The sequence below is a fragment of the Triticum aestivum genome, chromosome 4B, assembly GCF_018294505.1.
Source record: "Triticum aestivum cultivar Chinese Spring chromosome 4B, IWGSC CS RefSeq v2.1, whole genome shotgun sequence".
NCBI lineage: Eukaryota > Viridiplantae > Streptophyta > Magnoliopsida > Poales > Poaceae > Triticum > Triticum aestivum.
The window spans coordinates 593,302,347-593,366,662 of NC_057804.1; the positions used below are offsets into that span (position 1 = coordinate 593,302,347).

At 47.8% G+C, this 64,316-nt stretch overlaps 2 protein-coding genes across 2 annotated transcripts; both read right to left on the reverse strand.

Moving 5' to 3' along the window:
- Window positions 1-34,545: 34,545 nt before the first annotated feature.
- Window positions 34,546-36,237, reverse strand: LOC123093447 (actin cytoskeleton-regulatory complex protein pan1-like). The gene has a single exon (XM_044515419.1). It carries the CDS (start codon window positions 36,134-36,136, stop codon window positions 34,814-34,816), a length of 1,323 nt encoding a protein of 440 aa, XP_044371354.1. The 5' UTR covers window positions 36,137-36,237; the 3' UTR covers window positions 34,546-34,813.
- Window positions 36,238-36,429: 192 nt separating this feature from the next.
- LOC123093448 (alcohol dehydrogenase-like 2) lies at window positions 36,430-41,119 on the reverse strand. Its single transcript, XM_044515420.1, has 10 exons — window positions 40,926-41,119; window positions 40,643-40,779; window positions 40,415-40,461; window positions 37,827-38,152; window positions 37,662-37,744; window positions 37,493-37,568; window positions 37,322-37,386; window positions 37,126-37,221; window positions 36,888-37,049; window positions 36,430-36,786 (listed from the first exon to the last, which is right to left on the reverse strand). The coding sequence occupies exons 1-10, from the start codon at window positions 41,047-41,049 to the stop codon at window positions 36,670-36,672; spliced, it is 1,233 nt and encodes a 410-aa protein (XP_044371355.1). The 5' UTR covers window positions 41,050-41,119; the 3' UTR covers window positions 36,430-36,669.
- Between the last annotated feature and the right edge of the window lie 23,197 nt (window positions 41,120-64,316).

Genomic DNA, 64,316 nt, shown 5'->3' on the forward strand with positions numbered 1-64,316 from the left:
CCTGTACGCCGAAGCCGACGGCTCCGGAGAAAGGGAGGGCAAGCGATGCCACCCGCGCCGCAGGCGAGGTCGACGAGCCGTGGCGGCGTGCGCCGTCGCTCCTGGAGTCCACACCACGGACTCCTCTCACGAGCTCGTGCTGCACGCAGTGATGCCTCCAAGCACTTGGATCTACTTCCCTTCATTCTTCGCCACCGAGATGCCGCCGAGGGGGCCTCTCGAGCTTTGGCTGCAGCATGCTGACTGTGGCGCTCCGGCGACCGGAGTAGAGGTTGAATTCGTTGCCCCGGGCAAGGTCTTCATGACCCAAGGATGGGGCGAGGTCACCCGGGTCTGCCGAATGGGGGGCGACCTCGTGATTCATTTTGAATACAATGGCACCTCCTTGTTGCTCTTCAAGGTCTTCGACACTGAGGGCCGCCGCCTGGAGTGCTGCCCCAGAGGAGGTAGTCAGGACATCGACGTGGCAGGGGCTAGGCCTGTTGTTCGCTTCCCCAACGGCTCCTCCGGCAGCAGCAGCAATGCTTGGGAGTCCAGTGACTCTTCCAGGCTCTTCGTGACTCCGGAGACGAGCGACGACAGTTATCGGCCCCCGAGCTCGCGGCGCGCCCGGAGCAAGGCGGCAACATCAGGCCGTCGCCGCGGCTATTCTTGATGGGGTTGGCGCTGGCCTCCCGTGGCCCACTGTTAATGATGGCGTCGGCCATGGAGGCACGGGTAGTTAGGGCTCCTTAGGATTCTCGTCTTTCGTTTCCTGCGAGGAATCGTAAAAAACACCTCGTGGGGGCATCTAAAGGGTCCACGATGTATTTTGGTGATGTGATTCTTATTATGAAATTGTGCGAATGCTTTTCTTGTCCCGGCTTGGTTCCCCCTTTCTAACCTCGCAAAGGTCTAGCGCTCTACGCTAACAAGTCCCGGTCCCCAGGCAGGCTGCAGCCGTCGCTGGTATGCCAGGTCGCGATGTCGTGGTCAAGGCCAGGAGGTGAGCGGCCCGAGGTCTAGTAAGATCCCCTGAGGCGCGATGCTCGGGAGGTCCCCTTTAGCATGCAAGCAACCAACAAGAGGTGAGAAAGGAAGGCAACGTTGCCGTCACAGAGCCGCATCAAGTGAGGGTTCCGTGCTGCGTGAAACTTATCTTGGTACTATGGAGTCGCTCCCTTGTGTTGCGCCAGACTTGTATGTTGGCAGCTATGCTGCAGCTAGGTTAGGCACTTGTGAGCTTTCCCCTTTTCTTCCCCACACTCTCCTTCGTGCCCTACGTCCTCAGGTCCCGGCCCTCGAGCAAGCTCAGCCGCCGCTGGTATTCCAGGTCGCGATGCCGTGGTCAAGGCCAGGGAGTGAGGGCTAGAGAGCCGATAAGAGCTCCTGAGTCACGATGCTCGGGAGCCCCCCTTTTAACGCGGAAGCGGATCGCGTGGGAAAGAGAGAGAGAGAGAGAGAGAGAGAGAGAGAGAGAGAGCTCATGGTGCCACCCGCCGTAGACCTTAAGAGGTTCCTGTAAATCAGCACGAGGAAAGCATGGGTTGCTATTACAATTGTCGGCCGGCTATTGGTTGCTCCGAGCGAGAGGTGAGGGCACTAAGGGCCTGGTGAGGTGACGCGCATGGGGCTGCCACGGGCCAGAGCTCGACCACTCAGGTTTGTCGATGTTGCAAGGACGGACCCATGCGCAAGCGCCGTGCCAGCATGAGAAGCTCCAGTGGTAGATGTCAATCGAACAGGCGATAATCACAGGAAGGTTAAGCATGAAAGGCAAATCAGCTTACGCAGAATGGATACATGCCACTGGGTCAGGCCCGAGCGGCTTGGGGATGATGCAGCCCGAGGGGTGCCCCTAGCAAGGTAAACTAAAGACATAAGAGAAAGTGGTACATGCCACAGGGACGGACCCATGCGGCCTAGGAATGATGCAGCCCTGAGGGCGCTCCCAGCTAAAATGAACTTGGAAGAGGTCACCTGGTACCATTGTAGAGGGGGTGTCGGAGTAGTTGAGGATATGGCTGAAGATGCGCGGTGAAGATGCCGACCCTCACGAGCCGCCGGAGCCCTGAGCCTCAGGAGGCTCTGCGGGTCCAGGTAGCTCCTCGAGAACCGTCTCCATCTCTACCAGGACCGCGTGGTTCCTGGCCTCCTGAGCCGCCAGAATGCTTTGCAGGTGATGCTGGAAGGTGGCAGCCGCGTTCGGCAGGCTGAAAGGCATGCGAACGTAGCTGTGTGGCGGATACTCGCAGTGTCCTATGCGCGAAGGCCAGAGGCGCTCCTGAGATGCGGCTTGGTTGAGCCCTGGGACGTTGATGCAGACGTGCAGCCCACCATCCTTGCCTGGATGGGGGGGCACGCCAGGCAAGCGGCGGTCGCCGCGCATGGCTCTTGCTTCCTGAAGCTCCTAAGTAGTCTTGGTGATGAACTCCTGAATGTTGGGCCCTCCATGCCCTAAGACCTCCTGAGGGAAACGTGACGTGAAGCACGCCTCCAAGTGGTGCCCGAGCGCCTCCCTCGTGATGTTGGCAAAGTCCGAGGCCCTCCAGAAGAGAGCCCCCGAGCCCTGCCCGAGGAGGGCGCCGGGCGCGCCTTCCTATGCAATGGAAGAAGGCGCCCCTTGCACGGGCACTGATCCTGATGCAGCACCTCCTGAGATGCCAACCTCCCGAGGCCTTGAGCTGAGCGGTTTCTTCTTCTTGGGGACTACCTCAGGAGGATCCTCGCCCCTGCTGTCTGGGTCCTTGATTGATGCAGCTTGGAAGGCGCGCTCGAGGGAGCACACCGCATCTCTCTCTTTGCAGGGGACCGTGATGATTCCACCACTTCCTGGCATCTTGAGGACATTGTAGCCATGGTGGGTCACCGCCATGAACTTGGCCAGGGCTAGATGCCCGAGGATGGCATTGTATGGCAGGTGAATGTGGGCGACGTCGAGGTCGATGAGCTCAGTGTGGTAGTTGTCGCGCTGGCCGAAGGTGATAGGGAGGCGGACCTGCCCTATTGGAGTGGTGGAACCGTTGGTGGCTCCTGAGAAAGGCTTGGTCGGTTGGAGATGATCGTATGGCACTTGAAGGTTGTCGAACATCTCGACGGACAAGACATTAAGCCATGCGCCACCATCGATGAGGATCCTGGTGACTTGCACGTTGCTGATGACTGGGGAACAAAGCATCGGGAGGACGCTAGCAGTAGCTACGCACTTGAGTTGATCTACCGAGCTGAAGGTCATGGTGCACTTGGACCACCTAAGGAGCGCGTGGCCTCGAGCTTGGAAGGACTGCATTCACCTCGCGAGCGAACTGCTTGAAGATGCACTGAGAGGCTGGGGCTTGAGCTCCACCTAAGATGCAGGCGATAGCACACGGTTCCTGGAAGCCCCAGCCCTCTCGTCATGGTGATGGTCGTCATTCCTTCTTGGTGGTTGCGGCAGAGGACGAAGGCCTGCGTTGCCCTGCGGGCGGTCCTCGCGAGGCAGATCCCTCGAGGTACCCTCGCGAGGCTGGTCCTGCCAGCAATCCTCACAAGGTCGGTCACGCCACTCCTGGCAAGGGCCACGGTCGTCCCATCGTCCTCCGCCACGTCCTCCTCCTCGGCCGTAGCCCTAGTCGTTGTGCTCGGGGCGTTGACCGAAGCGTCCTTCTTGAACAGCCCTGAGCTCTTGGCATTCGCTGGTGTTGTGGGTGTGGAGGTTGTGGTAGGCGCAGAACGGTCGGCTGCCCTTGGACGACTCTGGCTGATCCCTGCCGTGCTTCGTGTCTGGTTCTGCTGCAAGCACGGCTGCTCCCTTGCACTTCACGTCCTTGGCCTTGGCCCTCTTTTCTTCTGGGTCGGCAGCTGGAAGCTCGAAGGGGGAGAGGCGTCCTTCCTCAGCTCTTGCGCACTTGGTCGCCAGGTTGAACAGCTCCAGGGATGTGCACAACTCCTCGTGGATGGTGATCTCCTCCTTCATCTTGATGTCACGGACGACATCAGAGAACGCTGAGATGATGGCCTCATCCGTCACCTTGGGGATCTTGAGGCGAGCGCTGTTGAAGCGCTGGATGTATTTCTGCAGGGTCTCTCTAGGCCGTTGCTTGATGCGGCGTAGGTCACCCGCGGCCGGAGGGCAGGTCCTGAGTGCCCTGGAAGTTGGCGATGAAGCGGCTGCGCATCTCGTCCCAGGATGAGATTGAGCCAGGAGGCAGGTTCCGGAGCCAAGTGCAGGCACCGTCCTTGAGCACCATGGGAAACCAGTTCGCCATGACCTTCTCGTCTCTGTTCGCCAACTTGATGCCCAGCTCGTAGAGCTGCAAGAACTCCGCAGGGTCGGCGGTGCCGTCATAGCGAGGAGGCAGGTCCGGCTTGAACTTGCCAGGCTAGGCGACGCTACGCAGCTCAGTGGTGAAGACACGGCAACCTGTTGTGGTTACTGGAGCCCTTTGCTGACGCGGGTCTTGCTCTTGCTAGTGCCCGCGCACTGCCGCCAGGGGCAGTATGGGGTCTTGGCGCACCGGTGCAGGGATGCGGTCTTGTCGTGCTGGTGCAGGAAGCACGGGACCACCTTCTTGAGGTCGAGGGATTTCTTGGCAGCTTCTTTCTTGTCGCGCGGGCGCTGGATGCAGTGGGTCGCGTCCAAGAACCGCACGCCTTGGAGCCAGGGTGCCGTCTTGGGGGAGAGGTGGCGGAGGCGCTCCCTAAGCTGCGTCGCCCATGCCCGACGGAGGGTGAGGCAGCGAGAGGGACGGCGCGGGAGAGCCCCCTGTGACGCTGACGAGCTCGGTGATGCGAGCGATCCGTTCTTCGTAGAGGTCATCGACGGGGCGGTAGTGTAGGAGCTCACGTGCTAGGAGCAACACGGCCTACGCGTCCGTGTGGGCACGACGAGCGTGAGACAACGAACCAGCTAGGGTCAGCGACAGAGTGGCGGTGCGGCCTTCCCGCCGCACCAAGGGGTGCAGCGAAGATGCTTGCTGCTCATTCCCCGCCGGGCCGGTGGAGGCATTGGCGGCAGGCAATGGAGAACGACGAGGAGGCCCGCCTACAGGAGCCGTCTGGGCAATGCAAGCGGCGAGAGCAGCCCGGCACTCGGCGCGGGCTCGGCGAGCATCAACCATGGCTGCAACGAAGTGATGGGACGCAGATCGGCGGAAGGAAGATTCTGGCGCACCCCTACCTGGTGCGCCAAATGTCGGATATCCGGTTCCGGCAAACCATTAAGGTTCGAACTCTGGGGTGCGCATGAAGATTTCCTCCTACCGATTCACGCCCTAAGCCTCGCCGCAATCCCTAAGCTAGATCGATGAACTCACAGCACAAGAGACACAAGGTTTATACTGGTTCGGGCCACCATTGTGGTATAATACCCTAATCCAGTGTGGTGTGGTGGATTGCCTCTTGGACTGATGATGTACAGTACAGGGGAAGAACAGCCTCGCAAGGAGAGGTGCTCTTGTGGTGGCGTGATGTTCTGCTTGGGAAGGATTCGATCCCCTCCTATTGTGGTTGCTAGCCCTATTTATAGAGGCCCTGGTCCTCTTCCCAAATATTGAGCGGGAAGGGATCCAACAACTGTCACTTTGAAAAGGGACAGCTAGTACAAGCTATCCTGACTATAGGTGGTCTTCGCCTGCCAAAGGTGCTGATGATAACGCCGCCTTGGGCTCCACGGTGACCTCCGTCCTGCCGCTCTGCTGGTCGTGGTCTCATTGCACCGATATGGAAACCTTTTCCTGATGCCTCGATACTCCGCACCTGCGCTTGCCTCCTTTGCACCAAAGAGGAAACGAGGACACTGCGCGGGCTGGCGCCCGCCTGGCCTGGATCGTCATGGCTTGCGTCATGGGCACCTCGTGAGGTACCCCTTGCCTTGATCTCTCCGCCTCCTCGCGAGCCCGCCTGGTGAGGCCACTCCTGAGGAGGCCTTGTGTCGTCCGCTTGGCCCCTCACGAGGGTCTTGAGTGCTTTGGTTGATGAAGAAGGGCCGCACTGGGCCATTGTTTGAGCCACGCTGCAGGCTGCAGGCAGGCAAGTGTGGGGACCCCCGTTCCCAGAACACCGACAATATGCTCTAGAAAGATCTTAACTCTACCCATCCCAACTAGTTCCAATGACTACCTGATCGTACAATACGTAGACGACACTCTCATTGTACTGCCTGCTATGGATGCCCAGATCTTGGCTTTCAAGGAGATGCTTGAAAAATTTGCAAAGTCTACTGGTTTGAAGGTTAACTTCAGTAAATCCTTGCTGATTCCTATGAACATGTCTGATGAGGAGGGCTTAAGGATTGCTGGCTTGCTTGGATGTGAAGTTAGCGCCATGCCGTTCACCTATCTTGGGCTCCCGATGGGTGCTTCACGTCCAACCATCTATGATCTTTTGCTCCTTGTAGACCGCATCGAGAGACGCTTATCGGCAACCTCTTGTCTGTTAAACCAAGGTAGTAGACTCTAGCTATTACAATCTGTGTTGGCTTCCATGCTGATTTATTTCTTGTGCTCCTTGTCTTTGCCCCAAGGCATTCTTAAGCAGATTGAGCGGATCATGCGGCAGTGTCTTTGGCATGGTAATTTTGACACCCCACGGCAGTCATTGGCCGCTTGGGACCTAGTTTGCAGGCCTAAGAAATTTGGTGGCCTTGGAGTTACACACATGGGTTTTCAAAATGAAGCTTTGCTTATGAGACACTTATTCAAGTTCTTCAACAAACTGGACATACCCTGGGTTAACCTAATTTGGAGCACATACTATGGATCCTCGGCCCCTCAAGCGACTCAGAGTTGTGGTTCTTTTTGGTGGCGTGATGTGCTCAGCCTATATGATAAATTCTGTAAATTGGCTATACCTCAGGTGCATGCAGGTGACACGATGGTTTTCTGGTTGGATCATTGGAAAATTGATAACAGCTCCATCCCATTGAAAGAAAGATTCCCGCGTCTCCATTCATCTGTCATTGATGACTTCATCACGGTTAGGGATTTTTTCAACATTACAACTGAGTCTGATTATTTGCACCTGCCCTTGTCTATGGCAGCATTTAATGAGTTGCAGCAGCTCCAATCTCTTTTGGCTCCCATAAATTTGGACCCCTAAGGGAAGGACATCTCGAAATGGCCTTCTAAGTCTGGAGATTTCAATCAAGGCTTTTTTAGGAGCTTAACTTCCATCACTTGTAGTTGACCCCATTCTTAAGTGGATTTGGAGATGCTCATGCACCCTCAAGCTCAAAGTCTTTGGCTGGCTCATTCTAATGGATCGATTGAATACCAGGGATATGATGCAACGCAGGCATTGGAATGTGCAAGATGACACTTGTGTTTTGTGTCACATGGCCAGCCACGAGGATCATGTGCACCTTTTCTTCACTTGTAACTTCAGCCAGCGTGTTTGGAATTATCTTGGTATTTCTTGGATCTCCCATCCGAATCAAACCACATACATGATGGCTCATTCTGCCCGGAAGGACTTTGGGTTCCCTTTCTTCTCTGAAGTGGTTTTCACAACCACTTGGAATATTTGGACTCAGAGGAATGGCAAGGTCTTTAGGAATGAGAATCCTAGCTTCAGAGCTTCGAGAAGAAACTTTGTACATGATATCTCTTTGTTAGCTCATAGGATAAAATGTAAATATAGGGACAACCTCCTATCTTGGATAGCCTCCCTTCCTTAGGACTTGGTATGTATTTTCCTCCCCTCCCCCCCACACACCCTTCTATGTACATTGTAATTTGTTTGTTTTGGAGTTTTAATAAAGGACTGTGAGGCTGTTGCCTTGCAGTATATAGTCAAAAAAATTACTGGGATTAATAGCACCTGGTTTATCTGTTGTACCAATATGAAGAAAGGTTACTCCCAAAATTGGGACATGGCGATGCTGGCAAAGGTTGGCTCGCCGAGGCAAGGCCCCCGGTCCAGCTAATGCGACGAAGTTGGTCGGCTGGTGACGCTGAATTCTCCGGAGTAGGTTGATGATGAGATGGCAAAGTCCTTGGTCTAGCCGAGGTGACAGAGCGGATCGGCAAGGAGGCGTTGCAGTTGCCATGTCAGCCGAGGTGTTGGAGCAGTTCGGCATGATGGACATCAGCTTGAAGAAGCAACAGGGCGGCCATGCCAACCCAGGTCGTGACTTGTGACGCGGTCAATGTCAGCTTGATGAAGTGACCGTGCGACAATGCCGGTGTGCCTGCTCCGTGTAATCCGTCGGGTGGCGATGTTGGTGATGATTTATCCTTCGCGATTTTGAACTCTTGTTCGGCTCGCCGAGATAATTATCCAGAGAAGTTGAGCTCGGCTCAACAAAGCGACGACATGTCTAGTGCAGGTCGGTACCATGGAGCAATGTTGCCGGACTGGTTTGACACCAGCGTGATGGTGAAGAATACCTCAGAGAAGGCTTAAAATTTTATGAGCACGTGTTTAAGAACAATGCACAATACCCTATAGAGAAATTCATTCAAAAGGTTGTCCAATATCCCGTCATGAAGAAACATGAACTCAGGTCGGATTCGTATTCGCGCAGAAAATAGATCTAAAAATTGGTCCACTCATCGGAAGGTTCCCGGAGTTTGAGTGGTCGGATCAAGCTGAAATTTTGAGGGGTGGTGGATATAGGAATCCCGTAGTAGATGGACGGTTGGATCTTCAAAAAGACCTCCAAGATGGGCTCTAGAAACCACGCCCTAAACTCGTCCTAATTCCCGTCCAGATTTAACAGGGCTCCAGTATACTCTAGATCGCCAGAGATTCCTCCATCGGAACGCAATGAAATTTTTCATGGTTGTTGTGGAATCAATTCCGCACAATTCCACTAAAGCAATCGTCAAAGCTATGCTCGAGGAAGCAGTGACGGTGGATACAAACTCGTTGTCTAGAAAAACAGCACGGTCGCTCAAGGGCAACGCTGACGTTGAGCCCCGAGCTCCATGAATGATTCATCCATGATCTTGATAGGGATCAGAGTTGATGTTGATGAATGCTCTCGTTCAAACATGATGACCTGACATGTAGCACAATCCTCAGTCGAGCCAAGGTGACCGGTAGAGCCGACGATGAAGATGTCGATGTCGCAGTTGATCTGCAAGCTGGCCATTGATCCTTTGTCGATCTCACAGCGGGAATCTCAATGAAAGCACCATTGTCGATGTCAAAACCGGCAGATCTCAGGTAGGGGGTCCCAAGCTATGTGTCTTGGGATCGATGGGTAATAGGAGACGAGGGACACGGTGTTTACCCAGGTTCGGGCCCTCTCTAAGAGGTAAAACCCTACTCCTGCTTGATTATATTCAATGTGTATGATTACAGAGTTGATCTACCTCGAGAACATATGTTGTGGTCTAAAACTTGATGGTATGATGAATAATGTCATAATCATCTATCGACTAGCCTGGCCCTAGCTTATATAATGTACCAGAGGCCTAGGATAACAAGAGTCCTAGTCAAATACGTTGGTGGAGAGGAGTCCTTGTCTTGATCACCAAGTCTTGTGGAATCTTCCTCGTGTATGCATCGGTTGTCCACACTGGCCCATGAGTGAACGTCCATGGGGGTCCTCAGCCCAATCCCACTGATTGGGAGACGACGTGGTGAGTACCCCTTAGTCCAGGACACCGTCAACGGCATTAAGTCAATCACCCTAAGGCAATACTAGCCCTAGATCTAATCCTACACCTACTCAGAGTGACAACCCGAATGCCTCTCACATCCCTACTCCTTCCGGTGAGGCCACAGGAGGTGAAGAGGAGAGGAGATAGAGAAGCAATGGTGACTCTCAAGAGGGAGGAGGGAGAAAGGGAGGGAAAATGAGAGCATCCTTTCCATGCAGGCCCATTGTTGCTTGAAGTTTTTGAATGAAATATGCCCTAGAGGAAATAATAAAGTTATTATTTATTTCCTTATTTCATGATAAATGTTTATTGTTCATGCTAGAATTGTATTAACCGGAAACTTAGTACATGTGTGAATACATAGACAAAACATAGTGTCCCTAGTATGCCTCTACTTTACTAGCTCGTTAATCAAAGATGGTTATGTTTCCTAACCATAGACATGTGTTGTCCTTTGATAAACGGGGTCACAATATTATGAGAATGATGTGATGGACATGACCCATCTGTTAGCTTAGCATTACGATCATTACTGTTTCATTGCTACTGCTTTCTTCATGACTTATACATGTTCCTCACACTATGAGATTATGCAACTCCCGAATACAGGAGGAACACCTTGTGTGCTATCAAACGTCACAACATAAATGGGTGATTATAAAGGTGATCTATAAGTGTCTTCGAAGGTGTTTGTTGGGTTGGCATAGATCGAGATTAGGATTTGTCACTCCGTGTTTTGGAGAGGTATCTCTGGGCCCTCTCGGTAATGTACATCACAATAAGCCTTGAAAGCAATGTGACTAATGAGTTAGTTGCGGGATGATGCATTATGAAATGAGTAAAGATACTTGCCAGTAATGAGATTGAACTAGGTATGATGATACCGACGATCGAATCTTGGGCAAGTAACATATCGATGACAAAGGGAACAACGTGTGTTGTTATGCGGTTTGACCGATAAAGATCTTCAGAGAATATGCAGGAACCAATATGAGCATCCAGGTTCCGCTATTGGTTATTGACCAGAGACGTGTCTCGGTCATGTCTGCATAGTTCTCGAACCCGTAGGGTCTGCACGCTTAACGTTTGATGATGATTGGCATTATGAGTTTATGTGATTTGATGTACCAAAGTTTGTTCGCAGTCCCGGATGAGATCACGGACCTCACGATGATTCTCAAAATGATAGAAACATAAAGATTGATATATTGGACGGCTATGTTCGGACACCAAAAGTGTTCCATAGAAGTCTCGGATAATACCGGAGTGCTGGGGGTTACCGGAACCCCCCGGGAAGTAATGGGCCTTAGTGGGCCTATAGGGGAGAGAGAGGGCTGCACCAGGAGGTGCCCCCCCAAGGGGAGTCCGAATAGGACAAGGGGAGGGGGCGCGGCCCCTCTTTCCCTCTCCCTCTCCCTCTCCTTCCTTCTCCTCCTAGTTGAACTAGGAAAGGGGGAAACCTACTCCTACTTGGAGTAGGACTCCCCACCTTGGGCGCGCCCCTTGTGGCCGGCCTCCCCCCTCCTCTCCTCCTTTATATACGGGGGAGGGGGCACCCCATAGACACACAAGTTGATCTTTAGCCATGTGTGGTGCCCCCCCCCCCTCCACAGTTTTCCACCTCGGTCATATCATCGTAGTGCTTAGGTCAAGCCCTACACCGGTAACTTCGCCATCACCATCACCACTCTGTCATGCTAAAGGAACTCTCCCTCGGTGTCGGTGTCAAAACCGGCAGATCTCAGGTAGGGGGTCCCGAACTTGCGTCTAGGCGGATGGTAACAGGAGACAAGGAACACGATGTTTTACCCAGGTTCGGGCCCTCTTGATGGAGGTAAAACCCTACGTCCTACTTGATTGATATTGATGATGTGGGTATTACAAGAGTAGATCTACCACGAGATCAAGGAGGCTAAACCCTAGAAGCTAGCCTATGGTATGATTGTTGTTCGTCCTATGGACTAAAGCCATCCGGTTTATATAGACACCGGAGAGGGCTAGGGTTACACAGAGTCGGTTACAATGGTAGGAGATCTACATATCTGTATTGCCAAGCTTGCCTTCCACGCCAAGGAAAGTCCCATCCGGACACGGGACGAAGTCTTCAATCTTGTATCTTCATAGTCTTGGAGTCCGGTCGATGATAATAGTTCGGCTATCCAGACACCCCCTAGTCCAGGACTCCCTCAGTAGCCCCTGAACCAGGCTTCAATGACGACGAGTCCAGCGCGCATATTGTCTTCGGCGTTGCAAGGCGGGTTCCTTCTCCGAATAATTTATAGAAGATTGTGAACACCAGGATAGTGTCCGGCTCTGCAAAATAAATTCCACATACCACCGTAGAGAGAATAATATTTACACAAGTTCAATCTGCTGGCGTATTTTGTGGCGTGATGTCACACCACAACCAAGCCTTTACTTGAATTGTTTTTATTGTACCACCTCAGCGCGTTTAGCGAAGCAGTTTCCTTGGCATGTCTTATCGAAGCAGAGATCGTGTTCCCCTTATCCCGGGATTCCCATTAATACGGACGTGGGTAACCCAACCGCGCCCGTTGCCACGCCCCCTCCATCGAAGGCGGGTTCCAAATGGTCTCGGGGACGGCTCTTGGTATTCTCCCTCTTTATAATGAGACCAAGGCCCGTTCTTTTTCTTCAACCCTCAATCGAATCCGCCCCTCGCCCCGAGTTCCAACACCCAAGGCTCCAGATTCGGGTACTTTCGCCCTTCGACAATGTCCGGCTCTGACCTACGAGGCCGGTGGATGCCCTCCTCTGTCACGGAAGAGGACATGCTCAAGCTGAGAGACGCCAGGTACTTAACCTACAAGATCTCGCATAGGTTGCCTGCCCAAGGGCAAGTTATTCCTACTCCCGAGCCTAGCGAGAGTGTTGTGTTCGTGTCTCACCTCCGTCGGGGTTTAGGCTTCCCAATGGATCCCTTCGTGAGGGGGCTCATGTTTTATTATGGGCTGGAATTTCACGACTTGGCTCCGAAGTCCATCCTCCACATCTCATCATTCATTGTCGTCTGCGAAGCCTTCCTCCGCACTACCCCTCACTTCGGCTTGTGGCTCAAAACCTTCATCATGGAGCCGAAGATGATCGCGGGGCGTCAAGCAGAGTGCGGCGGGGCGGTTATAAACAAGAGGGACGATGCTCCATGGCCCGAGGGCTTTTTTCAGGAGGAGCTCGGTTTGTGGCAACAGGAGTGGTTCTATATCACCGCTCCCAAGGGTAGCAGGCAGAGGCCGCCGCCCGTCTTTCGCTCGGGCCCTCCACAACGGCTGACGTCATGGGTCAACAAAGGGCTTGACTGGGGTCCGTCCAAAGACGTACCCCTATTGCAGGGCCGGATTCGAGACCTCTAGGAAGGGGAGATCAATCTGGTCGTAGTGACACAGGTTATGGTAATTCGGCGCCTTCTGCCCTGCAAACGTCGCCCCCTCTGCCTGTGGGAATTTAATCCGGAGGGACCACGAGCTCTCCAACACTTCATGGGTTTGACACCCGTGGAGATGTACGAATTGTTCTTCGGATCACAAGAGATGCGTCCGGACTTGACCGAGGACGCTGGCCTAAGCTGCAATCGCCCGGATACTCAAGTAAGTAGCCCTATGTCTGGACACATTGTCCATTTATTTATCATGGGTTTTCCTTTTAACCAGCTATCCCTTGAATAGGAGTGGATAGCGCAAGCAAAATTGATACGGTGTCCGGCCCCCCTCCCTGAGACCACGCCGGATCCCGTGTTAATTAAATGTTGGAGGTCGCACCTTCGAAGGAGGGCAAAGGGGAGCACAGGGAAACTACCATCTCTGCCAAGGAGGCTTGCAGTAAGGGGGGAATCGAGGGTCCCTCCCTCCAGGGGGAGAAGAGGACCGCTTCTGAAGACCCGAAGGCCAAGGCCTCAAAGCGGGGGAGGAAATCACCAGAAGGTGCCGTGCCGGGAAAAGCCCCGGCCGCACAGTCTCCCCAAAGGAATCAGCCCTCCAGCGAGCCGTAAGTAAAAAGGGGGGTTTTGTAATAGGGGACATCCCTACTTTATTTCTAAGGTTAACCGAAGTTTTCACCTTGTAGTTCGGATCTCAGCCCTTCTCAGCAGAGCTCATCTTCGGGGGACCTTCGTTCGGAGATGATGGAGAGCGAAACGCCTCCATCTGCCGCCCCGTCAGGCGGGGCGGACGACCCTGAGGTGTTGTCACGGAGGGTCTCCCCGAGTCCGGCGGGGCCGAGGAGTTCGGCACCCACTGGAGTACGGCCGGTGGAGCTGCAGGATTTGCTCGAGAGGGCGTCTATCTCAGAAGATCACCGCACATTAATGAGTATGGTGATTGAAAGGATCTCATCCGCCGAGAACGGGTTGTATGAGGCCGTCGGAAGTTTACTGATGGGGTTTGAGGTATGCAAAAAATGACGTACCTTTTGATAGTTTTGCACATGGAGTGCGCCCTGTATAGATAGTAGCCCCTGAGACTTGGTATGTTGCCGAAAGTGATAGCGTGCCGAGGATCATTATCTCAGTTATAGAATGTTGCCTTTCCTATGCAGGTGGTGGAACGATCAGTGGCCAGCCGAACTGATGGAGCTGCCGAGCTGAAGCGGCAACTCAACGTTGCGGATGCGGACATCGCGCTGGTCAATAAACGACTTGATGAATCACAAGGTAAATGGTTGCTCCACGGTCACCGAGTAAGGGAGCTGATGCCCGTTTCTTACAATTTGTATGCTTGATGCAGATGGTGCCGCTGCTGTGGAAGACCTTCGAGAAGAGCTTGCTCAAGCCAAGGAGCAAGCCAGGAAAAGTGATGTGGCTGCCTCGAAGGCAGCAGAAGAGCTAAAAGCCGAAAAGGCTGCTCACTGCCGAAGCAGGGAGGAGATGGCCGGAATGGCCGTGAGATTAAAAGATGCTACCGACCGCTATGAGGTTCTTGAAAGAGAACGCCGAGTGGAGCAAGAGGACCTGAAGAAAGCCGTCGCCGAAGCCAAGGATGCCCGTAGCGCGATGCGGGCTATGAAGGAGGAACTGCGTCAGGCCGGAGACATTGCGGCTGGAAAGCCCTTTCTGCTGCGTAGGAAGTTCACGGATCCGAAGTATGCTCAGTTGGGCCAATTGTGTGATGCGGAGGATCCTTATCTGGATTTGGCGGAGAGTGCGGTGGACGCATTCGTGCACTTCCGAAGCCAGAAGGATCACAAAATGGAAGAGCTTTTCTGGTCTCAATTCCATAGTCCGGAGCGTCCACTTCCGTTGACTGACCGGTTGGCGGAGTGGGCTGAGCTGAATAGGTTGTCCGGACTTGCCATGACAGATGTGGTGGCTCATCTGTGGCCAGAAAGGCCCAAGCCGGAGAGTTATTTTGGCTTGTTGCAGCAATTCCTTGGGGCAGTGCCGCATATCGAGGCGATGCAGCGGTCGGCATGCATAGAGGGTGCACGGATGGCTCTTGCCCGTGTTAAGACATACTGGGCGGAGATGGATGCCACCGCTGTTGCATCCCGGGGTTCGGACAAAAGTCGATTACCCGCCGAGCACTATTTTGAGGAAGTCCTACAGGGCGCTCGTTTAATAGAGTCGCAGTGCTTGAAAGATGTTATGTTCAAATGACGTGTATGATTTGTGAGATCATGTTTATAATGCAACAGCTTTTTATACTTGTGCGTTCAAGTATTGAACTATCTCCTGTGCGGCCGTATATGTATGTATAATCTGAAAGATGGCAGTCTTTGGCTTCAGCCCCCACGCACATGCTGCGGGGGTGTTTGCAAAAGAAAAGCGCTTTTTCACACTTAATCCAACGTCTTGGTCCTTTGAAGGAGGTGATAGCGTAGCAAACTAGGCAACCGGACTATAATGCTTTATCACTTTCACTTAGCCATAGGAGCTTGAAGGTGGGGCTACGATATAGCCCCTAGAGGCACCGCGCTTCTCCGAACTCGGGGCGCGTATGTGCCTGACCGGGAAGCGGTCCTTCATCAAAGCGGAGGACTTCTAAACAATTCAGTAGTCGATCGAGCGGTTGACCAGTCTCTCGCTATATCATGACAGTCAGTTTTCGGCTTTCTCTACTGAGGTTCTCGCCCGGCCGAACCGGGGCACAATCGCAGTAGTTATCCTAGTGCCGCATTAGCCGATGGAGCGGAACGTAAGGCAGCAAAACACGGGAGCTGGGCAAACCCAACATTTGACCAAAGACATGACTCGGAGCTGATGCATATAAGGCCTAACTCAAGACGCAGAACACTCCCTGAGGTATTCGGTCTTTATGATACCGGGCAGAACAATGCCCTAAGCCCCTAGTGTCCAGGTACAGGCGAGAACTTCTGACGCGGCCGATGCCAAAACGCCAGCCTCCTCCTCGGTTATGGTAGGAAACCGGGGGATGTGTATCAACAAGAGACAGTGAGAAAGGTTTACGCAGGGTCTTAATCTGAAAAGAATCCTTGTAACGGGTCCCTGCTGCACGTCTGCGTCTGTGTCTCCGTTGTGCTGTATCCTGGACGGGTGTAGCACGTGCTTCATCTGTAAAGGAGAAGAACTTAGTTTGGGAAAAAATATCGTGCAAAAGATGTTTTAAAATAAAGTATGATAAAGTTGAGCTTTATTGGCTCTCATTGTTTATACATGCAGCCCCTTGTAAAGAGGTATGCGGCAGGGAAGCCCCTTGTTTATTTATGCCGGACTCGCCTAACCGTGTCCAAGGTCTGAATGACCTGTTTTTAGGGGCTTTGACCAGCAAGGTCGGATTAGTGTGCGGCTGTCAAAGGAGTCTCACGTTTTCCGTGGTCGAGGAACACTCAGATTTACCCTTTACTGAGATTATGCCGCGTGTACCAGGCATTTTAAGCGTAAGAGACGCGAAATGCGGTATTGCGTTAAAGCGGGCGAATGCTTCGCGTCCTAGTAGTGCTTGATGGCTACTTTTGAATGGGGCGATATGGAAAATGAGCTTTTCACGATGGAGGTTGTCGGATGAACCGAACACGACCTCTAGTAGTACAGAGCCTGTACAATTGGCGTAAAGGCCAGGCGTCACTCCTTTGAAGGAAGTGCTGCTATGGTGAATTTTGGTAGGGTCTATCCCCATTCTACGGACGGTGTCCTGGTATATCAGGTTTATATTGCTGCCGCCATCCATTAGGACTTGTGTGAATTGTAGTCCGTCGATTATGGGATCCAGTACCAAAGCAATCCCTCCTGTGTTTCGAACGCTTCTGGAGTAATCCTGATGGTCGAAAGTAATTGGTTTAAACATCCAATTCCAGGACTCTGCTGGGGTGGACCGTGCGGCGCGTGTTTTAGCAGGTGCCGCACTATTTTTCCGTGTTATCACATGAAGTGACTTCACTATTTTGACTTCTAGTGGGAAAGTCTTCTGTTTTCCGGCGTGCTGCTTGTGGGGTTCGTCGTCGTCTTCACTTGGTGTGTCGAGCCCCTTGCGTTCGGCGTTAAGTCGGTCGGACTGCTTGAAGACCCAACAATCTCTGTGGGTATGGTTTGTAGGCTTCCCGGGGGTACTATGTATTTGACATATCCTATCCAAAATTTTGTTTAGGTTGGATAGCTCATTACTGTTGTCCTTGAGGGGCAGTGTTTTATTATTCGGCCGAGAACTTTTGAATCCGGCGTTGACCGCCGTGCTATTTGGGCCATTTTCCTTATTCCGGCGCTGATCTTTTCTGTGTCGTGATTTCCCATTTCCATCCCTGACTTCGGATGTACTCGGGTCGCTGGTGCTGCATCTAGCCAGCCAGCTGTCTTCCCCCGCGCAAAAGCGGGTCATGAGGCTTGTTAGTGCGGCCATTGTTCTTGGTTTTTCCTGGCCGAGGTGTCTAGCGAGCCATTCGTCTCGGACGTTATGCTTAAAGGCTGCTAAGGCTTCGGCGTCCGGACAGTCGACTATTTGGTTCTTTTTGGTGAGGAACCTATTCCAGAATTTGCATGCTGACTCTCCGGGCTGTTGAGTTATGTGACTTAGATCGTCTGCATCCGGAGGGCGGACATAAGTCCCCTGAAAATTTGCTCGAAACGCATCCTCGAGCTCTTCCCAACTTCCAATGGTATTTTCCAGGAGGCTTTTGAGCCAATGTTGAGCTGGCCCTTTGAGCTTGAGGGGTAGGTATTTTATGGCATGGAGGTCGTCTCCTCTGGCCATATGTATGTGTAGGATATAATCCTCCATCCAGACTCCGGGGTCTGTTGTCCCATCATATGCCTCTGTGTTTACGGGTTTGAATCCCGCTGGAAATTCATGATCCAGTACCTCATTGGTGAAACATAGTGGGTGTGCGGCGCCCCTGTATTTAGGTGTGCCATTGTCTTCAAACACTCGGCAGGTTGTGTTGTTCCCTGGAGTCTTCTTTTTTGTCCCATAGATGGACCTGACCGGGACATCCTTTTTGCGAGGATCCTTATGTGGATCATGTGCCGGCTTGTGTGCGGCGCCGCTTGCCGCTCTTAGCCTGTCATCTGGTCGTCTATCCGGCCAGACGGCCTCTTTATTTTTTTGACTGTGAGGGCTCTACGGCCTCCTCGTCAAATTCGGGCAGCAGCTTGCGCTTCGGGTAGCTCTTTGCCTGGTGATTATCGCCGCATTTATCTGCGGTATTGAGTACTTTTCTCCATCTCATTCTGAGTGCGTCCTTCGCTGTTTTGAGCTTCCGCTTTTGCTTCTTCAAACTTCTTGCAGTGGCGACGAGCCTTTTATGAAGGTTCTTATACTCCGGTGATGTGTCCGACGTGAGATCGTCTGGACTGTTGTTTTCGCCGGGGATGGGTTGCTTGTCCAATTCATCCTGTTCGGATGGTTGCTTGGTGGCATGTTCGTCGCCCACTGCTTCACTCTGCTCTAAGGCCAGGTCAGTATGGGTGACGTTGTTATTGAGGCGGGACTTTGGGCGGTGCTTGCATCGCCGTTTTGGTTGTTTGCCTGGGGAGTTGTCCTTCGCCACGTCCCGTTGTTCCTTGTTATCGCTTCCTTTTGGCGCATCCACCATGTATACGTCGTGAGTTGAGGTGGCTTTCCAGTGCCCAGTAGGCGCTGGTTCTTGGTCGTCTCCGGCATTGTCGTCCATACCGTCGATGTCTTCAGAGTCGAAGTCTAGCATGTCGGTTAGATCGTCGATAGTGGCTACTAAGTGGATGGTGGGTGGGTTTTGAATTTCTTCCTCGTCTGCATCCCAACCGTCCTGACCGCAGTCCGGCCAGGGCTCTCCTGATAACAAGAGATACTTTAGCGAACTCAAGATGTCGCCGAAAGGTGAGTGTTGAAAGATGTCCGCAGCGGTGAACTCCATGATCGGCGCCCAATCGGATTCAATTGGAGGGGGCGCGGGAGGTTCGGAGTCCGGCGAGGAGTCCGGCACCTCGGAGTCACGGGCTTCATGAGGGACAAAGTCAGTGTTCGGCTCTATCGCTGTAGAGGTTGCACCCCCCGAGGCGGTGTCTAGCCACCCTTCCTCGATCTGCGCAGCCGGCTCCGAATTGAGGATCAGAGCGGACTCGTGTGCGGCCTCCAGGGTACTGTCCGGGTGCAGAGCTAAATCATGCCCGTCGTGACAGTGCGGCGCGCTCGGCTGTGGCTCAAATCCATCGAAGATCAAGTCTCCGTGGATGTCAGCCGTGAACTTCAAACTTCCAAATCTGACCTGACGGCCAGGGGCGTAGCTTTCGATCTGCTCCAGATGGCCAAGCGAATTGGCCCGCAGTGCAAAGCCGCTGAATACGAAGATCTGTCCAGGGAGAAAGGTCTCACCCTGGACTACTTCGTTGTTGATCGAAGAAGCCATCGAGCCTATCGGTGACGACACAGAGGAACTCTCAATGAAAGCACCAATGTCGGTGTCAAAACCGGTGGATCTCGGGTAGGGGGTCCCGAACTATGCGTCTAGGCAGATGGTAACAGGAGACAAGGGACACGATGTTTTACCCTGGTTCGGGCCCTCTTGATGGAGGTAAAACCCTACGTCCTGCTTGATTGATATTGATGATGTGGGTATTACAAGAGTAGATCTACCACGAGATCAAGGAGGCTAAACCCTAGAAGCTAGCCTATTGTATGATTGTTGTTCGTCCTATGGACTAAAGCCATCCGGTTTATAGACACCGGAGAGGGCTAGGGTTACACAGAGTCGGTTACAATGGTAGGAGATCTACATATCCGTATTGCCAAGCTTGCCTTCCACGCCAAGGAAAGTCCCATCCGGACACGGGACGAAGTCTTCAATCTTGTATCTTCATAGTCTTGGAGTCCGGCCGATGATGATAGTTCGGCTATCCGGACACCCCCTAGTCCAGGACTCCCTCACTCGGCCTCAGCTGGATCTAGAGTTCGAGGGACGTCACCGAGATGAACGTGTGCAGATCGCAGAGGTGTCGTGCATTCGGTACTTGATCGGTTGGATCGTGAAGATGTTCGACTACATCAACCGCGTTACATAACGCTTCCTCTTTCGGTCTACGAGGGTACATGGACACACTCTCCCCCTCGTTGCTATGCATCACCTAGATAGATCTTGCGTGATCATAGGAATTTTTTTAAAATTACTGTGTTCCCCAACAGTGGCATCTATTTGCATGAGTAGAACACAAAGAGTTGTGGGCAATAACAGTCATACTGCTTACCAGCATGTCATACTTTGATTCAGCGGTATTGTTGGATGAAGCGGCCCGGACCGACATTACATGACCGCGTTCGTGAGACTAGTTCTACTGACGTGCTTATGCACATAGGTGGCTGGCGGGTGTCTGTTTCTCCAACTTTAGTTGAATCAAGTGTGGCTACGTCCGATCCTTGTTGATGGTCAAAATAGCACAATTGACGAAAAACCGTTGTTGTTTTGATGCATAGGTAAGAACGGTTCTTGCAATAAGGCTGTAACAACCACGTAAAACTTGCAATAACAAAGTAGAGGACGTCTAACTTGTTTTTGTAGGGCTTGATGTGATGTGATATGGTCAAGGCATGATGTGATATAAATTGTTGTATGGGATGATCATGTTTTGTAGCAAGGTTATCGGCAACTGGTAGGAGCCATATGGTTATCGCTTTATTGCATGCAATGCAATCGCCGTGTATTATTTTACTTTATCACTAAGCGGTAGCGATAGTCGTAGTAACAATAGTTGGCGAGACGACAACGATGCTACGATGGAGATCAAGGTGTCGCGCCAGTGACGATGGAGATCATGAGCACAAGATGATGGCCATATCATGTCACATATTTTGATTGCATGTGATGTTTATCTTTTATACATCTTATTTTTCTTACTTCGGCGGTAGCATTATAAGATGACCCCTTACTAAATTTCAAGGTATAAGTGTTCTCCCTGAGTATGCACCGTTGCGACAGTTCTTCATGCCGAGACACCACATGATGATCAGGTGTGATAGGCTCTACGTTCACATACAATGGGTGCAAGCCAGTTTTGCACACACAGAATACTCTGGTTAAACTTGACGACCCTAGCATATGCAGATATGGCCTCGGAACACTGGAGACCGAAAGGTTGAGCGTGAATCATATAGTAGACATGATCAACATAGAGATGTTCACCATTGAAAGCTACTCCATCTCACGTGATGATCGGACATGGTTTAGTTCATATGGATTACGTGATCATTTAGATAACTAGAGGGATGTCTATCTAAGTGGGAGTTCTTAAGTAATATGATTAATTGAACATTAATTTATCATGAACTTAGTCCTAATAGTATTTTGCAAATTATATTTTAGATCAATAGCTTGCGTCATAGCTTCACTTTATTTTTGATATGTTCCTAGAGAAAAATAAGTTAAAAGGTGATAGTAGCAATGATGCGGACTGGGTCCATGATCTGAGGTTTATCCTCATTGCTGCACAGAAGAATTATGTACTTGATGCACCGCTAGGTGACAGACCTATTGCAGGAGTAGATGCATACATTATGAACGTTTGGCTAGCTCAATGATGACTACTTGATAGTTTAGTGCACCATGCTTTACGGCTTAGTACCGGGACTTCAAAAACATTTTTGAATGCCACAGAGCATATGAGATGTTCCAAGAGCTGAAATTGGTATTTCAGACTCATGTCCGCGCCGAGAGGTATGAGACCTCAGGTAAATACTTCGCCTAAAAGATGGAGTAGAATTACTCAGCTAGTGAGCATGTGTTGGGGAACGTAGTAATTTCAAAAAAAAAATCCTACGCACACGCAAGATCATGGTGATGACATAGCAATGAGAGGGGGGAGTGTTGTCCACATACCCTCGTAGACCATAAGCGGAAGCCTTAGCACAACGCGGTTGATGTAGTCGTACGTCTTCACGATCCGACCGATCCAAGTACCGAACGTACGGCACCTCCGAGTTCAGCACACGTTCAGCTCGATGACGATCCCCGGACTCCGATCCAGTAAAGTGTCGGGGATGAGTTCCGTCAGCACGACGGCATGGTGACAATGATGATGCTCTACCGGCGCAGGGCTTCGCCTAAACTCCGCGACGATATGACCGAGGTGGAATATGGTGGAGGGGGGCACCGCACACGGCTAAGGAATGATCCGTAGATCAACTTGTGTTGTCGTGCCTAGAGGTGCCCCCTGCCCCTATATATAAAGGATCAAGGGGGAGGGGGTGGCCGGCCAGGAGGAGGCGCGCCAAGGGGAGTCCTACTCCCACCGGGAGTAGGACTCCCTCCTTTCCTTGTTGGAGTAGGAGAAGGGGGGAAAGAGGGGGAGAGGAGGAAGGAAAGGGGGGCCGCACCCCTTGTCCAATTCGGACCAGAGGGGGGCTGCGCGCCTCCTTCCTTTAGGCCTCTCTCCTCTATTCCCGTATGGCCCAATAAGGCCCATATACTCCCCGGCGAATTCCCGTAACTCTCCGGTACTCCGAAAAATACCCGAATCACTCGGAACCTTTCCGAACTCCAAATATAGTCGTCCAATATATCGATCTTTACGTCTCCACCATTTTGAGACTCCTCGTCATGTCCCCGATCTCATCCGGGACTCCAAACTCCTTTGGTACATCAAAACTCATAAACTCATAATATAACTGTCATCAAAACCTTAAGCGTGCGGACCCTACAGGTTCGAGAACAATGTAGACATGACCTAGAACTATTCTCGGTCAATAACCAATAGCGGAACCTGGATGCTCATATTGGCTCCCACATATTCTATGAAGATCTTTATCGATCAAACCGCATAACAACATACGCTGTTCCCTTTGTCATCGGTATGTTACTTGCCCGAGATTCGATCGTCGGTATCCAATACCTAGTTCAATCTCGTTACCGGCAAGTCTCTTTACTCGTTCTGTAAGACATCATCTTATTACTAACTCATTAGTTATAATGCTTGCAAGGCTTAAGTGATGAGTATTACCGAGAGGGCCCAGAGATACCTCTCCAACAATCGGAGTGACAAAACCTAATCTCAAAATATGCCAACCCAACATGTACCTTTGGAGACAACTGTAGTACTCCTTTATAATCACCCAGTTACGTTGTGACGTTTGGTAGCACCCAAAGTGTTCCTCCGGTAAAAGGGAGTTGCATAATCTCATAGTTACAGGAACATGTATAAGTCATGATGAAAGCAATAGCAATATACTAAACGATCAAGCGCTAAGCTAACGGAATGGGTCAAGTCAATCACATCATTCTCCTAATGATGTGATCCCGTTAATCAAATGACAACACATGTCTATGGTTAGGAAACATAACCATCTTTGATTAATGAGCTAGTCAAGTAGAGGCATACTAGTGACGTTATGTTGGTCTATGTATTCACACATGTATTATGTTTCCGGTTAATACAATTCTAGCATAAATAATAAACATTTATCATGATATAAGGAAATAAATAATAACTTTATTATTGCCTCTAGGGCATATTTCCTGCAGTCTCCCACTTGCACTAGAGTCAATAATCTAGTTCACATCATCATGTGATTTAACACCAATATTCACATCTGTATGTGATTAATACCCATAGTTCACATCGTCATGTGATCAACACCCAAAAAGGTTTACTAGAGTCAATAATCTAGTTCACATCGCTATGTGATTAACACCCAAAGAGTACTAAGGTATGATCATGTTTTGCTCGTGAGAGAAGTTTAGTCAACGGGTCTGTCATATTACAGAGTCGTATGTATTTTGCAAATATTCTATGTCTACAATGCTTTGCACGGAGCTACTCTAGCTAAATTGCTCCCACTTTCAATATGTATCTAGATTGAGACTTAGAGTCATCTGGATCGGTGTAGAAGCTTGCATCGATGTAACTCTTTACGACGAACTCTTTTATCACCTCCATAATCGAGAAACATATCCTCATTCTACTAAGGATAATTTTGACCAATGTCCAGTGATCTACTCTTAGATCACTATTGTACTCCCTTGCCAAACCAGGGCAGAGCATACAATAGGTCTGGTCCATAGCATGGCATACTTTTATAGAACCTATGACTGATGCATAGGGAATGACTTTCATTCTCTTTCTATTTTCTACCGTGGTCGGGTCTTGAGTCTTACTCAATTTCACACCTTTGCAACACAGGCAAGAACTCTTTCTTTGACTGTTCCATTTTGAACTATTTCAAAATCTTGACAAGGTATGTACTTATTGAAAAACTTATCAAGCGTCTTGATCTATCTCAATAGATCTTGATGCTCAATATGTAAGCAGCTTCACCGAGGTCTTTCATTGAAAAACTTTTTATTCAAGTATCCTTTTATGCTATCCAGAAATTTTATATCATTTCCAATCAACAATATGTCTTGCACATATAATATTAGAAATGCTACAGAGCTCCCACTCACTTTCTTGTAAATACAGGCCTTTCCAAAAGTCTGTATAAAACCATATGCTTTGATCAACTCATCAAAGCGTATATTCCAACTCCGAGATGCTTGCACCAGTCCATTGATGGATTGCTGGAGCTTGCACACTTTGTTAGCATCTTTAGGATTGACAAAAACTTTCTGGTTGCATCATATACAACTCTTCTTTAATAAATCCATTAAGGAATGCAGTTTTGACATCCATTTGCCAGATTTCATAAAAGGTGGCAATTGCTAACATGATTCAGACAGACTTAAGCTTCGATACGAGTGAGAAAATCTCATCATATTCAATACCTTGAACTTGTTGAAAACCTTTCGCAACAAGTCGAGCTTAGTAGATAGTAACACTACTATCAGTGTTCGTCTTCCTCTTGAAGATCCATTTATTTAACATGGCTTGCTGATCATCGAGCAAGTCAATCAAAGTCCATACTTTGTTCTCATACATGGATCCTATCTCAGATTTCATGGCCTCAAGCCATTTCGCGGAATCTGGGCTCATCATCGCTTCCTCATAGTTCGTAGGTTCATCATGGTCTAGTAACATGACTTCTAGAACGGGATTACCGTACCACTTTGGTGCGGATCTTATTCTGGAAGACCTACGAGGTTCAGTAGTAACTTGATCTGAAGCTTCATGATCATCATCATTAACTTCCTCACTAATCGGTGTAGGAATCACAGGAACTGATTTCTGTGATGAACTACTTTCCAATTTGGGAGAAGGTACGATTACCTTATCAAGTTCTACTTTCCTCCCACTCACTTCTTTCGAGAGAAACTCCTTCTCTAGAAAGGATCCATTCTTTAGCAACGAATGTTTTTGCCTTCGGATCTGTGATAGAAGGTGTAGCCAACAGTTTCCTTTGGATATTCTATGAAGACGCACTTCTCCAATTTGGGTTTGAGCTTATCAGGATGAAACTTTTTCACATAAGCATCGCAGCCCCAAACTTTAAGAAACGACAACTTGGGTTTCTTGCTAAACCAGAGTTCATATAGTGTCGTCTCAATGGATTTAGATGGTGCCCTTTTAACGTGAATGCAGCTGTCTCTAATGCATAACCCCCAAACGATAATGGAAAATCAATAAGAGACATCATAGATCGCACCATATCCAATAAAGTGTGGTTACGACGTTCGGACACACCGTTAAGCTGTGGTGTTCCAGGTGGCATGAGTTTGTGAAACTATTACACACTGTTTTAATTGAAGACCAAACTCGTAACTCAAATATTTGTCTCCGCGATCAAATTGCAGAAACTTTATTTTCTCGTTACGATGATTTTTCCACTTCACTCTGAAATTCTTTGAACCTTTCAACTATTTCAGACTTATGTTTCATCAAGTAGATATACCCATATCTGCTCAAATCATCTTGTGAAGGTCAGAAAATAACGATACTTGCCACGAGCATCAACACTCATTGGATCACATACATCGGTATGTATTATTTCCAACAATTCAGTAGCTTGTTCCATTGTTCTGGAGAACGGAGTTTTAGTCCTCTTGCCCAAAAGGCACGGTTCGCAAGCATCCAATGATTCATAACCAAGTGATTCCGAAAATCCATCTTTATGGAGTTCCTTCATGCGCTTTACACCGATATGACCCAAACGGCAGTGCCACATATAAGTTGCACTATCATTATTAACTTTGCATCTTTTGGCATCAATATTATGAATATGTGTATCACTACGATCGAGATCCAACAAACTATTTTCATTGGGTGTATGACCATCGAAGGTTTTATTCATGTAAACAGAACAACAATTATTCTTTGACTTTAAATGAATAACCGTATCGCAATAAACATGATCAAATCATGTTCATGCTCAACGCAAATGCCAAATAACATTTATTTAGGTTTAACACTAATCCCGAAAGTATAGGGAGTGTGCGATGATGATCATATCAATCTTGGAACTACTTCCAACACTCATCGTCACTTCCCCTTCAACTAGTCTCTGTCTATTCTGTAACTCCTGTTTCGAGTTACTAATCTTAGCAATCGAACAAGTATCAAATACTTAGGAGCTACTATAAACACTAGTAAGGCACACATCAATAACTTGTATATCAAATATACCCTCGTTCACTTTGCCATCCTTCTTATCCACCAAATATTCAGGGCATTTCCGCTTCCAGTGACCATTTCCTTTGCAGTGTAAGCACTCAGTTTCAGGCTTTGGTTCAGCTTTGGGCTTCTTCGTGGGATTGACAACTTGCTTGTCATTCTACTTGAAGTTCCCTTTCTTTCCCTTTTGCCCTTTTCTTGAAACTAGTGGTCTTGTCAATCATCAACACTTGATGCTCTTTCTTGACTTCTACCTTCGTCGATTTCAACATCACGAAGAGCTCGGGAATTGTTTTCGTCATCCCTTGCATACTATAGTTCATCACGAAGTTCTAGTAACTTAGTGATGGTGACTAGAGAATTTTGTCAATCACTATCTTATCTGGAAGATTAACTCCCACTTGATTCAAGCGATTGTAGTACCCAGACAATCTGAGCACATGCTCACTAGTTGAGCGATTCTCCTCCATCTTTTAGCTATAGAACTTGTTGGAGACTACATATCTCTCAACTCGGGTATTTGCTTGAAATATTAACTTCAACTCCTGGAACATCTCATATGGTCCATGACGTTCAAAACGTTTTTGAAGTCCCGATTCTAAGCCATAAAGCATGGTGCACAAAACTATCAAGTAGTCATCATATTGAGCTAGCCAAACGTTCATAACGTCTGCATCTGCTCCTGCAATAGGCCTGTCACCTAGCGGTGCATTAAGGACATAATTCTTCTGTGCAGCAATGAGGATAAACCTCAGATCACAGATCCAATCCGCATCATTGCTACTAACATCTTTCAACACAATTTTCTCTAGGAACATATAAAAATAAACATATGAAAACAACAACGCAAGCTATTGATCTACAACATAATTTGCAAAATACTACCAGGACTAAGTTCATGATAAATTAAAGTTCAATTAATCATATTACTTAAGAACTCCCACTTAGACAGACATCTCTCTAGTCATCTAAGTGATCACGTGATCCAAATCAACTAAACCATGTCCGATCATCACGTGAGATGGAGTAGTTTCAATGGTGAACATCAATATGTTGATCATATCTACTATATGATTCACGCTCGACCTTTCGGACTCCGTGTTCCGAGGCCATATCTGCATATGCTAGGCTCGCCAAGTTTAACCTGAGTATTCTGCGTGTGCAAAACTGGCTTGCACCCGTTGTAGATGGACGTAGAGCTTATCACACCCGATCATCACGTGGTGTCTGGGCACGACGAACTTTGGCAACGGTGCATACTCAGGGAGAACACTTCTTGATAATTTTAGTGAGAGATTATCTTAAAATGCTACCGTCAATCAAAGCAAGATAAGATGCATAAAGGATAAACATCACATGCAATCAATATAAGTGATATGATATGGTCATCATCATCTTGTGCTTGTGATCTCCATCTTCGAAGCACCGTCGTGATCACAATCGTCACCGGCGCGACACCTTGATCTCCATCGTAGCATCATTGTCGTTACGCCATCTATTGCTTCTACGACTATCGCTACCGCTTAGTGATAAAGTAAAGCAATTACAGGGCGTTTGCATTTCATACAATAAAGCGACAACCATATGACTCCTGCCAGTTGCCGATAACTTCGGTTACAAAACATGATCATCTCATACAATAAAATATAGCATCACGTCTTGACCATATCACATCACAACATGCCCTGCAAAAACAAGTTAGACGTCCTCTACTTTGTTGTTGCAAATTTTACGTGGCTGCTACGGGCTTTTGCAAGAACCGTTCTTACCTACGCATAAAAACCACAACGATAGTTCATCAAGTTGGTGCTGTTTTAACCTTCGCAAGGACCGGGCGTAGCCACACTCGATTCAACTAAAGTGAGAGAGACAGACACCCGCCGGTCACCTTTAAGCAACGAGTGCTCGTAGCGGTGAAACCAGTCTCGCGTAAGCGTACGCATAATGTCGGTCTGGGCCGCTTCATCTCACAATACCGCCGAACCAAAGTATGACATGCTGGTAAGCAGTATGACTTGTATCGCCCACAACTCACTTGTGTTCTACTCGTGCATATGACATCTACGCATAAAACCTAGGCTCGGATGCCACTGTTGGGGAACGTAGTAATTTCAAAAAAATTCCTACGCACATGCAAGATCATGGTGATGGCATAGCAACGAGAGGGGAGAGTGTTGTCCACATACCCTCAGAGACCGTAAGCGGAAGCGTTAGCACAACGCGGTTGATGTAGTCGTACGTCTTCACGATCCGACCGATCCAAGTACCGAACGTACGGCACCTCCGAGTTCAGCACACGTTCAGCTCGATGACGATCCCCGAACTCCGATCCAGCAAAGTGTCGGGGATGAGTTCCGTCAGCACGACAGCGTGGTGACGATGATGATGCTCTACCGGCGCAGGGCTTCGCCTAAACTTCGTGACGATATGACCGAGGTGGAATATGGTGGAGGGGGGCACCGCACATGGCTAAGGAACGATCCGTAGATCAACTTGTGTTGTCGTGCCTAGAGGTGCCCCCCTGCCCCTGTATATAAAGGATCAAGGGGGAGGGGGCGGCCGGCCAGGAGGAGGCGCGCCAAGGGGAGTCCTACTCCCACCGGGAGTAGGACTCCCTCCTTTCCTTGTTGGAGTAGGAGAAGGGGGGAAAGAGGGGGAGAGGAGGAAGGAAAGGGGGGCCGCACCCCTTGTCCAATTCGGACCAGAGGGGGGCTGCGCGCCTCCTTCCTTTAGGCCTCTCTCCTCTATTCCCGTATGGCCCAATAAGGCCCATATACTCCCCGGCGAATTCCCGTAACTCTCCGGTACTCCGAAAAATACCCGAATCACTCGGAACCTTTCCGAACTCCGAATATAGTCGTCCAATATATCGATCTTTACGTCTCGTCCATTTTGAGACTCCTCGTCATGTCCCCGATCTCATCCGGGACTCCAAACTCCTTCGGTACATAAAAACTCATAAACTCATAATATAACTGTCATCGAAACCTTAAGCGTGCGGACCCTACGGGTTCGAGAACAATGTAGACATGACCTAGAACTATTCTCGGTCAATAACCAATAGCGGAACCTGGATGCTCATATTGGCTCCCACATATTCTACGAAAATCTTTATCTGTCAAACCGCATAACAACATACGCTGTTCCCTTTGTCATCGATATGTTACTTGCCCGAGATTCGATCGTCGGTATCCAATACCTAGTTCAATCTCGTTACCGGCAAGTCTCTTTACTCGTTCTGTAACACATCATCTTATTACTAACTCATTAGTTATAATGCTTGCAAGGCTTAAGTGATGAGTATTACCGAGAGGGCCCAGAGATACCTCTCCGACAATCGGAGTGACAAAACCTAATCTCGAAATATGCCAACCCAACATGTACCTTTGGAGACACCTGTAGTACTCCTTTATAATCACCCAGTTACGTTGTGACGTTTGGTAGCACCCAAAGTGTTCCTCCGGTAAACGGGAGTTGCATAATCTCATAGTTACAGGAACATGTATAAGTCATGATGAAAGCAATAGCAATATACTAAACGATCAAGTGCTAAGCTAACGGAATGGGTCAAGTCAATCACATCATTCTCCTAATGATGTGATCCCGTTAATCAAATGACAACACATGTCTATGGTTAGGAAACATAACCATCTTTGATTAATGAGCTAGTCAAGTAGAGGCATACTAGTGACGTTATGTTGGTCTATGTATTCACACATGTATTATGTTTCCGGTTAATACAATTCTAGCATGAATAATAAACATTTATCATGATATAAGGAAATAAATAATAACTTTATTATTGCCTCTAGGGCATATTTACTTCAGCATGTACTCAGAATGTCTGGGTACTACAATCACTTGAATCAAGCGGGAGTTAATCTTCCAGATAAGATAGTGATTGATAGAGTTCTCTAGTCGCCATCACCAAGTTACTGGAACTTCATGATGAACTATAGTATCCAAGGGATGACGAAAACGATCCCCGAGCTCTTCGTGATGCTGAAATCGACGAAGGTAGAAATCAAGAAAAATATCAAGTGTTGATTGACAAGACCACTAGTTTCAAAAAAGGCAAAGGGAAAGAAAGGGAACTTCAAATAGAATGGCAAGCAAGTTGTCACTCCCGTGAAGAAGCCCAAAGCTAAACCTAAGCCTAAAACTAAGTACTTTTACTGCAAAGGAAATGGTCACTGGAAACGAAACTACCCCAAATACTTGGTGGATAAAAAGGATGGCAAAGTGAACAAAGGTATATTTGATATACAGATTATTGATGTGTACTTTACTAGTGTTCATAGTAACCCCTGGGTATTTGATACTTGTTCAGTTGCTAAGATTAGTAACTCGAAACAGGAGTTACAGAAACTGAGACTAGTTAAGGGTGAAGTGACGATGTGTGTTGGGAGTAGTTCCAAGATTGATATGATCTTCATCGCACCCCCCCTATACTTTCGGGATTAGTGTTGAACTTAAATATATTTGGTGTTTGCGTTGAGCATGAATATAATTAGATCATGTTTATTAAAATACGGTTATTCATTTAAGACAGAGGATAATTGCTATTCTGTTTACATGAATAAAACCTTCTATGGTCATACACCCAATGTTGATGGTTTATTGAATCTCGATCATAATGATACACACAATATTGATGCCAAAAGATGCAAAGTTCATAATGATAGTGCAACTTATTTCGGCACTGCCGTTTGGGTCATATTGGTGTAAAGCGCATGAAGAAACTCCATAAAGATGGACTTTTGGAATCACTTGATTATGAATCATTTGATACTTGCGAACCGTGCCTTATGAGCAAGATGACTAAAACTCCATTCTCCGGAACAATGGAATGAGATAGTGATTTATTGGAAATAATGCATACCGATGTATGTGGTCCAATGAGTATTGATGCTTGTGGCATGTATCGTTATTTTCTGACCTTCACAGATGATTTGAGTAGATATGGGTATATCTACTTAATGAAACACAAGTCTGAAACATTTGAAAAGTTTAAAGAATTTTAGAGTGAAGTAGAGAATCATCGTAACAAGAAAATAAAGTTTCTATGATCTGATCGTGGAGGAGAATATTTGAGTTACGAGTTTGGCCTTCATTTAAAATAACATGGAATAGTTTCACAGCTCACGCCACCTGGAACACCACAGCATAATGGTGTGTCCGAACATCGTAACCGCACTTTATTGGATATGGTGCAATCTATGATGTCTCTTACCAATTTACCACTATCGTTTTGGGTTTATGCATTAGATACAACTGCATTCATGTTAAACAGGGCACCGTCAAAATCCGTTGAGATGACGCCTTATGAACTGTGGTTTGGCAAGAAACCAAAGTTGTCGTTCTTAAAGTTTGGGCTTGCGATGCTTATGTGAAAAAACTTCAACCTGATAAGCTCGAACCCAAATCGGAGAAGTGTGTTTTCATAGGATACCCAAAGGGGGAAACCTACTCCTACTTGGAGTAGGACTCCCCCCTTGGGCGCACCCCTTGTGGTCGGCCGGCCCCCTCCTCTCCTCCTTTATATACAGGGGAGGGGGCACCCCATAGACACACAAGTTGATCTTTAGCCATGTGCGGTGCCCCCTGCACAGTTTTCCACCTCGGTCATACCGTCGTAGTGCTTAGGCGAAGCCCTGCGCCGGTAACTTCATCATCACCGTCACCATGCCGTCCTGCTGACAGAAATCTCCCTTGGCCTCAGCTGGATCTAGAGTTTGAGGGACGTCACCGAGCTGAACGTGTGCAAATCGCGGAGGTGTCGTGCGTTCAGTACTTGATCGGTTGGATCGCGAAGATGTTCGACTAAATCAACCGCGTTACATAACGCTTCCGCTTTCGGTCTACGAGGGTACATGGACACACTCTCCCCCTCGTTGTTATGCATCACCTAGATAGATCTTGCGTGATCGTAGGATTTTTTTTGAAATTACTGCGTTCCCCAACAGTTTTGTTGTACTTTGAAAAAAAGGAAGTAAATTTTGTTAGAAATTGACATGGTAAGAAATATTGGTGAAATCCATAACAGTTGTGGCCAATGTCCTATTGGGAAAAAATATATCTAAATTACCAACCTATTTGTGTCATCACCCACCTACTGACGTAACCCTAGCATGAATCAAGGCCCCAACGCAATCACACCAATGTCTGAAATAATACTTTGAAGTCAACATAACCTGGAACTCGAGAATGCATGGTTTGTCACCAAAGCGAACCGTGTGCTGCACCTGCCACGAGATGTTGCACCCCAGAGCGAGGTGAGTCATCGTCTCAAGGGCGTTACTGTGGAAGGGGACAAGCATGCTACAAAACCACCCATTCACGGGTAGCCTATCGGCCGTGAGGATGCTGCACCATACCTAAAGCAAAATATGAACCCTGATAAACTTTTCGCCCATTTCCTCAAAATAGTCTGGTCCTTGGTATATGAGAATGATCCCTGGAACCAAATCATGTAGATTAATTTTGGGGAGTACCATGTGCGCTCGATATGCCTCACCTCACCCCGGCTCGATGGAAACTGATGATTTGAGTGTTCCCAGCGGCCTAGCTGGGAGGTGCTTTGAGGTCCGTGCGATGCGGGCCAAATAGTGAATGTGGGCTACCAAACAACCCAATTTCTTCCTGTGTGGGCCTGGTTGGCCTCTATGCGGGTTACCAAACATGCCCATAATGCAGTGGCTAGAGGAATACGATGATACCTCATGCCAGCTACAACACCCTATGGAACGCCAAATCTGGACAAGTGTTATGCGGCTATGTCCCCATCTCCCATTCTATTTCTATGACCGAGGAAGATAGGAGTGACAACCACATCAACTCACTCATGTGAGCTGTTGAGGTTAGTACATGTGCCTTCACTAAATACAACTCTAGAAATCATCCCCCGCTATGGAGGGTGAGCGGGAGAAGGAGTACACGACAACAGGAGCGACTCCCAAGCGCCAGGGCACAACTTTGGTATGACATCAAGTCCATCGCCTCTAAGACAATCCTGGACCTAGTTCTAATCCTACACCTACTAAGCAAAGCGACAACCAGACTGCTCTAACATGCCTACTCCTTGCGGGTAGACCCCATGAGGAGATGGGGAGAGGAGCCATGGAAGTAGTGGCAACTCTCAAGGGTGAGGGAGAAGGGAGAAAAGGAGGGAAAATGAGAGCATCCTTTACATGGTACAAGATAGGCCCATTGTTGCTCGAAGTTTTGCCATTATTCAGGCAAAACAAGTTAATTTTATTAGAAATTAAAACGAGAAGAAAGTTTGGAGAAATCCATAACACTTGCGGTTGATATACTATTGGGACAAAACATATCTAAAGTACCAACCTATTGTACCCATCCAATGAACCTAACCCTAACATAAATCGAGGCACCGACGCAATTACACCAATGTAGAAGAATTTGGCGTTGACATAGCCTGGAACTCAGCGAGCGCATGATTACCTACCATAGTGAATCGTGTGCGGCACCAGCAACGAGATGTTGCATCCCTGAGCGAGGTGACTCGTGGTATCAAGGGCGTACCAATGAGGGGCCCAAGCATGCTACAAGGCTATCCCCTTCATGGATAACGCATCGTCCGTGAGAATGTTGCACCGTACCTAAAGCCACATGAAAAGCCTAATAAACTTTTCACCCACGCTTTTGAGATAACCTGGTCGTTGATAGATGAGAATGATCCTTGAAAAATAATCATGTAGTTTTAGTTTGAGGAGTAGGTCCAACATTCCGCAACCTGCGCAACATACTCATGCACGCACCCATCTCATTTTCCGCCGATGTGGACGACTATTTTGTTGACCTTAGCGTGGCTTCACACATGTTGTTGGGAGGACTTCGTCGACGGTAAATCGGAGTCGGTTGCTTGTAGAGCGGTGATGACGAATTGACAATGAGACTTATGTGCAACCTCTGCGGTGTATTTATCTTCTAGGCTGTGTGTAATGTATTTGTTGTGAGATAGGTTGGTCGAGTATGCCTTTGTAGTATTCATGTTCCACGCTGTCTAGCGTGGGCATTTGTTAATGAGATAGGGTACAACTTCTGCCTTCGTTTCAAACTAGGGCTTGACATGTCACGCGCCAAGCGGCCTTCTCCAGGCGGGCGCTGCAAAATAGCATTTCCAAGCCGCAATGAGGTGATCACATATACACACTTATTAGTCATTTACAAGGGCAATTCTTATCACAGGGCAGCGAAATATCTCCCCCTCCCGATCAAGACGCCAATTACCCAACACAAACTAGCAATTCCAAGGACATTGTACAACATACATACACGGCACACGGCTCCCGCCGTGAGCATCACAAAGTCGCTACTTGTTGTTGAAGCTCTTCCACCGGAACAAGCTGCCGACCTTGCGCATGACCACGCGCCGCCGGCCAGGCATCGTCGTCATCCTGGTGAACACGCCCATCTCGCCCTTGGGCTCCTCGACCGTCCCGAAGATGTCGTACACGGACCCCTCGTAGTTCTCCGACATCTGCCGCGGCAGCGGGAACCCGTCCGGCGGCGGCTTCATCCTCGCGTCCAACAGCCGGCTCTCGCCCTCGGGCGGCTGATCCGCCGGCGTCCGCGGCGACGGCGACGACGGGTCGACCTCCAGGTCGAACGACCTCCCCGCTCCCGCCGCCGCGGACGGCGTGGGGGTGGGGCTCGACGACGTGGCCACCAGCAGGCTCTGCAGCTCCTTGACGCTGTCGCGCGCCGCGGCCTCGCTGACCCGCAGGCACTCCAGCTCCTCCTTGCTGCACTTGACGGCGGTGTCCTTGCTCCCGACCATCTCCTTGAGCGCCGCGTTCTCGCTCCTCGCCTCCTCCAGCGCCTCCTTGACGAACTTGGTGTCCTTGACGGCCTGCTTCAGGATGTCCCGCAGCTTGGCCACCTCGTGCCGCCCGGACCGCTGCGACTCGAGGAGCCGCGCGTTCTCGCGCCGGGACGCGGCGAGCTCCGCCTCCGAGGACTTCATGCACGCCGTGAACCCGGCCTCCTTGCCCCGGAACGTGGCGAACGCTTCCTCGGCGTCGGAGCGGAGCCGGGCCACCTCGTCGGACAGCGCGCGGACCTTGTCGTCCTTGCGCTTCAGCGACACGTGCAGCCGGTCGGACTCGAGCCTCGCCGTCTCCGACTCGTGCTGCGCGCGCGCCAGCTGCTGCCGCGTGGTGTGCAGCTCCGCGTTCACCTCCTTGAGCGCCAGCACGAGCTCCTCCATGGCCCGCTTGTTCTTCTCCTCCCCGGCCAGCGCCACCCGCAGCTCGCCGCTGACCCGCTGCAGCTCGCGGTCGTAGCGGCCCCTCGGCTTGGCGGCGGCGACGGCGACGGCGCTGGCCTCGAGCCGCTGCACCGTGTCCCTTAGCGACGCGACGTCGATCCTGGCCTCCTCCAGAGCCATCTTGGTGATCTCCAGCTGCTTGGTCTGCAGCGACAGCGACTCGAGCATCCGGGACTCGGACTCCCGCGACGCGTCCAGCTGCGCCTCCAGCGTCTCGATGGTGGTGCGGTCGTTGGCCGAGTCGAGCGCCTTCCACTCCGTCACCTCCAGGACGCGGTGGGCGCGGTCGCGCTCCTCCCGCACCTTGCGCAGCTCGCCACGGAGCTCGGCGACCTGCTGCTCCATGTCCGGCCGGACCGCCTGCATCCGGACCGAGCCGTTTGTTGAAATGGATGACCGGGGCAACAACTCTCAGGCCATAACGGTGCTGCGGTTGGCAATGCGCTAAAATTTTAGGCATGTGGGGGAAGAAGAGGATAAAAGAGGGAGGTGCATTACGCGTGCGTTCGAAGTGGTTGGTAAATATGTGGCTGGGAACCGGGTGCCTAAATTTGGGCGTGATGACAAGTTGAGACGGTTGTTAGCTTTGGTTTAGGAACATGTGAAAAGTTCTGGTTTTTCAGCAAGAAAAGATCACGGCCGAGACTTCTCTGAATCACTGAAGAAACAAGTCAACGTATATTGCACTAACGGAGACAGACAGATAACTGTTGCAATTCACACAACTGGTTGGAGTACTGATGAACAATGAAGTTCAACACGGATGGATGAAGTTACATCGGCACATTAAGTCAACACATGCACGGCACAAAGAGGACTACTACACGCGGCAGCAATGAAACCCAATTATTTTGTACTGGAATGAGCAGCAAACTCCACTTAACAGCCATGCGGCATTGTCACTTGTCCATCCATATGGTGCACCTGAGGCTCTTCCCCTGCAGCAGCAGGTCGAACGCCGTGTTGATGTCCTTGAGGCCAACCTCGTGGGTTATGAACTTGTCCAGCTCCAGCTCCTGTGTTGTCCAACAAAACAAAACACATGGGAAAATTCTCTGAATCAGAAGCTCTCAAGAACATCGACAGTGCTACGCATGGTCAGTCTGATGAGTGTCACCTTGTTCAGGTACTTGTCGGCGAGGATTGGAATGTCCTGCTTGGGCTTCACCCCTCCGAAGAGCGACCCCATGACGCATTTCCCGTGGAGGATCTCCAGCGAAGATATGGTGAGAGGGGCGCCGTGCATCTCCACCCCGAGGATGATCGTCTTGCCCCATCCCTGCGTCGGCAAAGCCATGTCAAGAAGTGAAAGTCATCTTTGCATGACAGATGGAGGAATGTGTGTGTGCACATACCGCCCGGGAGCTCTGGAAGGCGTCGTTCATCAGCGCCGCCAGCCCGATGCACTCGAAGCAGTAGTCGGCGCCGCCGTCGGTCATCTCGATGATCACCTGTTTATCACGGGGAACCAGGTGTCTAAGTGCACGATTTCAACAAAAACATTGACCAGATCACGAGGCCAATGGTGAAACAGCATAGACAGGTGCTCACCTGGCTCACAGTTTTCTCCCCAAGCTCTTTTGGATTGATGAAATGTGTCACGCCAAACTTCTTTCCTGAAACACGAAGCAGGTGCTGAAACGTGTCAGACAACAGAACGACTTAAGTATTCAGTGCAGTTTTCAGAGCAATTTCATGGCGTAAAACGGAAGACGGCCTTGCCGAGCTCTTCTTTATCGGGGTTCAAGTCCACGCCGATAATCTTCGACGCCCCACAAATCCTGGCGCCTTCAGCCACCTGACCGCGAAATGTTGTCCAGTAAATTTCCGCAATGGAGTGCAATGCAATGGCTAAACATGTACAGAACTACAGCAGCAGGAATCAGATTACCGCCAATCCGACGGCGCCGAGGCCGAAGATAGCGACCGAAGATCCCGGCTCGACCTTGGCCAGCTTCCATGCCGCTCCGACGCCTGATCACAAACATTTCAGTACGTACTGTACTGACTACTAGCAGTTCCAGACTGCAGAGCACAGTGGGTGTAGTGGACTGACCGGTGGTGGCGCCGCAGCTGAGGAGGCAGGCGGTGGCCGGCGGCACGGCGGGGTCGACCTTGACGACCTGGGTCACGTCCACCACGGTGTACTCGCTGAAGCTGGACACGCCGAACAAGTGGTGGATGGGGTTCCCGTCGCCGTCGCGGAAGCGGGTGGTGCCGTCGCGCGGCATCCCCGGCCGCACCGCGAATCGGTACTTGGAGCACACGTTGCTCCGGGACGACCTGCAGTCCGCGCACTCGCTGCACTGCGCCAGGAACGTCGGCACCACCGCGTCCCCCGCCGCGAAGCCCTCCACCTGCTCGCCGATGCTCTCCACCACCCTGCAGTCACGGAGCGACGGTTCAGGAGAAACTCAAATTTGCTTGACTTCAAATCTTGCCGGCAAATAGAGAAACAACCAAAAGTTTCAAATGGCCTAGCAAACTGTGCTCGATTTCCCCCTAAATACTCGGGTAAAGATTGATTGAATTATCCGATATTTTTTCAGTTTTTCTGACCGAGCACATTTGCCAGTACCACGTCGATGACATGCAGCTCCCATTTATCATATTTCACCATAACCTACTCCCTCTGTAAAGAAATATAAGAGCTTTTAGGTCACTAAAGTAGTGATTAAATGATCTTATATTTTTTTACAGAGGGAGTACTAACCAACTTGATTACGTGTGAGTGTGACTTCACATCTGGCCGAGGAACGCTAGGGTATGTTGGTAGATTTGAAACGAGAGGAATGCTAGGGTATTCCGTTCCAAAGCTTCCCTTCCATCAAGAGTGGTCGCAACGATTAAAGATGAGGCAAAGACGTGGGTGATCGCCGGGGCTAAATTATTGGATAATTTAATTCCGGGAGAGTAATCCTTTTGATTGAACCTGTAATCTCAAAACATTGTCTTACCCCTTCTTAATTAATGAGACGAGGCAAAGCTTTTGCCATCCGTTTCAAAAATATCTGGCTGAGGAATACAAAAACAGGCAAAAAGTTTGAAATGGCCCAGCAAAATGTGCCGAAAAATTCTGAGAATACTCAGGGAAAGATTGATTGAATTATCCAAAAAAAATGTTTGCCCTCTCAAGCCTACCATAGTCAATGACATGCGGGCCCCATTTATCATATTTCAACCTTTTGCGAAATTATCATATTTCGTTTTAACCTACTAACCAACCAAATCATGGCTATCAGTTAAAAAAAATCTGAGTTGTAGTACTCTCTCGGTTCCTGAATATAAGGTGTATTTTTTTTTCAAAAGTTAAACTTCCCTAACTTTGACCAAGTTTATTGACAAAAATATCAATGTCTGGAATACCAAACCATTGTCACTAGATCAACATGAAATATATTTTTATATTTTATATATTTAGTATTGTAAATCTTTATATATTTTTTCTATAAAGTTGGTACAACATAGACAATGTTTGACTTTAATTTGTTTTTGAATAGCCAGATAGTGTGATAATAATATTATTTTCTAAATACCATAATGACATGCTACTACCAGATAATGTCATAATATTCAAACATCTGTGACATGTCGGGTCTCTATGAAAACCATGCCCATGCAGACAGGAAACCACCTCAAACAGTCTAAAGGACTAAACTTACCTGGTTCTGAAAGTTGAGACACTACTGACTTCGTGGGTGAAGTCGAGGGATAAATTATTTCAATAAAGACGAGGAACGAAAAGTATGATTTTTTTCTTTTTGCGGACGAAAATTATGATTTATTATTAATTTATCGGTTGCATAATGAAGCTCCATTACAACTTTGATGGCAAAGCCGTACAAGGGGGTATACTATGCCCATCGTGAGACTTAGTACTACAGGATTTTTTTTGCCGAAAAGCGAATGGTTACCTAATGGAATTTACTTTTTTCAAATTTACTGTTCACCCACTTTTCTAAAAAAATGTGTGGTTCTAATTTTGTTTTTAAGTCGTAGTGAGAGCTGACCATGAAAAGATCACATTATTTTGCTAAAGTTTACATGTACATGCGCTATATGTTTTTTGAAAAGGAGGATTATCCCGGCCTCTACATCAATGCACACAACCAATACATGTTCTATATGTATACTACATGTATGTTTTCTTTACAATTACTGAATACATTATTTTAGAAAAGGAGGATTGACCCGGCTCAATTGCTGAATACTTGGAATAGTTTTTTTTTTGCTGGTGAGTTTTTTTTTCTAAGCTACTAACATTGTAATAATCATACGTATAACTACCCACTTGCTATTTCCTGGTCGTAGAGCATTTTCCTATTAATTAGTTAGTTGACAATTAGATGATATTGACGCGTTTTTCATTGTACAATGAAAAGAAGATATGCAGTACACTGGAAGCAGCAACTTTCTACTCTGTTCCTATCAAACAGTGCCGGGCAATGTACATCCCTAGAAAAAGGAGGATCGTGAGAGGTGTGTACATAGGCTGATTTGGGTCGAAACCCATGATGTGCCGTGCAGACTTGACTTGTAAGATCAACGGAAGCCCATACAAGTCATGGGCGGAATTTTCAAAGAGAGTGCGCGGTACTACAATTCTACGGACAGACAGACAGGGATGGAAAACGGAGCACTCACCCGAACGCTTCGTGGCCAAATATCCTCGGGAAGACGCCGGGGAAGTCCTGCAAACGCACGGGCAGTAGCAGACACGCGTCATTAATGGCCTTCACACGTGTGGGGCGAGTACCGCGCGCGCGTGCATGGGCTGTGCTGCCGTGCGGCGCGTGAGCTGCTGTGCTGCTGTGGAGCAGCACAGCAATGGCGGACACACGCGCGCGCGGTGGAGCGGGTTGAGGTGCATACCTTCATGCGCCAGAAGGTGACGTCGCTGTGGCAGAGCGAGGTGCAGACGATCTTGATCCGGAGCTCGTGGGCCTTGGGCGGGTCCACGACGACCTCCTCCACCGCGAGCGGCTCGCCGGCGGCCCTGCACACGGCCGCTGCTCGCCGGCGCGGACACACGGTTAGCCATACGCCCATGCATGGCGCGCGGGTACGCGAGAAAAGACGGGCCACGGAGCAGAATCGCTAACTACTACGGACGTTTTATGCGGAGAAGCTCGGGATTTTGATTTTGGCGGCGTACCTTTGCAGCGGATGGGCTTGGGGCACTTGTCCTCCATCGGGGGCGAGAGAAGAAGACGAGGGAGGTTGTTTGATGGGGCGTCTGGTTGGAGTCTTGGAAGGGAGCTCGGGAGGGAGGCCGGCATGATAGCGCCCTGTTTATATATGGTTCTGCATTCTTCTCCCGTTCAAAACACAGAAGATGCCGATTATTTACCCTTGGGAACGGAGAACTGTACCTAGACCACACAAAAGTAGCAATTAACCGGATGAGAGAAATCATTCGAGGAGCAACACATATACTACTTCATGAGAGTGATGGAACGCGGCCTAGTACATGCAGTGTTTTCCTTTCCGGTGAAAAATAGAACTCGAGATGACTCCTGGGCGAGCGCGGTGACCCCCCGCCTGGGCGCACAGCGGCTGTTGCATGCACGTACTGTACACGCAGCCAAACGTTGGGGAGCATGCAGATTTTTCTCTCCCTCGGGCTTCCCTCTCCACTGAAGCGGGACCCATCATGTGACATTTGTCTTCTTTTTACTCGTGTGGATTTTGAAATTTCTCAAAGTCTGTATTGTTCTAGAAGTATGAGATACTCCCTCCTTTCCTAAATATAAGTCTTTTAAAAATTGCACTATGATATACATACGAAGTAAAATGAGTGAATCTACGCTCTAAAATATGTTTATATACATCCGTATGTAGTTTGTAGTGGAATATCTAAAAAACTTATATTTACAAACGGGAGTATATAAAAGCAGCATCTACAGCTCGATTCCCGAAATTAACCAGACGGACGCAAGATCACTGGCGAGGTGCGGTTAGACTATGGGGGTGTTTGGTTCACAAGTCCTAGGACTTTTTCTAGTCCCAGGGACTAATCAAAAAAGACTCTCTAGTAGAGTCTTTTTCTAGTCCCTGTAGAAAAAGTCCCTTCCGTTTGGTTCCTAGGGATTTTTTAGGGACTTTTTCTAGTCTTTGGGACTAAAAAGTTCCTGAACCAAACACCTCCTATGTAGTAGGATGGATGCATGAATAAATACCTAGAAGGGTCGTACTCCAATTTTTTTTAATAAGACGGACGCAAGACCATTGACTGGACAGGAGCGAAATACTTATATTGGCCTCATGTATGGGATGAGTATGAGGAGTGTCTGGGTGTGTCCAGTCAGTGGTTCTGAGTCTGTCACATAGGATTTGGCCCACCACGAAGCATATTTTCTACTTTCTTTATTATTATTATTTTTTCTTTCTCTCCTTCTCCACCAATCACATGCATGTGACTAAACGTATAGGAAAAAAGTGAAGGACGTGGTTGCGTGGACAGACAAATAGAGAGTCAAAACAAACACGCCCTGATAATGATCAGACGCGTATGTGGACGTTTGAGGGGCAAATTTGCTCAGTCTGGCTTTAGATGCCCTTACTCTCTCCCCTCCCGATTTAGGGGCGTACCTTATTTTTTATAGAAGTTTATTTTTATTTTTCCCGTCATTATTTGTTCAGATTTTGAGGTGCGTTAAATCGCTACATCAAGGTATTAAGAGAAAGTAATTAACCATCCAAAGAGTCCTTTCCTTAGCCGCCGCCTCCAATGTAGCTAGCCGCCGCCTCCCCAAAACTAGGGTTCTTTGTCTCCCACCGGCGCCGGCACACCGGTCCGTCCCGTCTCCGGTGGCTTAGGGCCATGGAGGCGGAGTGGATCTCGGCCCTTGCCGGTGGGAGGGCTCCGCTTTCATATCTTTTTTCGAGCTTTGTTAGGGTGTGTGTCATGCTCAGGAAGGCGAGACGGTGTCGGCTCCCTGAAGATGAAATAAAGGTCTCCCCGTCTAGTCCCCGTTCCGGTGATGTGTGTAGCATCATCGGTGGGCGTGTGGAGGTGTGTCTCCGGCGGATCTGTCTTTGGTGGATTTGCTCGGATCTGTTCGTCGTTCGTCTTTGTTCGTGTGTCTTCAGGTTGGATCCTTTTGATCTACACTTCATCTGCGGCAGTTGCTGTTCTGGTGCGTTGGTTCCATGGGGCCTTAGCACGACGACTTCCTGACTGTCTACTACAACAATGTTTGCCCGGCTCTGTCGAGGAAGCGGCGATGACAGCGGCGCGCCTTCGGCTCGCTTCAGTATTTGTAGTCGTCGCTAGGTGGTCTACGGTTCTGGATGTAATTTTTATTATTTCTAGTGTCTGTTGTACTACCATGATCGCAGATGAATAGATTGAAAGTTTTTCTGCAAAAAAGGTATTAAGAGAAAAACAAGCGCACTATTAAGTACTTTCGCAAACTGCGAAGATTATTTTACCACTCACCATCTGTCTAGGTTGGGAATTTGTTTGAGTCCCAAAACAAAGGAAGTGGAATTCATGATTTTCTGACGGTTTCAAAAATCTCCGACCTTTTAAATTCTGAAAGTTTCAAAAAATTTGAAAGCTTCAGAGTGCAAAACTTTGTCCTAGAATTTACAAAAGCCGATAATGTATTTTAGGGAATTTACCAAAAAAGATAAGGCTTTGGCTATTGGGGAACGTTGCATGGAAAACAAAAATTTTCTACGCACACGCAAGATCTATCCATGAAGATGTATAGCTACGAGAGGGGGAGAGCAACTTCATACCCTTGAAGATCGCTAAGCGGAAGCGTTTATCAACGCGGTTGATGTAGTCGTACACCTTCATGATCCGTCTCGATCAAGTACCGAACATACGGCACATCCGAGTTCAGCACACGTTCAGCTCGATGACGCCCTCGCCTTCTTGATCCGGTAAGAGGAGCGAAGTAGTAGATGAGTTCCCGCAACACGACGGCGTGGTGACGGTGGTGGTGAAGAACAATCTCCACAGGGCTTCGCCAAGTACTACGAAACTATGACGGGGGATAAACTAGAGGGTCGGGGTTGCCGGCACACGGCTTGGTGTATCTTGATGTGTTCCAGGTGCTAGCCCTGCCGCTCTATTTATATGTTGAGCCCTAGGGTCGAAACTTGGAGAAAAAGCCTCCTCAAAGCCGGTTTTGCCCACAAGGCAAGAGTCCTACTCGGACTCCAGGACCAGACGCCAGGGTCCCTGGCGTCTGGCCCCTGGCCTTTGCAAAGCTGCCTTTTGCACTTACCAAAAGCCCTGTGGGCTTTACCCTTGGCCCAAATAAAGTGTTCTCGTGTCCGAAAATTTCAGGAAACATCCGAAACCTCTTCCGGTGAATTTCGGAACCCTTCCAGAGACCAAACACGATTATTCCATTTATCAATCTTTACCTCCGGACTACTCCGGAGCTCCTCATCGTGTCCGTGATCTCATCCAGGACTCCGAACAACATTCAGTCACCAACATACATAACTCATATAATACTATATCGTCAATCAACGTTAAGCGTGCGGACCCTACGAGTTCGAGAACTATGTAGACATGACCGAGACACCTCTTCGGTCAATAACCAATAGCGGAACCTGGATGCCCATATTGGTCCCTACATATTCTACAAAGATCTTTATCGGTCAAACCTTATGACAACATACGTAATTCCCTTTGTCTGTCAGCATTTTACTTGCCCGAGATTTGATCATCGGTATCTTCATACCTAGTTCAATCTCGTTATCGGCAAGTCTCTTTACTCATTTAGTAATACATCATCTTGTAACTAACTCCTTAGTCACTTTGCTTGCAAGCTTCTTGTGATGTTGTATTACCGAGAAGTTCTAGAGATACCTCCCCGATACTCGGAGTGACAAATCGCAATCTCGATCCATGCCAACTCAATAAACACCTTCGTAGATACCTGTAGAGCATCTTTATGATCACCCAATTATGTTGTGACGTTTGATAGAACACAAGGTATTCCTCGGTATTCGGGAGTTGCATGATCTCATGGTCGAAGAACATGTATTTGACATTCAAGAAAGCAGTAGCAATAAACTGAACGACATATGCTAAGCTAACGGATGGGTCTTTTCCATCACATCATTCTCCTAATGATGTGATTGAAGGAAATATACCCTAGAGGCAATAATAAAGTTAAATATTTATTTCCTTATATCATGATAAATGTTTATTATTCATGCTAGAATTGTATTAACCGGAAACATAATACATGTGTGAATACATAGACAAACATAGTGTCACTAGTATGCCTCTACTTGACTAGCTCGTTTATCAAAGATGGTTATGTTTCCTAGCCATGGAAAAAAGAGTTGTCATTTGATTAACGTGATCACATCATTAGGAGAATGATGTGATTGACTTGACCCATTCCATTAGCTTAGCACTTGATCGTTTAGTATGTTGCTACTGCTTTCTTCATGACTTATACATGTTCCTATAATTATGAGATTATGCAACTCCCATTTACCGGAGGAACACTTTATGTGCTACCAAACGTCACAACGTAACTGGGTGATTATAAAGGAGCTCTACAGGTGTCTCCGAAGGTACATGTTGGGTTGGCGTATTTCGAGATTAGGATTTGTCACTCCGATTGTCGGAGAGGTATCTCTGGGCCCTCTCGGTAATGCACATCACTATAAGCCTTGCAAGCAATGTAGCTAATGAGTTAGTTACGGAATGATGCATTACGTAACGAGTAAAGAGACTTGCCGGTAACGAGATTGAACTAGGTATTGAGATACCGATGATCGAATCTCGGGCAAGTAACATACCGATGACAAAGGGAACAACGTATGTTGTTATGCGGTTTGACTGATAAAGATCTTCGTAGAATATGTGGGAGCCAATATGAGCATCCAGGTTCCGCTATTGGTTATTGACTGGAAACGTGTTTCGGTCATGTCTACATTGTTCTCGAACCCGTAGGGTCCGCATGCTTAAGGTTTTGATGACAGTTATATTATGAATTTATCAGTTTTGATGTACCGAAGGAGTTCAGAGTCCCGGATAAGATCGGGTACATGACGAGGAGTCTCAAAATGGTCGAGACGTAAAGATCGATATATTGGACGACTATATTCGGACTTCGGAAAGGTTACGAGTGATTCAGGTATTTTTCGGAGTACCGGAGAGTTACGGGAATTCGCCGGGGCGTATATGGGCCTTATTGGGCCATACGGGAATAGAGGAGAGAGGACGAAAGGAATGAGGCGCGCAGCCCCCCTCTGGTCGGAATTGGACAAGGGGTGCAGCCCCCTTTTCCTTCCTCCTCTCCCCCTCTTTCCCCCTTCTCCTACTCTAACAAGGAAGGAGGGAGTCCTACTCCCGGTGGGAGTAGGACTCCCCTTGGCGCGCCCCCTCCTAGACCGGCCGCCCCCTTCCCCCTTGCTCCTTTATATACGGGGGCAGGGGGCACCTCTAGGGACAACAACAATTGAGCATTGATCTCTTAGCCGTGTGCGGTGCCCCCCTCCACCATAGTCCTCCTCGATAATATTGTAGCGGTGCTTAGGCGAAGCCCTGCGACGGTAGAACATCAAGATCGTCACCATGCCGTCGTGCTAACAGAACTCTCCCTCGACACTCGGCTGGATCGGAGTTCGAGGAACGTCATCGAGCTGAACGTGTGCTAGAACTCGGAGGTGCCGTAGTTTCGGTGCTTGATCGGTCGGGCCGTGAAGACGTACGACTACATCAACCGCGTTGTCATAACGCTTCCGCTTTCGGTCTACGAGGGTACGTGGACAACACTCTCCCCTCTCGTTGCTATGCATCACCATGATCTTGCGTATGCGTAGGAAATTTTTGAAATTACTACGTTCCCCAACAGTGGCATCCGAGCCCAGGTTTTATGCGTAGATGTTATATGCACGAGTAGAACACAAGTGAGTTATGGGCGATACAAGTCATACTGCTTACCAGCATGTCATACTTTGGTTCGGCGGTATTGTTGGATGAAGCAGCCCGGACTGACATTACGCGTACGCTTACGCGAGACTGGTTCCACCGACGTGCTTTGCACACAGGTGGCTGGCGGGTGTCAGTTTCACCAACTTTAGTTGAACCGAGTGTGGCTACGCTCGGTCCTTGAGAAGGTTAAAACATCACTAACTTGACAAACTATCGTTGTGGTTTTAATGTGTAGGTAAGAGGTTCTTGCTCAGCCCATAGCAGCCACATAAAACTTGCAACAACAAAGTAAAGGATGTCTAACTTGTTTTTGCAGGGCATGTTGTGGTGTGATATGGTCAAGATGTGATGAGATATAAGTTGTTGTATGAGATGATCATGTTTTGTTGAAGTTATTGGCGACTGGCAGAAGCCCTATGGTCGTCTCTTTGTTGCATATGATGTAAAAGCCAAATAATTACTTTACTTTATCGCTATGTGATAGCAATAGTTGCAAGAGCAATAGTTGGCGAGACGACCATGTGACAACACATTGATATAGATCAAGATGATGAAGATCATGGTGTCGTGCCGGTGACGATAGAGATCACGACAGTACTTTGGAGATGGAGATCAAAGGCGCAAGATGATCATGGCCATATCATGTCACATATTTTGATTGCATATGATGTTTATCTTTTATACATCTTATTTTGCTTAATTCGACGGTAGCTTTTTAAGATGATCTCTCACTAATTATCAAGAAGTGTTCTCCCCGAGTATGCACCGTTGCGAAAGTTCTTCGTACTGAGACACCACGTGATGATCAGGTGTGATAGGCTCTACGTTCAAATACAACGGGTGCAAAACAGTTGCACACGCGGAATACTCATGTTAAACTTGACGAGCCTAGCATATACAGATATGGCCTCGGAACACGGAGACCGAAAGGTCGAGCGTGAATCATATAGTAGATATGATCAACATAGTGATGTTCACCATTGAAACTACTCCATCCCACGTGATGATCGGACATGGTTTAGTTGATTTGGATCACGTGATCACTTAGATGACTAGAGAGATGTCTGTCTAAGTGGGAGTTCTTAAGTAATATGATTAATTGAACTTTAAGTTATCATGAACTTAGTCCTGGTAGTATTTTGCAAATTATGTTGTAGATCAATAACTCGCGTTGTTGCTTCCCTATGTTTTTGCTTCCCTATGTTTTTATATGTGTTCCTAGAGAAAACTAAGTTGAAAAATGTTAGTAGCAATGATGCGGACTTGATCCGTAATCTGAGGTTTATCCTCATTGCTGCACAGAAGAATTATGTCCTTGATGCATCGCTAGGTGACAGACCTATTGCAGGAGCAGATGCAGACGTTATGAACGTTTGGCTATCTCAATATGATGACTACTTGATAGTTTTGTGCATCATGCTTTATGGCTTAGAACCGGGACTACAAAAACGTTTTTGAAATGTCATGGAACATATAAGATGTTTCAAGAGATGAAATTGGTATTTCAGACTCATGCCTGTGTCAAGAGGTATGAGACCTTTTGACAAATACTTCGCCTAAAAGATGGAGGAGAATTGCTCAACTAGTGAGCAAGTACTTAGATTGTCTGAGTACTACAATCGCTTGAATCAAGTGGGAGTTAATCTTCCAGATAAAATAGTGATTGGAAGAATTCTCTAGTCACCATCACCAAGTTACTGGAACTTCGTGATGAACTATAATGCAAGGGATGACAAAAACGATTCCCGAGCTCTTTGTGATGCTGAAATCGACGAAGGTAGAAATCAAGAAAGAGCATCAAGTGTTGATGATTGACAAGACCACTAGTTTCAAGAAAAGGGCAAAGGGAAAGAAAGGGAACTTCAAGTAGAATGACAAGCAAGTGGTCACTCCCGCAAAGAAGCCCAAAGCTGGACCAAAGCCTGAAACTGAGTGCTTACACTGCAAAGGAAATGGTCACTAGAAGCGTAAATGCCCTGATTATTTGGTGAATAAGAAGGATGGCAAAGTGAACAAGGGTATATTTGATATGCAGGTTATTAATATGTACCTTACTAGTGTTTATAGTAGCCCCTGAGTATTTGATACTTGTTCGGTTGCTAAAGATTAGTAACTCGAAACAGGAGTTACAGAATAAACAGAAACTAGTTGAGGGTGAAGTGACGATGTGTGTTGGAAGTGGTTCCAAGATTGATATGATCATCATCGCACACTCCCTATACTTTCGAGATAAGTGTTGAACCTAAATAAATGTTATTTGGCGTTTGCGTTGAGCATGAATATGATTTGATCATGTTTATTGCAAAACGGTTATTCATTTAAAGTCAGAGAATAATTGTTGTTCTGTTTAGATGAATAAAACCTTCGATGGTCACACACCCAATGAAAATAGTTTGTTGGATCTCGATCGTAGTGATACACATATTCATAATATTGATGCCAAAATATGCAAAGTTAAAAATGATAGTGCAAGTTATTTGTGGCACTACCGTTTGGGTCATATCGGTGTAAAGGGCATGAAGAAACTCCATAAAGATGGATTTTTGGAATCACTTGGTTATGAATCATTTGATGCTTGCAAACCGTGACTTATGGGCAAGATGACTAAAACTCCGTTCTTCAGAACAATGGAACGAGCTACTGACTTGTTGGAAATAATACATACCGATGTATGCGATCCAATGAGTATTGATGCTCGTGGCGGGTATCGTTATTTTCTAACCTTCACAAGATGATTTGAGCAGATATGAGTATATCTACTTAATGAAGCACAAGTCTGAAACATTTGAAAAGTTCAAAGAATTTTAGAGTGAAGTGGAGAATCATCGTAACAAGAAAATAAAGTTTCTGTGATTTGATCGCGGAGACAAATATTTGAGTTACGAGTTTGGTCTTCAATTAAAACAATGTGGAATAGTTTCACAAACTCATGCCACCTGGAACACCACAACGTTATGGTGTGTCCGAACGTCGTAACCACACTTTATTGGATATGGTGCGATCTATGATGTCTCTTATCGAATTACCACTATCATTATGGGGTTATGCATTAGAGACAGCTGCATTCACTTTAAATAGGGCACCATCAAAAGATCCGTTGAGACGACGCCTTATGAACTGTGGTTTGGCAATAAACCAAAGTTGTCGTTTCTTAAAGTTTGGGGATGCGATGCTTATGTGAAAAAGTTTCAACCTGATAAGCTCGAACCCAAATCGGAGAAGTGCGTCTTCATAGAATACCCAAAGGTAACTATTGGGTACACCTTCTATCACAGATCCTAAGGCAAGTTATTCGTTGCTAAGATGGATCCTTTCTAGAGAAGGAGTTTCTCTCGAAAGAAGTGAGTGGGAGGAAAGTAGAACTTGATAAGGTAACTGTACCTGCTCCCTTATTGGAAAGTAGTTCATCACAGAAATCAGTTCCTGTGATTCCTACACAATTAATGAGGAAGTTAATGATGATGATCATGAAACTTTAGATCAATTATCTACCAACCTCATAGGTCTTCCAGAGTAAGATCCGCACCAGAGTGGTACGGTAATCATGTTCTGGAAGTCATGTTACTAGACCATGATGAACCTATGAACTATGAGGAAGCGATGATGAGCCCAAATTTCGTGAAATGGCTTGAGGCCATAAAATCTGAGATACGATCCATGTATGAGAACAAAGTATGGACTTTGATTGACTTGCTCGATGATTAGCAAGCCATGTTAAATAAATGGATCTTCAAGAGGAAGATGGACACTGGTAGTAGTGTTACTATCTACTAAGCTCGACTTGTTGCGAAAGATTTTCGACAAGTTCAAGGTGTTGAATACGATGAGATTTTCTCACTCGTATCAATGCTTAAGTCTGTCCGAATCATGTTAGCAATTGCCACATTTTATGAAATCTGGCAAATGGATGTCAAAATTGCATTCCTTAATGGATTTTTTAAAGAAGAGTTGTATATGATGCAACCAGAAGGTTTTGTTAATCCTAAAGGTGCTAACAAAATGTGCAAGCTCCAGCGATCCATCAATGGACTGGGGCAAGCATCTCGGAGTTGGAATATATGCTTTGATGAATTGATCAAAGCATATGGTTTTATACAGACTTTTTGAAAGGCATGTATTTACAAGAAAGTGAGTGGTAGCACTACAGCCTTTCTGATAAGTATATATGAATGACATATTGTTGATCAGAAATAATGTAGAATTTTCTGGAAAGCATAAAGGAGTATTTGAATAAGAGTTTTTCAAAGCAAGACCTCAGCAAAGCTACTTACATATTAAGCATCAAGATCTATTGAGATAGATCAAGACGCTTGAGATGTCACATCCCTAGTTTTGGTATGCTTGAGGCTAGCTAGTCATGTGTGCATCATGTTTAAATTCCATTTAAATTTGAAATGAGGATTTGTGAAACCATCAGAATCATCTCCGGAAATGACCTAGATAAAAACTGCTCCAAAAAGGTCCAAGAAAATGTTCATGTTGCTCTCTGAAAATATTGGACAGAGATAAAAATCAAACCAATATTTTAGGAGCTCATAAGTATTTATTTTGGTCATTTGGAATTAATGCATAATTATTTGCATTGGATATATATTTGTTATATATATAATATATGTCCAAAAATTATGCCATTTGTTGACGAGCTCTGGAATAATACCACTAGTTCCTACAAAAATTGGTATAAGTAAATAAAATGATTTAGTATTATTATTAAATCAAAACAAATGTCAGAAAATTAGAAAAGATAAAGAAATGGGAAAAAGGGAGCTTACCTGGGCTTACCTCCATGTGCAGCCCAGAGGCCCAGCTATGCGGCCCAGCTGGCCCAGCCCGCCTCCTCCTCTGTCTTCTTCCTCGCGCCTACTGGCACTGTGCGTGTCGTGCGCGCGCTCGCCCGCGGCCACATCTCCTGCCACCTCCTGCTTCCCCTCCTCGTCGCTCTGGCCTCCCTGGATATCGCCACGACACCCCGCACCTCTCTCCCTCTCTCTCATTCCTCCCCCTCCCCTGGTCTCTCTCCCACGCGCACGGCCGAACGCCACCGTCGCCGCTGCTCGCCGTCACCGTAGCCACCGCCTCCCCCTCGCCTCTCTGACACGCGCAGGAGCTCCGCCTCCTCGCTCTGAAGCTCTCCGCCGGCCCACGCAAGCCGGAGCACATCGTGGAGCCGTCGCCATCGTGTCAGGACCCCGACTCAATGCCACATAGATCTAGCATGTAACACTTCATATCACTTTGCGGCCTCACGCACGGTATTCCCACGGGTGTCGCCTTACCTTTACCCGGGACCGTTTGCGCCTTTTAGCACACGTATATGACAGTGTCGCTAGCATCCATATGATAAGGAGCCCGGGCTGACATGGCTAGTCGTAAACCCAAAGTGGCACAAACTTACAGGGACAGGCATCCATGACCCAGCATCGAACGTGTCGGTCATTAGCGAGTGAATCCAGGCTGTAGCATTGGGCTAGCAGGACTCCGGTGAACCGGGCTGTAGCGGGCTAACAGGACTCCGGTATTCATCGCGTGACATTTCCCCGAAGGGACAGACACAGGAACGAAGAAGGACACATGCCGGCCAGCCTAAGTGTTCCGGAGCAGTAGCAAGCTACCATGGCTCAGTGGAAACACTAGGAGACATTTCCCGGTAAGAGAGGCTACTAAAGATAAACAACTAGATAGTCAGATCCCACACATACCAAGCATTTCAATAACATACACACAATATGCTCGATATGTGCAATACAACATGGCATCACAAAATGACTCTACGACTCAAGTAGTTTATTCAATAGGCTCCGAGGAGCGAGATATTACAATCATGGGTCTCATGACCCAACAATCAGAGCATACAAGTCAAAGCACAAGCGGAAGCTATCATGTCTGAGTACAGACATCTATAAATGAAAAAGGCTGAGAAGCCTGACTATCTATCAGATCCTGCCGAGGGCACAAGATCGTAGCTGAGGTATCAAGCTAAACGTCGAAGTCCAAGCGGAACTACTAGTGAGACTGAAGTCTCTCTGCAAAAACATAAAATAGGCAAACGTGAGTACAAATGTACCCAGCAAGACTTACATCAGATCTATCTACACATGCATCATTATCAACAAAGGGGATGGTGGAGTTTGACTGCAGCAAGCCAGCTTTGACTCGGTGGCTATCCTGAACTACGATTGCAAGTAACTCTTTTGAGGTGGCGCACACGAGTCCACATATTCACCATATCAATACACCACTATGGATCCGCTCCCGTCTCCCTACGAGAACGCCATCCATAGCACTCACGCTTATCTTGCGTATTTTAGAGTATCCACTTTCACTTGTCTATGAACTATGCAATGGGGTCCAAGTTTCCATATCCGAGGAATCCGGCTATTCGAATAGATGATGTTAACCCTGTAGGGGTGTACTTCTTCATACATGTTTCCACCACTTAGCGTCTGCACACGACATGTGCTCGGCAGACTTCAAGCAAAAGCCGACGTGGGTGTAGACCACGACCTACCTAAACACTCAAGTCTCTAGTCCAGGTTTATCGCCTATTCGGGTTCCATCCATGAGGAGATCCGGCCGGAGTTTCGCTCACAGCCCCAAACGATGTGAACAGGGTTCCGTGACACCAAACGGGCGCCCGTTTTACCCGGCCACGTGCCTACCGCATCACAGCCCACCCCTACGGTCAGCGCTGTCCACGGCCTCCAGCATACTACAAACACCAGAAACTACTTGCAACTCCTGGACAGAGGACAAGGGTGAATAAGAAGTCGAGCGGGGTCATATTTCAGGGCCCAATGCATGGTAGTAGCTGAATCATGGATCACAAACACAGAACTCAGTTCCTAAGGACGGCTTCAATGAGACAACCCACCATGTACTCCTACATGGCCTCTCATCGATACCTTTTACCAAATCGTGTTCACACACTTAGCTCACACACAGTAGGACATGTTCACACACCTCTGATTCATCCCCGATGAATCAGACCTGACTCAACTCTAAGCAGTAGCAGGCATGACAAACAAACATGAATGAGTAGGCACAACAGGGCTCAAACAACTCCTACTCATGCTAGTGGGTTTCATCTATTTACTGTGGCAATGACAGGTCATGCAGAGGATAAAGGGGTTCAACTACCGCAACATGTAACAGTTGAATCGGTGTTGTCCTAATGCAGTAAAAGAGAGCAGGAGCGAGAGAGTGGGATTGTATCGGAATGAACAAGGGGGTTTTGCTTGCCTGGCACTTCTGAAGATAACATTGAGTCTTCATCAATGTCAACGATCACATCATCGGTATCACGTCTATCGAGAGGGGACAAATACCGGCAACACAAAAGGGAACACAATCAATGAAATGCACAATATGATGCATGATCATGACATGGCAAAATGAATGTGTTTTGGGCTAATGCAACTAGCCACAGATTAAATGAAGTTGGTTTGAATACAATATTCAAATTCAAACTCCATATGTGATTATTCAAATGCCATTTAATTGATTTGTGCTAAACAGCAGCTATAAGTTGTTCTAACATGCATGAAAATGGTACAGATGGATTCCTTGAATTTTTCTGATAATTTTTCATATATAATATATTTAATTTGGAGTTACGGTTAATTTTCTATGAATTTTAGAAGTTTTGGTTATTATCTGAAATTTATAAATCATTTTTGATTTATTTTAATTCCAGAAACAAATACTGCGTTAGCATGACGTATTAGTGACATCAGCAGGTCAACGTGGCTGGTCCAGGTCAAACCTGGCCAGTGGGGTCCACACATCAGTGTCTCAGACTGGTTTGTGTCGCTGACATGTGGGCCCAGTCAATGCTGACATGGCAAAGTCAACGGTGACAGGCGGGCCCCTCTGAGATTAGTGCTAATTTAACAGAGAGGTTAACTAATTAATTTAGGCACGGGGGCCCACTTGGTAGTGGCTCTAGTGGGTGATTAGCGGGGTGCTTAAGCCCTAATTAAGTGGCCACGTCGACGGCTAACCGCCGGTGACACACGGACGTGGCGACGGCTCTCGTTCCGGCGATTCTGGCGACGAGAGGAGGCGGGGTTGGTCTCTATGGACGCGTCGTGGTGAGGCGCGTCGTTTGGTAGCAGCGGGAGGTGCTGAGGTGGTCGGAATCAGCAACGGCGGCGAGCGAGGCGGCGGCCGGAGCTCGGGTGGGTGCGGGGTTAGCGCTGCAGCTTGCAAACAAGCTAGCTGCCATGCTAGCGTTGCTCCACGGGTCATTGCGAGTGCAACGGATGCACGCGCGGGGCCATTTGGTCACCGGGGCTTCGCCGGCGACGAGCCCGCGCGGCGACGGCTACGGTAAGCAAGGGGGCGGCGGCTACGGCAACCAAATGGGGGCAGGGTTAGGGGAGAAATTACCGGGGGCTCACCACGGTCACGAGGAGATGCTCGGCGGTCTCGGGGCAGGCCGGACGGTGACGAATCGACGGCAGCGATCCTCGGTGGCCGAGGAGGGGAACGGCGGAGCTAGCGACATCCAGGGCTTCCGGCACCTTCTGTCTTGGTGAGGAGGAAGAGGGGGACGAGACGGGGCTTCTTGGCACGTCGGCGAGGCGAGGGGAGCACGGTGGCTGCGGCAATCGGCGTCGGTGGCGGCGGCTCCGTTCGGGTCCGAGGTGCGGAGTGAGAGGGAGAGCAGGAGAAGGGGATGAGCACGGGAGGGAGTTGAGAGAGGCCTGAGGGGGTGCGTGGCATCCTTAGCGGCGTCGGAGTGGCAGCAGGCAGGCAGGAGGTGGCGTTGCGCGTGCGTGCACGCCGCGGGCACACGCCCCTGTCCTACTGTCCCGAGGAGGAAGACGACAGGGAGGGCGCTGGTGGGCTGGGCCGGCCAGCTGCGGTGCTGGGCCAGATGGGGCGCTAGGTGGGGCTGCAGGTAAGTCAAGGAAAACCTTTCTCTCTCTCTTTTTTATTACTATTTCCTATTTTCTGTAATTGTGTTTGGATTTATTAAAAATGCCAGAGCATTTCCAAAAATCATGCAACTGACTGCGGCCACTGTTTGGAATATTTCCAACAGTAAACATTTCAGTTTGTGATTATTTGAGCATTTAAAATATTATTAGCAATTAAATGCCCAAATGCAAATACTATATAATTTAATTCAAAAATCCAGGAATAGCCTATAAATATGTTCATCATTTTTGAAGAGGTTTTCACCTTTAACAGAAATTATGAACATTTCCAAAGGGCATTCTGGGTTATTGAAAATATTTTTATTGAACCTAGTTAAATTTCATTTGGTGCTAGGGTTTCAACAATCCCCATTTCAAATTTCTTTGGAATTTAAACATGATGGCATGATGAACAAGCAAAGTCAAGCAAGGGCTGAACTGGGGCTGTGACAACTCACCCCCACTAAACAAGAATCTCGACCCGAGATTCAAGGGTAGGGTAAGACGAAGGGAAAACGCAAACTAGTACAATCTTCATGATCCAGGTTGCACTTCAAATGAACGTTGATTTGAACACCATCTTTGTCTTGTCGTCTTGCTCTGAGAAATCCTGCCAGCATGACATGAAGAGGAAAGGAGAACTCTAGAAGGATCGATCTTCTCGAAGACCGAACAACTCAGGGTCAACTCATGGGATGAGACATTGTCACATCTCTCGAGCTGAGACACGAAGCATACATCTGAGGAAATGGAGTGGAGCAGATGACGAGGTTCACTAAGTAGACAACAATTCCACACCTTAAGAAGGTGGTAAACGATTGTCAACGTAGCGAGGAGTTGAGTTGCCATGATATCACGACGAAACATCCTGGAGGAGGGTGATTCGTAGATTATTACCTTAAGTGGCAGAAAGAATTACCTTTGATATAGAGATCATTGAGACTCTCTATATCAGCCTAAGGCAAATCACAGCAATCGACTGGCGGGGGTCGGTAGAATAGCATACTCGGACTTGGATGATGTGGATTACCTTGTTGAAGACAACGTAATGGATGAATTTGCTTATCACCGGAAATGGAAGAGACCCATGGTAGAATGGCACATTGGCGGTGCAAGCTAGGAACAAAATGCAAATGCTAGGAATGATTCTGGTAACTGGGGAAGAACCCAACAATAAAGAGTGAATTCACTGTTGAGAAGTTATAGCATAACCGAGGAAGTTGAGAGCAAACCTAGCTAGTGCCGATGGTAACACCTAACGCTTGTGCGTGCTCTCAAGAACTTGAGCATTTCCATAATCATCAAGGTTTTACCAATATCCGTGTCAAGGATTCTGGCAACACAACTTACTACCATGATGAATAGCGATGGACGATGCAGATGCAAAGGAGGATAACACCTTCTCAGATTTCACCCTTGGCGGGGCCAAGGAAATAAAATCTGGATGATCGACCGAGAGACATTTAGCACTCCGCTTCTAATGTTCTCCTTGATGAGCTAGTGTATCCCATTCATAGATATGGTTTGATATCTAGAACATCAAGTAAAAAGGTCGGACTTCGGGAGCAATAGAATCCATAAGGAACAGTTACGGAGGTAAATCCTATGAAATCCTTATGGGGAGGTGGCCAACTTCTTCAATCAAGATACTACAATAATAGGTCTTTCGGCTGGGTGGTGCTGGCCACGACATCCACTTTACCGGTTTTCGAGGGACCGATATTATAATTCTTGGGAAATGTTCCAAACCATCATATCTGCCTGAGATTCAGATCTGGTTGGTGTCAGGATATTCCAGACTCATCGAGTCTAGGAAGAAAAACGGAAATTTGCAACACAAATCGACGAGATGATGTTGCGAGATTCTCGGGGAATGAACTACGATAGTAAGCTCCAAAACATGAGCTGGTTCTGCTACAAACATGTGGACACGTTGTCCCAGACAAGCATAGCCATGTAGTAGTCTTATAATTAAACACTACCGAGTTCAGGTGGGGAACCATAATCGAGGATATCGAAGTCTTTACGCAAGTCCATGGATTAGATCCCAAGCATAGACTTCTTTTCCTTGAACAAGTCAATCAGTGGCTTAGTGTGCTAGGGACACATATAGAATGAAGGTTGCAAGTCTCCAGACTACAGAATACTTCGCACGTGTGCATGACTGATTTGGGATGATTCCAAAGGAAACAAAACAATCTTTCTCAAATTCACAGCGGCAACTTTCACCAAATGCACGTGTATAAGAGGAAGTCACTCCTTTCATCAAACAAATACTTCATGAGCTAGCATGAAGAAAATGCTTTCAAAAGTTTCCAACACTAGCTTAATGTTCAACAAAATTATGGACAAGATAAAAATGTTGCTCATGGACTCAACAACAATTCATCTGGGTTTCCTTTTAAAAGGAATTCCATAGCTAAGTGAACAAGTGATAGCATGGGTCAGACCCAAAAGATATAATGGTGTATACTCGAGGGATCAACCACGAGTAAGACAACATTACGAATATCGTTGGTTCTGGTCTGATTGGATGATAGCCCATACTCCAATCAAAGGTTGGATAAAATGATAGGTCCATTAACTGATCACGAGGTTCAGTCGATGAAAATATCAACTTTCTTCAACACACACTACACAAGAATATCCCTTTGGAACGAACTAAGTCAGGCAAGATTTTATCTTCCAACTCTCCAAGTTGATGCATAGCTTAACCAACTAGCTCAGGGGTATCCAACACAGATTCTTGGAGAAAGGGTGGTTTACAGGATAAACCAACTTGATCACGAGCTTAACATAACAGTCAGGTGACAACCTGGTGATACTTTCGATAAGATATTCGGAAAATCACGAACCATCGATATGTTACTAAGATCGAGAACAATCTTGCTTTTCAGGGCAAGATGATATGATCAAATGAGCAAGGATTGGCACTATCCTAACTCACTGATCGGAGAGTGCACCAGAAATAAGGACTAGGTAGCACAATCAACCTTAGGGTGACGATTCAATAATCAACACGCTAAGAATGAGGTTATCGTCCATTTAACTACCAAGCAATGGAGTTGCTAGCAGTATTGATTTCACACGCCATGATTCATTTGTCGGCATTCCGGTTACAATAACACGGAAACCGAGAAATTATCAATGATGATCAGAAGTATTACTGCGTCAAGAATTCATAAGATGGTGTACAATTCCCATGATATTCCTGATATAAAGATGGTAATACTTCAAGGTAGAACAGACCAGAAGCTGGATTGGCATTTTGATCTGCGGAATACAATTGCTTTGACCCAATCCTAGATATGGATGAGATTCTGGAGTTTGTTCCTCCTATTCATTCTGAAATAGAATGGCTTGGCGGACCACAAGGGTAATAGGCATCGACGAACGAATGCACGCATACTCTTGACTATCAATTGATAGGAGAGGGTCGGAAACAACTAAGATGGGACAACTCAAAAGAACATATGATTTTCTGAGTTGTGGATGCATGGATTAGCATGTCGAACGAAGTTCAACATATTTCTTCCGGATAACCCATGCAGAAAGGTAGAACTGGCAGAGCCACAATATATAGTGGAGAACTCATCAAGAATAATCCTGTTGTGATATTTCAGTTCAACGAGGAACTTCTGCCATAAGTAGTTCATGGTATTTGGAAGAAGAAGATACCACGGACTTCAAGGACTATCGCAAAGGTTACTAATATCCTAAAGGCACTAGCAATTACTATCAACATGAAGTAGGTAGAGTGAATCTCGGGTTCAAGAACCCAGGAACAGAATACCTATTACTAAGTAGCATCATGGGATGCTTTCGAGAATGATGGCCAGAATCATCACACTGGGAACACAAATCATGGCTAAATTACTAGATGATCCCCTAAGACACCTAGGGTCATAATAATATCTCCAACATATATGTCAAGGTAACGGAGTACCTCAACTCACTGATTAGTGTGGTTAATCTGGCCTAAAAAGACATTGAAACCAGAGGAAAAGGATTTGCAAATGCATCAGACTACTTAGAAACCTGGGATGACTCGGATAGCATAACGGCTGTAAATGCTCAGAAAAGATTTGAGACATTCACAAAAATGGTGGCATAACCACTCAGAAGCACAATATCAAGGTTTCGAGATCAACAATTAACATACGGAAGTAGTAGGAACTGAACTGAGACTTAAATCCAACAATCTTATAAGTCCACTGATTAGTAACACGTGATCCTAATAGAAAGAAGAGATAGCCTAGTTCTTAATCCCCGTAGAAGAGAAGATGATGACTCAGATCAGAAGGCCATGAGGTATAAGGAGTAAAAAGAGCCTTACGTTCCATCCCACAATCAATTCCCCTACATATAACTAAAGAATTTCTAGACTCAACTTCGACCAGTTTGGCTTGGTAATCCTACAGGCAGTCAAGCTCTGATACCAATGCTGTCAGGACCCCGACTCAATGCCACATAGATCTAGCATGTAACACTTCATATCACTTTGCGGCCTCACGCACGGTATTCCCACGGGTGTCGCCTTACCTTTACCCGGGACCGTTTGCGCCTTTTGGCACACGTATATGACAGTGTCGCTAGCATCCATATGATAAGGAGCCCGGGCTGACATGGCTAGTCGTAAACCCAAAGTGGCACAAACTTACAGGGACAGGCATCCATGACCCAGCATCGAACGTGTCGGTCATCAGCGAGTGAATCCAGGCTGTAGCACTGGGCTAGCAGGACTCCGGTGAACCGGGCTGTAGCGGGCTAACAGGACTCCGGTATTCATCGCGTGACATTTCCCCGAAGGGACAGACACAGGAACGAAGAAGGACACATGCCGGCCAGCCTAAGTGTTCCGGAGCAGTAGCAAGCTACCATGGCTCAGTGGAAACACTAGGAGACATTTCCCGGTAAGAGAGGCTACTAAAGATAAACAACTAGATAGTCAGATCCCACACATACCAAGCATTTCAATAACATACACACAATATGCTCGATATGTGCAATACAACATGGCATCACAACATGACTCTACGACTCAAGTAATTTATTCAATAGGCTCCGAGGAGCGAGATATTACAATCATGGGTCTCATGACCCAACAATCAGAGCATACAAGTCAAAGCACAAGCGGAAGCTATCATGTCTGAGTACAGACATCTATAAATGAAAAAGGCTGAGAAGCCTGACTATCTATCAGATCCTGCCGAGGGCACAAGATCGTAGCTGAGGTATCAAGCTAAACGTCGAAGTCCACGCGGAACTACTAGTGAGACTGAAGTCTCTCTGCAAAAACATAAAATAGGCAAACGTGAGTACAAATGTACCCAGCAAGACTTACATCAGAACTATCTACATATGCATCATTATCAACAAAGGGGATGGTGGAGTTTGACTGCAGCAAGCCAGCTTTGACTCAGTGGCTATCCTGAACTACGACTGCAAGTAACTCTTTTGAGGTGGCGCACACGAGTCCACATATTCACCATATCAATACACCACTATGGATCCTCTCCCGTCTCCCTACGAGAACGCCATCCATAGCACTCACGCTTATCTTGCGTATTTTAGAGTATCCACTTTCACTTGTCTATGAACTATGCAATGGGGTCCAAGTTTCCATATCCGAGGAATCCGGCTATTCGAATAGATGATGTTAACCCTGCAGGGGTGTACTTCTTCATACATGTTTCCACCACTTAGCGTCTGCACACGACATGTGCTCGGCAGACTTCAAGCGAAAGCCGACGTGGGTGTAGACCACGACCTACCTAAACACTCAAGTCTCTAGTCTAGGTTTATCACCTATTCGGGTTCCATCCATGAGGAGATCCGGCCGGAGTTTCGCTCACAGCCCCAAACGATGTGAACAGGGTTCCGTGACACCAAACGGGCGCCCGGTTTACCCGGCCACGTGCCTACCGCATCACAGCCCACCCCTACGGTCAGCGCTGTCCACGGCCTCTAGCATACTACAAACACCAGAAACTACTTGCAACTCCTGGACAGAGGACAAGGGTGAATAAGAAGTCGAGCGGGGTCATATTTCAGGGCCCAATGCATGGTAGTAGCTGAATCATGGATCACAAACACAGAACTCAGTTCCTGAGGACGGCTGCAATGAGACAACCCACCATGTACTCCTACATGGCCTCTCACCGCTACCTTTACCAAATCGTGTTCACACACTTAGCTCACACACAGTAGGACATGTTCACACACCTCTGATTCATCCCCGATGAATCAGACCTGACTCAACTCTAAGCAGTAGCAGGCATGACAAACAAGCATGAATGAGTAGGCACAATCAGGGCTCAAACAACTCCTACTCATGCTAGTGGGTTTCATCTATTTACTGTGGCAATGACAGGTCATGCAGAGGATAAAGGGGTTCAGCTACCGCAGCAAGTAACAGTTGAATCGGTGTTGTCCTAATGCAGTAAAAGAGAGCAGGAGCGAGAGAGTGGGATTGTATCGGAATGAACAAGGGGGTTTTGCTTGCCTGGCACTTCTGAAGATAACATTGAGTCTTCATCAGTGTCAACGATCACATCATCGGTATCACGTCTATCGAGAGGGGACAAATACCGGCAACACAGAAGGGAACACAATCAATGCAATGCACAATATGATGCATGATCATGACATGGAAAAATGAATGTGTTTTGGGCTAATGCAACTAGCCACAGATTAAATGAAGTTGGTTTGAATACAAGATTCAAATTCAAACTCCATATGTGATTATTCAAATGCCATTTAATTGATTTGTGCTAAACAGCAGCTATAAGTTGTTCTAACATGCATGAAAATGGTACAGATGGATTCCTTGAATTTTTCTGATAATTTTTCATATATAATTTATTTAATTTGGAGTTACGGTTAATTTTCTATGAATTTTAGAAGTTTTGGTTATTATCTGAAATTTATAAATCATTTTTGATTTATTTTAATTCCAGAAACAAATACTGTGTCAGCATGACGTATTAGTGATGTCAGCAGGTCAACGTGGCTGGTCAAGGTCAAACCTAGCCAGTGGGGTCCACACGTCAGTGTCTCAGACTGGTTTGTGTCGCTGACATGTGGGCCCAGTCAATGCTGACATGGCAAAGTCAACGGTGACAGGCGGGGCCCTCTGAGATTAGTGCTAATTTAACAGAGAGGTTAACTAATTAATTTAGGCACGGGGGCCCACTTGGCAGTGGCTCTAGTGGGTGATTAGCGGGGTGCTTAAGCCCTAATTAAGTGTCCACGTCGACGGCTAACCGCCGGTGACACACGGACGTGGCGGCGGCTCTCGTTCCGGCGATTCTGGCGACGAGAGGAGGCGGGGTTGGTCTCTACAGACGCGTCTTGGTGAGGTGCGTCGTTTGGTAGCAGCGGGAGGTGCTGAGGTGGTCGGAATCAGGAACGGCGGCGAGCGAGGCGGCGGCCGGAGCTCGGGTGGGTGCGGGGTTAGCGCTGCGGCTTGCAAACAAGCTAGCTGCCACGCTAGCGTTGCTCCACGGGTCATTGCGAGTGCAACGGACGCACGCGCGGGGCCATTTGGTCACCGGGGCTTCGCCGGCGACGAGCCCGCGCGGCGACGGCTACGGTAAGCAAGGGGGCAGCGGCTACGGCGACCAAACGGGGGCAGGGTTAGGGGAGAAATTACCGGGGGCTCACCACGGTCACGAGGAGATGCTCGGCGGTCTCGGGGCAGGCCGGACGGCGACGAATCGACGGCAGCGATCCTCGGTGGCCGAGGAGGGGAACGGCGGAGCTGGCGACATCCAGGGCTTCCGGCACCTTCTGTCTTGGTGAGGAGGAAGAGGGGGACGAGACGGGGCTTCTTGGCACGTCGGCGAGGCGAGGGGAGCACGGTGGCTGCGGCAATCGGCGTCGGTGGCGGCGGCTCCGTTCGGGTCCGAGGTGCGGAGCGAGAGGGAGAGCAAGAGAAGGGGATGAGCACGGGAGGGAGTTAAGAGAGGCCTGAGGGGGTGCGTGGCATCCTTAGCGGCGTCGGAGTGGCAGCAGGCAGGCAGGAGGTGGCGTTGCGCGTGCGTGCGCGCCGCGGGCACATGCCCCTGTCCTACTGTCCCGAGGAGGAAGACGACAGGGAGGGCGCTGGTGGGCTGGGCCGGCCAGCTGCGGTGCTGGGCCAGATGGGGCGCTAGGTGGGGCTGCAGGTAAGTCCAGGAAAACCTTTCTCTCTCTTTTTTTTTATTACTATTTCCTATTTTCTGTAATTGTGTTTGGATTTATTAAAAATGCCAGAGCATTTCCAAAAATCATGCAACTGACTGCGGCCACTGTTTGGAATATTTCCAACAGTAAACATTTCAGTTTGTGATTATTTGAGCATTTAAAATATTATTAGCAATTAAATGCCCAAATGCAAATACTATATAATTTAATTCAAAAATCCAGGAATAGCCTATAAATATGTTCATCATTTTTGGAAGAGGTTTTCACCTTTAACAGAAATTATGAACATTTCCAAAGGGCATTCTGGGTTATTGAAAATATTTTTATTGAACCTAGTTAAATTTCATTTGGTGCTAGGGTTTCAACAATCCCCATTCCAAATTTCTTTGGAATTTAAACATGATGGCATGATGAACAAGCAAAGTCAAGCAAGGGCTGAACTGGGGCTGTGACACATCGCCATCTTCATCTCCGGTCGCCGGAGATCGTCTTCACCGCCCCGCCGTCTTCAGCGCGTCCC

Excerpts from the sequence above, each read along its gene's own strand:
- LOC123093448 (XM_044515420.1), bottom strand. The coding sequence starts at position 41,049 with ATGCCGGCCTCCCTCCCGAGCTCCCTTCCAAGACTCCAACCAGACGCC. Across the intron at positions 37,222-37,321 it reads GGGAGAAAACTGTGAGCCAG|GTGATCATCGAGATGACCGA; the intron begins GTGAGCACCTGT and ends CGTGATAAACAG. Across the intron at positions 37,050-37,125 it reads CCTTCCAGAGCTCCCGGGCG|GGATGGGGCAAGACGATCAT; the intron begins GTATGTGCACAC and ends TTGCCGACGCAG.
- LOC123093447 (XM_044515419.1), bottom strand. The coding sequence starts at position 36,136 with ATGCAGGCGGTCCGGCCGGACATGGAGCAGCAGGTCGCCGAGCTCCGT.